Here is a 72,089-nt window from a genome sequence, read left to right as displayed (position 1 = left end):
CCCAACCCAGGGTCTAGGCAACGTTTCCATCAACAAACAGTTCCAGTAGTGTTGCACCCGATCTGAAAATAGTTGCTGGACATTTTAATTATTATTTAGCAAAGAAATGAATTCCTTCTAAAGGCAAAAACTATGCTGTATTTTATTAAGATGGACTTTCTCGGGATTACAAACTCATTTTTTTTTTTTTGCTAAAATCTAATACTTAGAATTTATTTAATGCATTGTAATTTATAACCCTCTTCTACATGTTTTATTTCCCATGAATAGTACAAAACACACTTTTTTCTTCCCATTTAGTAGAGAAAATTGCATAAAAATAGTTTAATGATTCACTTAGGATCTGGAAGTCAGGAGTTGAACCCAGCTCAGGCACAAAAGTCACACTAACTTTGCTTTTCCAAAACTAAAGAATTAACGCCCACAGTTTGAGCAAAACGCCCAGCAGCACTGTTCCACAAGTAACAAATCTAAGTGAAAACCCCATCAACCACTTCTTCACTCAGTACCCAAGTCTGGGTGACGAGAAACCGCAAGTTGGCATGTGCTGTCAAAAGCATCCCCTGACTACATCTGCTGAGGCGATCAAAACTTCACAACAAATAAACCATAATAATTTGTTACACTAAACTCTTCGCGGTCTCCAGCAGTGACCAATTAATTCCTTTTCCTAAGTGTTGAACGGCTGTATGGTGAGGCTGGAGAGATGACTCGGCAGTTAGAAACACTTGCTGCTCTTGCAGAGGAACTGAGTTCAGCTCCAAGCACCCACTTTGAATGACATACAACTGCCTGTAACTCTAGTTCCTAGAGATTCAATGCCCTCTTCTGGACTCCATTGGTACTTCACCCACAAACACACACATGTGCATGCACAAACGATCACACACACACACACACACACACACACACACACACACACACACACACACTGAATCATGTCTTAATGACTTTATAGTAATGATCCATTTTAGGAATTTTTCTCATCTACAGGAAATGTCAGATCTGTTTCTCACTGTTTCCAGATTATACATTTATGTGTCAGAACTTTTGGCATGCCCCTAAGACTTCAGAGTAAACTGGTGCTTATTGGAATGTTCCTGCCTTCTAGGTTGCCCACCACACAAATGCTATCTATGTCTGAGACAGGAGGACACTGTGAGAGCTAAGGGACCTCAAAGCCACTCTTCATTCAACCTTCAGTAACTGCTGCATTCTATTCCTTGAAAACTTCTTAAAGAAACATTAGCAGTAAAAATTCAAGTGGCTCTGCCCTAAGTCTCTGTCCTTGTCCTGAAATTGCCATGCCATACTCTATTGTGCTTGTTTGTATGTAGTGATGGTCTTTGAATTTATATCACTTAGCATTTTTCTAAAACCTCATTTCACTTGTCACCGTGATCCCCAAATCTCATTTTTTTAAAAAGTTTTTGTTTCATTTTTACTTATGTAAATGTGCAGGAGGCCGGGTGTGGGTGTGAGTGCAGATTCTCAAGAAGACCAGCAGAGGGCGTTGGAGCCCCAGGTGCGAGGGGTACAGGTGGTTATGAAAGGCTGGGTGTGGGTACTAGGAACCCGACTCTGGTCCTCTGGAATACCAGAGGTGCTCTTAGCCCCCGAGCCTTCTCTCCAGCCCCTCACATCTCCTCTTAGTGGGAAGTCCAGCTTGTGTCTGTTCACTGTGAAATTTTACCGCTGCCTCTGTCTTTTCAGAATATGCTCTACAAATCGGAGCTTAAGGGATGAAAGCGTATTGCTTTCCTCAATACCAACAAGCTTTCCATTAAAAAAAAAAAAATCAAATAAAACTGGTTTTAAGATCCCTCATTGCACAATCTTATGACACAATGAGATACATTAGAACCTCATCAGAGAATGTCTATGATGCCCTCTCCCCTTCAAGTGCTGTGTGACCTCGAATGAATCTTTGAAGTCTCTGAATCTCACTCTCTTGGGAGGGTCCTCCACAACTCAGACTCCAAGTCAAGGATTTTTATGCAAGTGACTTGTTGACAGCAAGCAGCTAAGGAGGTGTGAGGAAGCGCAGTGAGCCAGTGGGGAAGTGGGCCAGGGAAGAGAATGTCACTAACAGTTTATTGCTCAGGGAAGCTAGGGTTCAATCCACTGCAACCAGGCATCTCTGAGACACCACGCAAAACACAGCTCAGAACTGTCTCACCCATGAGAGACATATCTACCTACTCCTTACCTCCCTACTCCTGTTTCTCATTGGTGTTTGATGTTCTGTAGTGTGTAAATGCACCAACATTTCTGCCCTTCCCTGAGGTGGAAGGGCACCCTCCCCTCAGGCACCTGGTAAGTGTTGTGATCACCTATTTTGGGTGCCACTAATACTCTAAAGAGAGAGCAGGCAGAAGCTGCGTCCTCTAGACTCACCTCAGGACAAAGTCAGCAAGCAAATGACAGAGGAGCTTACAGGGAGACTGAGGACCCTCAGAGCGGGCAGGCTCGTTGCATAAGACTCCTCTCAACAGAGCTAGAAACAGGAAATTAAATTACTTGGAAGTCTCAATATAGCCTTGTTCACCGAGAGTGGGCCAAGGGATGCTGACCTACCTCAGCTTTTGGTTAAGGCACATAATTTACCAGAAGCCAGTCAGAGACTCCTCTCATGAAGCAGAGGCCTCACAGTGATGTAGAAAGCACAGGCCTGCTGTGTTTACTTTGCTTACATTACTGATCTGTTCTAAAATTACTCTTGTTCTTATAAATAAGCAGTCACTTTGGGGTTTTTCTCCAAATAGGATTAGCCCCATTTACTTTTTCACCCTGTACATTGATTTTTCCCTCATTTATTAGTCTTCTTTAAACAGGCCTGCTGCCCACAGGCCTCTAGGCAGAGTTTCAAAACTAAATGCTGCAATTATTTTGAAACTCAATGGCCAAAGAACATGATTTTGCTTAAGAGAAGGGTGGATGGGTGGGTGGTGGCAGGATTTTATCAGAGACCTGAATGCCAAGCAGAAAGGGACATCTTGTACCACACCCCGGAGGTATTAGCTGTGAGCAATCATTTACTGGACTCAGTAATTCTGAGGTTGGGTTTAAATTTAGATGCCAGAAGTTTAGAATGAGATTTAGAGCTCGCCAGAAAACCATCCTCCCTCTCCCTTGGTCTTCGGCTGCATATCTATGTGTCAGAGCTGACAGTGCACCGTAGACAGAGGTACCAGAGTTATCACGGACACACAAGAGGGACAAGTTCAAGGTAGGGCAGACAGAATCCTTCCGCAAGAGCTGCTGCATGCTGACCTCATGCCCAGTACCATCCAGTCACATACACACAGAAATAGATGCATTTCTCCAACTGGTCCAAAACACTCTGATGGCTGTTTTATTGATGAGGAAACTAAAACAACTGGCCCAAAGCCCCACACAGAGGTTGATGGGTGAGGAGGGATTAAACCAGGACAGTCTAATACCAGAGATAGTTGTACCTTCCTGGTTGTAGGGACGGAAATTGGTCCCTACATGAAGGACTTGCCTACTGGGGTGGTTTAACAAGGGTTTCCAAAAAGCATCATCAAAAATGGACAGCCGTAAAGAGATCTGGTTCCCCAAGCCACTTTTTTTCCTCCTTGTATATTTGACAGTTCTGGTTGTAGCTTTTACTTCTAAAGAGGTTCAAAGCCATGTCTCTTCCCTGCCATAGCAGTCGCAAAGCCAAGAACTTCCCTTGGACTCACCAGAGAGGTGGTGATGTGAGACTGACCACCCTGACTCCAATCCAGAGGAGGGGGTTTGGAAGACCTCACAGCTGGGTCTCCTCACCTGGAGTGAAGGCCTAGACTGGGCAGGGCTAGAAGGGGCCTTTTGAAGAAGTGCCAGAGGCTCGGGGTGGATGAGCACTGTGGGAAACTCATGGGAGTTTGTAGCCTCAAGGACCCCTCACACCTGTGTGAATTTACCTTCAGGAGTCCAACCAGATGCTCATCATGGAGAGCCAGGACACACACCTGTGGCTCTGGTGGAGGCAGGGAATCTAAAGTAGCCATATTCTAATACAGCCAGAACATTTGAATAGCTAAGGAGAGAAATAACTAGGTCTGTACCCTACCTAGGGAGGAGGGTATTTATTCAGCTCCACCTTGTTAGCCTTCATGTCTCACCCACAAGGAAGGTTTGGGAGGGTAGAAGAGAGGTGACCAGGACAAACTCGGGTCACAGGCCCATAAAAAGTTAAGTGTAATCATGAAATTGTAGCATGCCTTCCCTCAACCTTACCACCATGTGAGCACGGCCCCAGCAGAGCAGCGGATAACTGCTGAAAACATCAGGGTAGGCTTTATTTAAGTAGGAGTCCATGAGGACACTTGGTAAAAACCAAGGACACTGGACGAAGATAATGCTAGAAATTCTGATTCTCACTGACTGAAGGCTCCTTGGAGTTTGACACAGATAATGCCTTCATGAGTCATCAAAAGACTGAAAATGAGTAAGGAAAGACACACCAGCTTGAAGACAGGTGAGTGGATGCTTTCCAGACTGAATTACAGAAGGAGAAAAAAATGAAAAAGAAACAGTGCATCAGAAAATTGTAGGGCAGTTTCAAGGATATCGATACATTTTATTAGACTATCAAGAAAACAGAGAACTGAGAAATAGTGGGTGGCAACTGACCAAAATTATTACAGAAAATAAAACTGTAGCATTCTAGGACATAGCATAGGGAAAATTCTAGATGTCATGAAATTTACCCACCTGGATATAACACTGAGTGTCTGATCCATGAAAGACAAAGTGATGAATTGGACTTTTTAAAGAATAAAACTTCTATATTGCAAAAGACAGGTATTAAAGAAAAGGAAAGGCAAGCCCTATGCTTGGAGAAAACAGCCACACACATCTGATAATGGATTCATATCAAATATATCAAACTACTCTTTTTTTCAAATTCCTTTATAGTTGTAGTTTGGTCACGTGTGTGTGTGTGTGTGTGTGTGTGTGTGTGTGTGTGTGTACATGTTCATGTGTGTGAGTGCATGGAAATGTATGTCGAGGCACACATGTGGAGGTCAGAAACAATCTTGGACATTGATCCTTACCTCCACCTCATTTGAGACAGGGTCTTGATGCCAATGTGTGTGCCAGGCTAGCTGGCCCATGAACTTCAGATTCTCTTGTCTCCACCTCCCACCTCTCTGTGGGAGTGCTGGCATAAATTACAGACACATTTCCTACTCTATCCAGCCTTTGCATTGGTTCTTAGGCTCTGAACTCAGGCCATCCGGTTCACACGGCCAGGGCTTCTTCACACATGGAACCATCTCCCCAGCCCATCACCTCACTCTGAGACAAGGTCTTTCGTTGAACCTGAGGCTCACCAAAAGCTACGGTCTTAGTCAGTGTTCTATTCCTGTGAGGAGACACCATGACCACAGCAACTCTTACAGAGGAAAACATTTAATTGGGGTGGCGGCTTACAGTTAAGAAGTTCAGTCCATTATCATCATGATGGGGAGCATGGCTGCGTGCAGGCAGACATGCGCTGGCTACATCATGATCAGAAGGCAACAGTGGAAGTGGACTGTGTCTCATTGGGCGGTATCTTGTGCACATATGAGACCTCGAAGCCCACCCCCACAGTGATACCCTTCCTCCAACAAGGCCACACCTACTCTAAGGAAGCCACACCTCCTAATAGCGCCACTGCCTGTGAGCTTATGGGAGCCAATTACATTCAAACTACCACAGTGATGCTGGCTAGCTGCCCCCACCCCCTGCGTGCTACTGCACCTGGATTTTTTTTTATATGGGTATTGGGTATTGAATTCAGGCTTCCAGGCTTTACCCAACGAGCCGTCTCCCAAGGTCTTAAAATACTCTTAAAGAAAAATGGGGAGATCTTCAAGACAGCTCAGCACACAAGGGTGCTTGCCACCAAGCCTCACAACCTGAACCCCCGGGACTCACCTGGTGGAAAGAGAGAGCTGACTTCTAAAAGTCATTCTCTGACCTCCATATATTCTCTATAGCAAGTAATACCCACAAACTTTTTTTTTAACTTTTTGAAACATGAAAGAAAACTAAAAACTAAGAAAATATATCTCGTTTAACACCACAGAAGATATGCAGGTAGCAGGAGAAAGACAGACAAACAGAAAGACAAACCGACGTAAAACATGTTCCACACCATTCATCATTAAGGGGTTGGGAATTAAAGCACCTATGAGATATTGCCATCCATTCTGGAACATCCGAGGTCTCATACCTGACACATTCAATGGCTGAAAGGCTGCAGAGCAATGGGTACCCTGAGTCACTCTTTGGAGTCTCTTTGGAAGAGAGTTTGGTATTTCTTCAATGCTAAACACTGTTTTGCCACGTCTTAGTCTGTTCTGTGCTCCTTCCGCAGAGCATCACAGGTACAAAATGAAAGTTCAGTAAGTTTATTTCTCAGTCCTTTGAGGTCCTAGAAGCCCAAGATGGGGCACCAGCATCCCCTGGAGAGTTCATGCTGTGGTAGACCACAGGAGCCCGCTCTCACAAGCCCTGTAGGGCAGCGTTAGGGTTTTTTTTTCAAGCCCTATGGAGCTTCACAGCACAGATAGCAGACTTAAATGTAAGCAACCTTTTCAAAATGATTCCGACTGTTGGGAGAGCCCAGAAAGGAATTCAGACAGTGCTAGGAGAAACAATCTCTCATCGAAGTGGGAGGATGGAGCTGTCCCATGTAACTTTCAGAAACGATGTCATTTCCTAAGACCAGAAGCAAGAGAAAGTGTATACAATCGCTGTGTTCTGCCACAGTTAGCTGTTTGCCCGGGGAGTGCAGGCTGGAAACCCCTCTGCAGGCACGCTGGAAATGAACAATTAGTAGGATGGATAGTGAGAGGTCATGTGTCTCAGTGTAGGAACTAGACTCTACAAATAGCTGAAGAAAATAACTGGAATGCTTCTAATTAGTACCGCTATGAACGTGCGCTTAGTTTCATATTGGCATAGATAGTGATAGAGAGAAACCAGGGACCAGGAAATCTACATTCCTTGCTCTGTTAGTGGAGAGAGGCCCAGAAACTGACATCCCAGTGGTGACCAGTGCATTGTGCATTACAGTCTTAGTTTCTAATAACATTCTGTAATCACAGGCACCAGGAATAAAAAAAAAAGGACAAAAAAAACTCCAAAAAACAAAAATAAACAAACAAACCAAAATAACCCAGCTGATTGAAGAGCACTAGTATGAGAAATGTACAAGAATATTCTGAAACATTTTGTGATATCAGAAAGTAAAGCTGTACTAAGCCAAACTTAAAGTATATGTGTGTACGTACATACATACATGTGTATATGTATATTTACACACACTGATGGGGGCATTATAGTAGCAAAGGACCTAACTGGATGGACTCTAATAATAGTCAAAGCATGAGGATCAAGTAGGTTATTCACTGTAGAAAATAATTATTTATGACTCCATTCGGACAAAATAAATGATTAAATTAACAGATAAATAAATAAATACAGAAGACAAATCACATTCCTTCACAGAATTCCAAATACTTGCAGCTGCTCTGCCCTTGTGTGGAAAGAGTGGAAGGCCCCACCCCCGAACAGTGGGTCAGACACAGTGACTTCCCTCCAGAGAGCAGAGTACAGCCACACTGCGCTGTGCATCCTTGAGACACCAACCCAACTGTGATGATTCATGGAGATGAATATGCGCTCTGTATGGTTTGAGGAGAGTGCACTTCGCCTCTGAAATCTTCCTCTCAAGAACCCACAGTCCCAGTCAAGTCACCAGAAAATACAGGGAAAAAAAAATAGGAACATAGCACAACCAGTTATCCTCAAAGATGTCAGGATTCCTGCAAATGGGGGCAGGGGAGGGGGGAATCTGAGAAACTGTAACAACCAAGAGGGGACGAAGACACATGGCAGCTAGATGCAAGGTGGTATTGTAGAAGAATTCTGAAACAGAGCAAGAAAATGAGATAAAAGCAGAAAATTTGAGTAAACTTTGGGTTTTAATAGGAGCAGATGGATCTGATGCTGGTGTGTTATTTTAACAGAGGGAGCGTGTGAATACCCGTGTTGATCATAGGAAGACTGGAGAATGTGAAAATAGTGGCCTCCATCACATCCTCACACTTCCTTCTGCACATTTACAACTTGTAAATAGTCTCTGTGTGCGTGATGGGTTTTGTGTGCTGTGTATGTGGTGTATGTACTTGTGTGTACATACACATGTGTGTGATTGCATATGGAGATCAAAGGTTATATCATCCTAGGTTGTCTGTCCCCCACCATTCTCTTATTTTATTTCATTTTTGAAGCAGGGTCTCTCACTGAATCTGAAGTTCATCAGTTTAGCTAGCTTGCTAGTGAATGAGCCCCAGGAATTCTCCTGCCTCCACCCTTACGGTGCTGTGGTCACAGGTATATGCCACCACAGCCACTTCTTCACGTAGGTGCTATGGATCCAAACTTAGGTCCTCTAACTTACCTGGAAGGCACTTTACTGACTGCGCCATCTCCCCAGCCCCCAAACTGTCTGGAATATAGTAACTATGTCTATATGGATCAGTATGACGTAAAAACAATTAGCTCAGTCCTCAGTTCATTGGAGACCTTGTCCTAACAAGTGTACATAGAACAAAATCAAGGGGTTGTTTCTTAAGTTGTTAATGAGAACCATTAGCAGGTGAGGAAGGAAATCTGTACTTAAATTCATCACCAAATTACTCTGTCTTCTTTATGGTCTTCAAAATATTTGGTTGTCATGACTCACCATGCCTGTGACATTCATTTGGCCAATCTGCCAGTGACACTATGACTGTGCACCAAGTCATAACCTCACACAGGGGCATGGACACACCTACAACAAGATGGCTGCATAAGCCTCCAGACACCGTCAGTGGATTTATTAGACTCGTGTTCTGTTGTGGCTTTGATCTGGAATGTCGCCCATCTGCTCAGGATGTGAATGTTTGGTGCCTAGACTGTGGCACTAGTTGGAGGACTGTGGGATCTTTAGGAGGAGGGTGCTGGCCAGCAGAATCCAGTCATGAGTGGAAGGCTTGTGAAGGCAATGCTCCTGTTCAGTTCTAGAGTGCGTTCTCTGCTTTCTGCTCTCCTGACATGTGAGAAGTCGACCACAGGTTCCCACCACCACTGACAAGTCCAGCCACCATGCTTTCTCCTCCATGGTAGACTGGATTGCCCCAGAAAACATAAGCCAAGATAAATCTTTCCTGCGTAAGTTCCTGACAGGTATGTTGCCACAGTTAAAAGGTAAATAACAAGTACTCATGAGCTCATACATACCCAGATCCTACTGACTTTCACTACATGAGAGTGTAGAAGATAACTCAGGTTTCATACCACAGAGGTACAGGTGACAGTCTCATCCTCCCAGTTCCCTTTCAACTCTGTAACACGAGAAAACAGCAGCATTGGCTCCTGCCACCTTCGGACTCTAGCACACGCTGCTTTGTGTCCTGGGAGAGAACTTCAAGAGTGAATGAGTTGAGATGCCCTTCCATAAGCAGGGTGCATTCAATTTCTTTCTAGTCAGTATCTACTAAGGTCAAAAATGTTAGCAGGGTTCTCTTGGGGTCTCCAACTGCCCTGGGTTGCTTTGGTAATTGCTCTGGACTTTTTCATCTAAAAAAGTAAGCAATGATGTGTCCTTTAGACTTCCAAGTGCTACTCAAGTAAATATGAACTGGGAAAGAAAAACACACTTATAATTTACATGATAATGAGTTTCACACATAGTGTCAAGTGCTTTTATGTTTATCTTAATAAATTAATTTTCTTCCTATTATGTGTCTTCAAATAGAAAGCATAGACTTCACTGTGGTTTAGATTCATAGGAGAATGTAAAGTACTTCATTGAAATATTTTGGACAAGTCATGGGTAAAAGTACTTTTTTTGAAACAGGGTTTCTCTGTGTAGTTTTGGTGCCTGTCCTGGATCTCGCTCTACAGACCAGGCTATCCTCGAACTCATAGAGATCCACCTGGCTCTGCCTCCCAAGTACTGGGATTAAAGGTGTGCGCCACCACTGCCCGGCTGGGTAAAAGTATTTTATAACCTTATAACCCATCCACCCTTGTCTTTAACCTAGGTACCAGATACCCCTTGTCAACTAATTACCACCTACTCAGAAATGTAATGGTTCACTGTGGATATCCTGAGTCTGTTTGCCACGAGGACAGATGTCCTTCTAAGTGCCTTCCATGCTTGATGGGAAACTCCTGTGAATAACGTGACTGCCATTTCCTGCTGGATTCATCGACAAAGGTCGGATTGACTTCTAGTTTTGGGGGGAAATAGAGAACATTTTACCCACTTCCTTGTCCAAAGATATACTGCACAACTAAATTCTTTGCCAGCTAGACTAGGCACAAGAACAGAGGCGAAAAAACATAGTGAATGTAGGCACCTAAAGAAGCTGAAAGGGCCAGGAAAACAAAGGAACTCTGGTCAAGAAAGCAAGAAATACTCTATAGAGATGTCACTTCCTATACAGGCTCTCATATGCTCCTCCTGGAGGATGGGAACCAGTAAAACAGGGACATTCCATACAGCTCTGACCATTGACAGGACACAGAGTGGTAAGCTCTGGGTGCTGCTGGAGATGGACTGGAATTTGAGTGTCCATTCTGCCACTTAATAGCTATGTTATTTGGACAAACAATTATCTGCCAAATGGGTCTTCAAGATTAAAGACTGTAATGTGTGTCAAGTGCCAGGCATGTTAAGTGTTTATTACTCATTAACTCTAGCTTTTTCAGGAAAGGGGAAGGTAGCTTCTATGAAGAACAAATGTACCCAGGGATGACAATCAGAGCTTGACCCTCATAAACAGTACCATTCTGAAAGTACCAAACAGTCAAGACCTATTTGCTGGCCCATGGAATTATGAACTAAGATTGTATGTGTTTGTTAAGTCTCTACACTTTAGGATGGTTTGCTACCCAACCATAGAAACAGAAAAATAGTGCTTCTCTGAAGTGTTCAGGCCTTACATCAGGTAACACATAATCTAAAGTAGAATGCATACTACTGAAGAAAAAAGTTGTAAGTCTTACCCAGCTATGAACCCTGCAAGCTACAGTAATTACTGACTCAATAAGACATGCTCACTGGTGTAATAGTGGCATGAACATCACTGGAGTGACTAAGCACTTTGTCACTGGAGTTAAGGCTTGTTCCACAAGATGAAACCCAAAAAGGCACTATGGTCAGGCTGAGAACCTATACTGAGACAGGTCATAGCAAGTTATAGGCCACTAGGACGTAGGAGAGAAACCACTATTATTCTGCTAAATGGACAAAGTATTAAACTGACTCCTAATAACTTGTTCTTATACCTATGTATGAATTGATCTTTCAACCATCACTGGGGAAGCTTCCATTTTCAGTAGATGTTAATTAACACAGAGACCCACAGTTGGTCAAAGTACAGAGAGTAAGAGACTGTAGACTGTCCAGCAGCATGAGACATCTACCTCACAACCCTTCCTCCCAAGATCTGAGGATCATTATGGAAGAAACAGCATAGAAAGTGTAAGAGGTAGCGGGTGACTCCAAGGAAACAATGTTTTCCAAAGACAGTGGGAAGCTGCACATGTGAGCTCACAGCAGTTATAAAGCTCAAGCCGGATAAAGTCAGTATGGAGAGGAGGGGTAGATATGAAGTCCCATCCCTAGCCCAGGAGCTTCTGGAAATTGACGGCTGCTCGAGGAGGGAGAGTCAGTTCTGTTTAAGAGTGTAGCCCCTGGTCAGTCAGCCATACTCCAGGGGAAGGTCACATAGCCAGGACTGTATGGACAGCACAAACTGGATTGGATGAGAACAGAAAGAGTACAAAGTTGGGTGAATAGGGAAGGGGTGGATCTTGGAGGTGCTGGGGAAAAGTGAATATGATCAAAACATAATACATAAAATTCTCAAAGAACTAATTTAAAAGGAGAGAACGAGAAAATAAAATGTTAGACACTAATTTTTAAAACAAAAATAATCAAAGAAATAAAACAGAATTATGAGAAGACAAGGTGTGCATATGTGTATATATCTTACAACTATAAGCAAGGGAGAAACTTTTACCCTTCATTAAATGAAATAAAGTATTGATATTCAAGCATAAAAAATCTATGATAAGGATCTGAAGACAGTTATTTTTGCTTTTCCTCTAGGATAAGAAGCAATGACGGTCACGGGAATGTGTACATGGGGAAAAGATTTCAAGAATATGTAATTTGCATCAAAGAAAATTATCTTTCCCTCCCTCTCTGCCTCTCTTCTTGTTCAATTCATGGTTTTGGAAGTGGGTCTGGTCCCTTTTTCTTTTGTCCAGACAGGCTTGCCTATTCCTTGAACTTATATATAATAACACAATCCAAATCCAACTGGCAAAAGAAAAAATGTGCAGTCAGGTCTGGTTTCTCTACAGTCCTCAATTCCTTAGAGTCTCATTCATTTTTCTTATGGACACTTTCCCTTGTGACCCAAACTAATTTGATCCTCTACCACATCTCCTCAATCAAGAGCATCCAAAGCGGTTTAGCAGAGATCCTATAAATAATGCTTCCACAATGTTCAAAAGATAATATTTAGGGGAGAAAAATCTGAACGCTGAAAGGATCATGGGTAAAAAGGGCAGTATCTAAGATTATACCCCAGGTTACTTAATCCAATTTGTGCTGAGTTTTAAATAATTTACTGATTATTCTGGCTTTAGATAGAAACAGACAGAATTGGGTAAAATGGGAAAGTGATGCTCTAGCTAGTTTTAACTGTTAATGTGACACAGACTAGAGTCATTTGAGTAGAAGTCCTTCATTGAGGAATTGTCTCAATCAGATTGGCCTGTGAGTATGTCTGTCTTGATTTTAATTAATGTGAGAGTGTCTAACCCGCTGTGGGCAGTGCCATCTCTAGCAAGGTGGTTCTGGTCTGTACAAGAAAGTTATTGAGGCACGAGCCTGTGGATCCAGTAAGGTTTCTGCTTCAAGCTCTTGCCTGAGTTCCTGTCCCACTTTCCCTTGATGATGGGCTGTGTCTTAGGGTTTCTACTGCTGTGAAGAGACACCATGATCATGGGAACTCGTACAAAGGAAAAACATTTCACTGGATGGCTTATATTTTCAGAGGTTTAGCCTATTATCACCATGGTAAGACATGGTAGCATGCAGGCAGACATGATGCTGGAGCTGAGAATCATACATGTTGATAGACTGGCAATAGGAAGTTGTCTGAGACATGGGTGCATCTTGAGCATATATGAGACCTCAAAGCCTGTCCCCCACAGTGACACACTTCCTCCAACAAGGTCACGCCTACTCTAACAAGGCAACACCTCCTAATACTGCCACTCCCTTTGGGGGCCATTTTCTTTCAAACCACCACAAGCTGTAACCTGTAAGCTGATAGGAACCCTTTCCTCCCCTCAGTTGTTTCTGGTCAGAGTGTTTGATCACAACAGAGTGGAAACTAGAGCATGTATTACATTGTGGTGATAGAGAGGCCTCCTAAAAGGGTTGATGTTTAGTGACAGAGGAAAGGGCAAAGCCAAGGACATTCACACAGGTACCATGTCCCACTGTCATCCCATACACTACATGACATTTGGGAAAGATTGCCTTGTAACAGATGGCTACTTCTTCAACTTCTCCCATTATTTCAGGGTTATGTCCCCTCCAGAACACATTAATCACCAATGTGATAATATTGATAGGCAATAAAAAGCCCCATGTGCCTTCATCATGAACTTTCCAGCCTTCAGGACTATGAGAAAGTTCATTTCTATTCTTTCTAAACTACTCAGCATTGGGCAGTTTGTTATAATATCACAAATGGGAAAAGGAAGTTCCCTGTGCTCCCTCTTAGACCTGTAGGCTTCTTCCCACGGGTGTCATTGCCCACAAGTGCACACAAGCCACCCTCACTCTGGAACCCATGATAAGCTGCAGCAGTTCTTCTGAGCTACCTAACAAAGGTGGACTAGACAACAGAAATGTACTGGCTCGCCATTCTGAAGACCACGCTTTGACGTGGTCTGAATGTATCCCTCCATGCTGAAGTCATATAGGGAAGTCCTAATTCACAGTGGGATGCTAATGAACTAAGGCCTTTGGGAGATTCAGTTGAAATAGGGTGCAAAGCGAGAGTGTACCTTTAAGATCAGAGGTCTTTAAGATCTAAGAGGTTGAGACCATCTCCACTGTGTATGGACATGAGAAGAAGGAAGGGTTAGCACCCCTGGAAGAGAGCCCTCAGTGGGGTCTCTTCTGCTAGTCCTTTGATCTTAGGCTCTCTGCCTCCAGAATCCTAAGAAGTAAATTCCTATTGTGTGAGTCACTTGGTGCATGGTGTTCGATGATGACAGTCTAAGCTAATGTCAGTATGGCTAAGTTCTTCTGGAAGTTTCTCCCCTTGGCTTGTCAGTGGCCAATCTCTGTGTCTTCACATAATTTTCCCTCTGAGCATATTTGTGTCTTTCCATGTTTCTTCTTATGAGGAAGAAACTTTTGAGCAGGGATCATGTTAATAACCTCATTTTGCCTCTTAGAGAACTCTTTTTCCAAAACTAGTCACATTCTGAGTCCTGGGGTTTAGAACTTCAGCATATGAGGAGGGAACAATAAAATTCAGGCTGTGGTGGTTTCTCTCAGAAGCTGTTTGCCTCTCCCCTTTCCCCCTCAATGACAAACCAAGTCATTGATTTCATAACTATGTGGGGGACGGTGAAAACACTTCCGAGCTAAATACACATGCACATCAATTTTAAAAGCATCTTTGAAACTGTGAAGTATAAGGGGAAAAAAACTTGTCTTAGGAGAAATCCACATCAATAACCTTGAAAACCAAGAAACTTCTCCAAGATCTAGAGAACTGAATTTCTAATTATTAGTGAAAATAAAACCACTACGGTCCATGAAAGAGATGGGGGTAGATGGTGACATATTCTAAGTGGTCACAGAATCACTGGGAATTTTCGAGTGTGAGTCGGAACAAAGGTCAAGAGAGCACACACGTGACTCATTGTCTTACTAGGACGCTTTCATTAAGAAGCAGTGAAGCTGATGAGTTGGCTCAGTGTGAAAAAGTACTTACCACACAGAGACTGGCCACCTCAGTGCCGTCTCTATGGTACACACAGTGGAAAGAGGAAACCAGCTCCTGAGAGTTGTACCCTGGCCTCCAAGCACCCTGGGGCATGCACAAGCCTGTAGTTCCACATACATATCACACATCACACAATAATAATAAGTAAATAAATGAAGTATTTTTTAAGGGACAGTATATAGATTGAGCATCTCTAACCTGAGATGTTCCAAAATCTAAAACATTGGTGGAACCAACATGATATCACACACTGAAAATTCCGCAGTTTATATCATAAGATGGGTCCCAATCACAAGGCAGGTGAACTAAAAATATTGTGCTAACTGCATTAAGGTACAGAGGAGATATAAATGCATTTCACAGTTCAATTTGGATAATGAATACTTAACCTAGAGCCTGCATACTTACCATTCAGTTAACTTCACTATTTTATTTTATTTTTGCAAGCCTTTTGTCTATAATCAGTACTGTGTTCTGGTCTACTTCCCAGTAACTACATACATAAGCCTCGTGCAGGCCACATTGGCTGAGTTAGTAACATCTCGGGAATTTTAAGAAGGGAGCAACATTCATGTCAAGTGCCTTTCACCCTTATTCCTGAGGGTGAGGCTAGGTGGGATATCTCCCTCTGAGACTTCCCACCTCAGGACTGGATATAAAACCCCCTTCAATCATCTAATAATTCTCCTCTTTTTACTTCAGTATTTTATTACTCATTGCAAGTAAATCCGTGCCCACACTGAACACTGAACACATCAAAAATGAACCCAAAGTATTTCTCTTTACTGACTTTCCCCAAGAAGAGTAGTGGGACACTGTCACTTTGCTTTTCCCTCGACACTCAATCCCTTATCCCCAAACCTCGGTTTCCCTGCCAGAGACTGAGGGAAGAGACAGCAAAATTGATTTATTCTTTGCCACTCAGAGCTCTATATTGGTCCTGCCCTTTCTGTCTAAAACAAACCGTATTAGGCAATTGCAGCACACATCTCTAAATGTAATGTCTGGGAGGCTGACGCAGGAGGTTGGTGAGTTCATGGCCACCCTGGGCTATACAGCAAGTTTCAGGCTAGCCCCTAAGTTATGTAGCAAGATGTGCCTCAAAAATAATAATAAAACGTTTAATTAAATAACTCCTTTTGGAAAACAGCATAGAGAGCAGTCACTATTCCTGTGATACCTCTAACCCCGAAACCTTTCCGGAGGTGCCTATGACTGATTTTCTCCGGAGAGCTGAATCGAAAGTCCCCTGGATAATTTTATCATCTGGGGAGCGGGGAGACTACAGGCATAGGAGCCCCTCCAGCGCTCCATCAGCCCAGCGCAAAGAGCCTAATTCTTCAGCTGTTGGTCAGAAAAGAAATCAGGAGACGGAGCCGAAGCAAGACAAACAGGCTGCTATTCCTGGGTACATAAAAATATACCTTTGGAAGTGGTTTAGCTGGGGAAAAAATATTTTTTAGCTCCTACCACAACATTTGTCAGTCTAACTTCTTCCTGAACAAACAGCGCTCTGTTGGAAGCCAGCAACGCCAGTCTTCCAGCTCAAAGGCTTTTTGTTTGCCATCGAGGTCATCTATCCCTCCTTGTGGCTTGTCATCTCTGGTCACTTGTTCCTCCAAGCTTAAAGCAAAGACATAAATCGTGCCCACATAATCCCTTCATTTTAAGAGAGGGGACATGGGGACATGTCATAAGACGCTTAATTGCTGGGAAATGTCTTCGCCCTAGTTTTCTTTCTCGGGAGTCAGCTTACCCCAGCAGTGCCTTTATTCATGTGGGATATAATGTTATTTCATTTTCCTCTGGTCATCTTACGTCCCTGGGGAGTGCTTGACTCATGATATAATTACATGCTCAGCCAGTTCCCACTAAGAGTCACTGCAGACTGCCACTGCACCCCACCCCCCCGCACACCCCCCTCCGCCCGCCAACCCTCCACTCCCATGCCAAAGAGAGCAGGACTCTGCCAGAAAAAAAAATGGTGACACTTTTTGCACAACTGACAATTATTAGGTTCTCGGAGAGTGGTTTGCAATGGTCTCTGGGCCCTGGAGGTTAGTGACACATCGCAGAACCAGCCCAATTTGTGGTCTGCGGGGCTGGGCCAGTCCAGCCTGCCTCCATTCTCTCTGGTGTTTCATAAAATGTTTCCTGGAGGACAGATTTTTAAATGTTTGAGAATCGAGGTTTGTGTCACAGAAAATGAAAATGCTGGACCACCGCCACTAGAGTTGTGTACAGTGTAGTCTCGAGGAAGGTTAACTTGGGGTGATGGCAGAAACTACCTCATAATCAATGACTTTGCCTGACCTTTCACTCTGTTTGTCCTAAACAGACACAGGTCAGAGCTGTGAAGTCCCAGCCTGAAGGGGGATATGGGAAGACGATCTATTGCTGCTTGGGTTTCACATAAGAAGCAAGTGCGATGATGATGATGATGGTGACCTCACCTCTTGTAACCAACTTTGGGGATAGAAGCCTTTTTTAAAATTTGTCCTGGTTAGTTCTAACTGTCACCCTGGTACAGCCTAGAGTCATTTGAGAAGGATAGCCTCAACTGGGCAATTCCCTTGATCAGGTTGGTCTGTGGGATTGCTCTTAATTGTCCATTAATGTATAAGGACACAGTCCACTGTGGGTGGTACCATTCCCTGAGAAGGCAGTTTGGGGCTATATAAGAATCTGGAAGAAGCTAGGTGGCGGTGGCGCATGCCTTTAATCCCAGCACTTGGGAGGCAGAGCCAGGCAGATCTCTGTGAGTTCGAGGCCAGCCTGGTCTACAGAGCAAGATCCAGGACAGGCACCAAAACTACAATGAGAAACCCTGACTCAGAGAAAGAAAAAAAAAAGGAATCTGGGAGAAAGCCAGCAAGCTTGTTCCTCCATGGTTTGTGCTTCAAGTTCCTGCTTGAGTCCCTGCCGTGATTCCCCTCAGTGAGGGACTGTGACCTGCATCTGAACCTAACCTTCTCCTCTCCTTAGTTGTTTTTGGTCGGGGTGTTTTAATCACAGCAATGGTAACAAAACAAGAACAGAGTCTATTAGAACTGGATCTCCCTGCACTCAAGATCTCTTTCTTACATTTCCCGCCAACCCAAGTGGTTTCCACTGGATCTACTTTCTTTGATCTCCAAGGCTTAATGGGTCAGGTCCAAAATATTACTTCCTTAGGGTAGCCTATTTTGATTTCCCTAACCTGATACATGAATTGTATTGATTTTTCAAAACCCTACCCCCTGCCTAGTCCGTCCTTTATTATTCTTCTCAAATTTTGCAGTCTTCTCTTATTAAAGTGTGTCTCCCTCCACTGAACTTCAAATTTTGTGAGCAAAATGACACGTGTGTGTGTGTGTATGTGTGTGTGTGTGTGTGTGTGAATATGTGCACATAAATACATAAATGCTTATTTGACTCCTAAACTTGAGATTTCATAAGCCCTTGGCACAAAGCGCCATGTAAAAATGTGTTAATTGTCACTAAGACTCAACATTATCATCATCGTTAGTTGAATGATGTCATTAATTTTGTTAAGCAGCCACTCATCAAAATTCTCAGACTTCTGAACCACGTGACCACTCCCTCCTCCCCTGTGTTTTTCTATTGTTCTCACAGATTTATTTCCACATGTGCCGTAAAAGACCCAGAGTCCTTTCTAAAAAGAAAACCCTAAGGGGCCAAGTCTATATATTTTCCTGTCATTTTAATGTTATGTCCTTCTAATAGCCATGGGGCTGATCCAAATTGCTTTTTTCCCAGAAGGTCCTAGGAACTTCACACTCATAATACAATTGCATCAAGATCACCCAAGACACTGTGTCAAAAATAGCTCATTTTTCCACCCATTTTTCTTCTTCACCCAAAATGATCTCCCTGGAGAGAATTCTACTGGGTGACCTTGTGCCACACTGAGATGAGCCATGGAGCCCAGTAAGAAAAGGGGTCAAAGAGTCAGAAGCAGGGAACTATGGGCCAACTCTAGTCCTCCTGGAGAAGGCTAACTGTGAGCGGCAGGAGTCCGGTTGTCTGGGCACGGTGTCTCACACTCCTCAGTCCCAGCCGCCCTGTGCTAACCCACAGTCTCTGTATCATATTTCCCTCCAAGACCAGAAGAAAGGAATCCCGAGGTGTCTTTGCTCCAGCTGGCTTCCGGGCCCCACTCCTGAGATTGTCTGTCAGCCATCTCACCGGCCTGCTCCTCAACAGCTACTGAAAACGCTCTGTTCTGAGGGGTGAAGTGGCTGTGCTCTTATCCCAGCTCCCACTCAGGAACTCACGTACTGAACTGGGGTTTCAGTTCTTTGCATCTCAGCTACTGTAACTATAAAATGAGGATAACGCTAAACTCCCTCACATGGTTACTGTGGCCATTAAAATAATACGGTAGCAATTTGACTAATAATAATGAATGTTTCCTAACACTTCATAAGATCGCTGTGTTTTGCAGCTCTGTTGAATCAAAGGTACCCAGGACAGTTCATAAGCTGATCAAATTGTGAACTTTAAAATTTGAATCAACGTGCAAGGTTTCCCTCTGACTTCCACATGTACACCAAGATGTGTACAGGCCCACATTTGTATCATGTTCATATATAAGAACAGAGAGAAAGAGAGAGACAGAGAGAGGGGGGATTTTAAATAAATAAAATAAAATGGATTTCAGTATCAAATACATTTTAACTACCACACCTGCCACTAGGAACACAGCTAAGAAACAGATCTCAGCCCTAAGGAGTTTTTGGTTTAGTCAATGATAGATTGCGGGGCAGGCAATACAATGTGATAAGATTGACCGTCACATGAATGTACTGAAAATTGAATGTCTCGAACATCACAGATGGCAGCCATTCTTGTAGGAAGAACTAAACTAGAATTTTTCAGAAGGGGTAGTATGTGGTGTCTGTTACTCTCCAACTTTTCTGTGTAACACACAGCTTGAAAACTCAGTGTCTTAAAGTAGATTATTTGTTCTCATTTACAGTGACATGGATTGAGCATGGATTGTGCCCTGCAGGACTTCTCCAGGACTACTCCTGTACCTGGGTCAGTTGGAGAGTCTGTTAGGCTAGTCACCGCTGATGAATGCAGATAGGGTACTCAGTTCTCTTTTACGTGACCTTAAGTACTGTGTTGAGCTACCCTGCTGTCCTTACACGGAGGTCTCAGATCAGCATTCCAAGAGGGTGAAAGTGGAAGGCACAGAGTCTCTTGAGACTCAGGCTACACAACTCACAAGATATCATTTCCACCTCCGATGACTAGTCCTGAAGAAGGGCAGGGAGGGAAGCGGCTAAGTCACATTGCAGAGAGGCAGGCACACTAGGAAAAGAACTGGTCACCATTAAGAAGCTTGACAGAACTTAGTTTTGTAATTGTCTACACATGAATTTTCCACATCATGGTATCACTCAGCTCTTAGGGGCAGGTGAGAAAATTAGTGAACTTCAGTAACTAATACAGAGCCTAGGACAGAGCATGGTCTCAATGAAGATATGTAACCAATGCATGAAAAAACAGATTGTGAGCAGTACATACAGTGACTGGTATAATAGTAAGGAGAATGCTGTTGACTGCCACTTCTGGGATGAAAGAGTAACAGAGAAGATAGACTGACTTAAACAGTGAGAAGGGGGAAATAGATGAAATGATGGATGTCAGACAAGATGCAGCAGAGTAAAGCATCATCCATGGAGGAAGGAAATCAAACAAGGTGGACCCTGTATGTGTTCCACATTACTCTCCGTGCAGTTTCTAGGAAAGTGTCCAAGCAAGGGGGAGCCAAACAAAGTTCAAGGGGTCTGAGTGCCTGGAATTCATATAGAAGGTGTCCAAAGAAAGGGGTCCAAAGAAGAGTACAAGAGAGAGCACTGGCCTAGACATGCACATTCCCCTTGGTCCTTAGCTGAGGACTAGTTAGCAAGAAATTATGAAGAACCTGTCAAGGCCAAGGAAAGAAGTCACAGGCAGAATAATCCCAAGGCAGCAGTAGTTCTTCCCCTCAGAGGAGACCTCGCAGCCTAGGAGACAGTGAACAGAGTCCTCAAGACAATATTGGCTTAGAAGTTAGAGAAGTTAGTGCACATGAACCATAGACCAAAATCTGCTCTAAATCCATCCAACAAAGCATCTAAACTGGCTGCTGAGAGATTAGGCTAATTTCTTTTCTTTCTTTCTTTCTTTCTTTCTTTCTTTCTTTCTTTCTTTCTTTCTTTCTTTTTTTTTTTTTTTTTTTTTTGGTTTTTTGAGACAGGGTTTCTCTGTGTAGCTTTGCACCTTTCCTGGAACTCACTTGGTAGCCCAGGCTGGCCTCGAACTCACAGAAATCTGCCTGGCTTTGCCTCCCAAGTGCTGGGATTAAAGGCGTGCGCCACCACCGCCCAGCTTAGATTAGGCTAATTTCAACTAACAACCACAACCCAGTACAAAGTTCAGAAGTAATGAAAGGAATATTAAGTATGTAGTTATAGCACCAGATAAGGTTAATTATCAAATCCAGGATCACATATAAAATTACCATGAATGCAGAGTTAGGCCAAAGAATGAACCAGTCAGTAAAAAGAGAGCTAAGAAGGACACATAGAATGGAATCACTATACGAAACCACCAAAACTTCTATAAGTAAGCTCCAAGCACACAAGACACCAGAAGAAAGCAGAGTGGACCATGATAGAGAAGTTGCATAAATTACTTATGAAGATCGTAGACAACAGTTATTGTAAGGTAGTGACAATATGCTTTAAAAGAGGTTGGGCCCATAAGTTCCCAAAACTCAAAATACTGAATGCTAAAATTATACAGATTGAAATTCATAATATCTAAAAATTTTCAACTCTAAAATTCTAAAGATGAAAATTCAAAGGAGTACTTCTAGCAAAAATAACTTTAAAAAGTCTTTAAGAAGCATTCATTTATACTTGTATTAATATTTTGGTCACCATACAAAAATATGAGCATCATTGTGATGTAATCATATATATCCATCTTGCTGGTCCACTCCCAAATAACCATGCCACCTGCTTTCTTGAGATATGTGTGCATTAGCTTCTCTTGTTTCCCTTCCCCTTCCCATTAGAGAGCTTCCTCTCTTCTCATAGATCCCCTTTCTACTTTTGTGTCAAATGCACACACACATATGTATATGTATAGAAGTATATATCCATACACACACATACACACACACACACACACACACACACACACACACACACACGAGTCTGTATAGAAACATATTAGTCTGAGCTGGCTCATTTCACTTAGCATAATGATCTCCTCCAGTCCTGTCCATTTTCCTGAAAATGTCAGAATTTCATTTTTTTTTTGTAGCTAAATCAACTTCCATTGTGCATGTATAGGCCATATTTTTTTTATCTGTTCTTCTTTTAAAGGACTTCTAGGCTGGTTCCAAGTCTTGGTCTATCAGTTACTTTCCTCGTCATTATGAAAAAGTGCATGGCAAAAGGGACTCAAGAAAGACAGATCTGTTTTTGATTGACAGTTTGAAGATACAGTTCATGGTAGAGATAGCGTGAAGAGAGGGGTGTGAGGTCGTTGTCACATTGTATCTGCAGTCAGGAAACAGGGGGAGATGAATGCTGGTGCTCAGCTCACTTTCTCCTTTTCATTCAGTGTTGGACTCCACCCCATGGCATACTACCACCTAAAATCAGGGTGGATCTTCCCACCTCCACCCAATCACGGAAATCCCTCACAGACACGCCAGAGGCCATCTCCTAGGTGATTCTAGATCCTGTCAAGTTGACAGTCAGCATTAACCATTCACAATTAGTTATTGTGAATAGTATTTCAATGAGCTGGGATTTGCAAATCTTTCTGCAGAATGCTGACTAAGAATCCTTCGGGCTTATACCCAGGAGTACTATAGATGGATTGCATTGCAGTTCTACATTTCAGATTGTGAGGGAAACTCCACATGTATGTCCACAGTGGCTAGATCAGTTTACATTCCTACCACCTATTTATATGGGTTCCTTTCTCATCATATCCTTGCCAGCATCTGAAATCTCTTGCTTCCTTAGCATTAGCTATTTTACCTGGGTGAGAAGGACTCAGTTCTTATTTGCATTTTCCTGGTGGCTAAGAATATTGGATACTTTTTCAAGTAATAATTGGCCTTTTCTTTCTTTCTTTCTTTTTATTTTTTTTTTTATTTTTTCGAGACAGGGTTTCTCTGTGTAGCTTTGCACCTTTCCTGGAACTCACTCTGTAGCCCAGGCTGGTCTCGAACTCAGAGATCTGCTTGGCTCTGCCTCCGTGTGCTGGGATTAAAGGCATGCACCACCACCACCCAGCATAATAATTGGCCTTTTCTAATTCTGGCCTTTGAGAACTGTCTATTCAATCCATTAGCCCCTTTACAGACTGAACTGGTATGTTTTAGTATTTAGTTTTTTGAGTTCTCCTTGGATTCTAAGTATTAATCGCCTGTGGTATGCATGGCTGGCAAAGATTTTGCTCCTATTCCATAGTGTGTCTCCTCACTCTCCTGATTTTTTTACCTTGTTGTACAGAAACTTTTGTTGATTCCTGTTTAATAGTCTTTGGATTTATTTCCTGCACTACTTATAGTGTGGTGGTTTGAATGAGAAATGTGCCCCAGAGGCTTGGGTCCTTGAACATTTGGTCTCTGGTTGGTGGCACCGTCTGAGGAGGTTTGGGAAGTGTGACCTTGATTAAGGAAGTACATCACTGGAGGTAAGCTTTGAGTTTACAGACTCTCCCTGCTTCCAGTTTGCTTGCTCTGCCTCAGGCTTGCATTTGAAGATGTGAGTTCTCAGCTTCCTATTCCTGCCTCCCACCATGATCCTCTCATCCCTCTGGAACTGTAAGTCCAAATAAACTCTCCCTTCTATAAGTTGCTTCTGGTCATGGTGTTTTATTACAGTAACAGGAGAGTAACTATCAAGTCAGCCACTTAGCATACATATGAAAATACTCTCTAAAAATCACAATGACATATCACTATGCAGCCACTAACATGACAAATATATTTGTGTCTCATAACAGCAAATAGTTAGCAAGGTATGGAAGAACTAAAATCTTCATACACTTAGAATGTAGGAGATGTAAAATTATACAGCCATTTGGACAACATTTATTTACACATTCACTTATAATAGCAGACATATTATTTCTTTGTATTTATCTAAGAGAAATAAAAACACACAATCATCACTACATAAAAGTGTTTTCATTGCCAGCAAATCACATACACAATAACAATCCCATAAGACTGTGGACTAGTGATAGCACAATCACTTTCACATGTGTTATGAGCCCAATGATGTTCACTCAATGACTAAGTTACCTCGCGACACTTTTCTCAAAGAATACCCCTGTTGATAAATGATGCATAGCTGTATGCTCACACAAACCTTTGTACATGAATGTTTATAGAAGCTTTATTTATAATACTAAAAATGTAGAGCTAAATTAAGATATGAATAGATAAACATGTTGTAAAACAAACTCTTGCATGGTTCTTATAATGGAATACAGCTCCACAATACAAGGAAATTAACTCTCAATATATACAAGTCAGATAAAAGCCAAAGCAATCATATGAGCTGAACAAAGGCAGTTTTAAAAGGTAGTTTATCATACACCTACACTCATATAAAACTCCAGGAAGTGGCATCTATCCTACATCAGAAGAATAAAGATCATGTATGTTAGGTTTTTTTTTCTCACGTGATGAAACAAAGCATCTGACAAGAGCAACTCACTGAAAGGAGAGCACGTTCGATTTATGGATCAGAGGATAAATCCATCATGGTGGAAGGCATACGGCAATAATGCCCACATTGTGTCCACAGTCAGGCATCAGATCCTAATGTTCGCACTCAACTGGCTTTCTCCTTTTTCCTTTTTCTTCAGCCCATGAGATGATACTATCATTCATGGTGGGCTGTCAATCCTCACTGAAACCTTTCTGGAAACTCCCTAAAAGACATGCCCAAAAGAGGCTCACAGATGATCCCAAATCCAGTCAAGTTGATAATAAAAATAAGCCATGGCAAGACCTTCCATCATCAAATTGATACTCAAACATGTTACTTTCAAAATACACCATTTCATGCCTGGACCCCAAAGGCTCGTGAATAGCCCATGATACAGAATGCATTTAGTCCACCTTTCCAAGTCCCTGTGTCCTTTAACCATCTTAACACTGTAAAAAGCCCAGCATCCCTCAAGACAAACTGTTTCCTGTGGGCCCCTACAAATTTAAAACAACAAAGTCATATACCTCCATCTACAATAACATAGAACAGGCATTCCAATTCCCAAAAGGAGTAATGAGGTATATCAAGCTAAGGGTGGAACAAAGCAAGACCCAAACAAACCCCACAAGGCAGATACCAAATCCTGAAGCTCCATGTACAACAATTAGGGATTTTGATAACATTATCTAGGTCCAACAAGCTTGGATAGCCCTTTCCCTCCCAACTCTGTTGCATTGGGTACATGTGGCCTCCAGCTGGCTCCATTCAGTAACTGCAACTTGCCTCGGTGTACGCCTCATGCTTTTGGTACCTCCTATATTCTGGGAACTCTAATGATCCTTGGACCTCATCTTCACAGCTTCACGTAGACCCCACTCAGGAGCTCTCTGCAGGAATGCGTCTACACATGGCCTAGCCCCAGAGATATTGTGTAACTTTGGTGCAGGTCTCTATGACCCATTAACTCTTGCATTTTACATGCCTGGCAAAGCAGCACCATGTGGATGGTGTCAAAATCCTGCTGCCAGCTTGAGATGTGCCTTGGACTTCTTGGACCACATCTGCAATGCTATTTTAAAAACAAGATCAAAACCCACTCATTAAAAAGTGGTTCTGTGAGTAGCTATTTGGGGATCACAACACTCTGACAGAGATAGCCTTCAGTTCCACTAAGAGACAAACATGTAGGGTGGATTTCTTTCTTCAAAACAATCTCCAGGGCTATGGATCAAAGAGGGAAATGTTACTAGATGCTCTATGAGATGAATTTTGGAATGAGAAGTTGAAGATTTTACAGGAACTGGAGCTATGATAAAATAAGTAATAAATCAAATCTAAATATCATGCAATAAAAACAATAAAGTGGAATGTCAAACATTCTGATTTCATTTTCTTTGCATATACACCAAGAAATAGGATTGCCAGATTGTGTGAGTGTTGTTGAAAGGTGTGTGTGTGTGTGTGTGTGTGTGTGTGTGTGTGTGTGTGTTACTTCCACACTGCTACCCACAATGACTATACTAATTAGGTTTCTATCAGTAGTATACAAGGAATCTACTTTCTCCACATTACCTTTTCCCCTTTGTTCTGTTATTTGTTGTTTGTGTGTGTGATAATACCCATCCTAACGGGATGATATGTCACTGTAGCTTGGATTTGAATTTCTCTGATTGATAGTGAAGCTGAATGTGTATGCGTGTAAATATATGTATGCAATTTTGTATGACTTGATCATTATGCAATGTGTATGTGAAACAAAACACTACAATTCATTGTTCTGAGGATATACAAACATATGCTGCTTAAACCTTAGTATTGTTAAATGAATTTGAACCTGGCGGGCTCTACAGTGGATGAAAATATTGCTTCTTAAGGGGACCTCTATGTTATATTAGGGAAGAGAGGCTCAAAGGCTAATTTAACTGAATGTTCCATGTTGCCACAGCTTGAAATGATGCGAGATCTGGCAGCATTCTGTGGAACACTGAAGCGTGAAGGCAGAGGTACCACTTCTTGTTTCTTGTGTGTTCCTGCCCCAGCACTCTGTATTAGTTATTTCGTGTCTCTGTGGCCACAGTACCTGACGGAAACAACTCCAGGCAGCAGCACTTTGCTCTGGCTCACAATGTCAGTGTTTCAATCACAGCAGAGGAGGCATGGCAACAGGCACAGCTCAGCTCAGAGCAGGCAGGCAGGAGCATGTGGCAGGGTCTGTTTACATCACAGAGGACCAAAAAGCATCAAGAGCAGCACAGGAACCAAGAACTGGGTAGAGCTTTTTAAAGGCTGGCCACTGTGTACTACTTCTACTAGCCAGGTCCCGCCTCCTAAAAGCCCCAAAACTCCCAAAGTAGAGAACAGGTATTCAAACCATGAACTTGTGGGGAGCACTTCAGATTCAAACCATAACACCCCCCTCCACTGATTTATTTGGGTAGAATGAGTAAGGAAGTACACCGAGAGACTTGATTCTACAGGTAAACTGTCACTAAATAGATGTAGTACCCTGGTGATGAAGTGATGAAGTCACGATGTTCAGAAGGAATGGAGGACAAACTCTCCCTGCTAGTTGCCCACCTACACATCCCAGTATGGCTGTGGCTGCCACATCCTTTTGACAAACCAAATTGTCTAACCAGAACCACACACACACACACTCTCCTCTTCATCTGGCTACTTCCAATTCTAGACAGCTTCTCTGTCCTACTTCAGACCTTCCTGACTAGGCACAGCACGGCCCGCCAAATATTTTGCCTTTCTAGAAATGGCCTTGCAATGCACAGTTCTTTGGGGGTGAATTGAAAAGGCCTGTCTCCTCTGCAGATTACAACTTCCATTGCGTTCCTGGTGCCAAGTCCAGGGCTGAGACTGAGGAGAACTCAGATGAAAACTGAATGGCTGAGAGGTGACAGAGAGAACCAAGATGCTTGACCCAATGTGAAGAAAGAAAATACACCGTGGAAGTCACCGGGAGAAGTGGTGGTGGACGACCACACTGTTGTTCTTAAGTGGCCACCAGGTAGCACCTGATAAGACCCACTCAGGGAAAATGGAGGATTGAACATACAAGCCTCCTAGACTCCACAGAAGAAATGACCAGGCCACATAAAGGGCATCCACGTAGAATCCCCGGAGGCAAAACGCCCCTCATGGGAGAGGTGTGGCGGTTTGGATGAAAATGGCGGGTTTGGTTCCCATGTGTTGGATTATTTAGGAAGGATTAGGAGAAAGTGTGGCCTTTTGGGGGACTGACCTTGTTGGAGGAGGTGTGACCTTCTTGAAAGAGGTGTGGCTTGTTGGAGGAGGTGTGTCACTAGGGGTGGGCTTTGAAGTTTCTTTCTGCTAGGTGCTTGTGAAGAGAATGTAAGCTCTCAGCTACTGCTCCAGCACCTTGCCTGCCTACCTGCCTGCTGCCATAATGGTCACGGACTCATCCTCTGAAACAACAAACAAGGCCCCAGTTAAATGCTTTCTTTTGTAACTTGTGTTGGTTATGGTATCTCTTCATAGCAATAGAATAGTAACAATGACAAAATGCAAATTCAGACTGGCCATTGAGGGACCTGCCATCTTTTATCATCTCAGCCCCCTTTAATACACAATCACTGTATACTTTGTGTCTTTTTGTGTCTTTCCACAAAACTCTCTGTTCTGAGCACCTTGTCCCCACTGAGAGGAAGGAATGAAATTTCTCAAGGTGCTCCAAAAGAGGTGGGAAAAGGCTGCAAGGATGAATCTCCACTGTCCCATCAGGTAGTAAGTCCAAAAGAAGCTGCCACTCAGCTCTGCCTCTTTGTGCCTTGCTGCATACAAGCCCTCATAAGCATGCAAATGATGCCTGGGTTCTGTAGGCTAGGGCCTCTTTCTAAGAACTCACCTGATGCCTTTGAAATGTGTCTCCCACGACTGACTCATAGAAGAGGACACAAGATAGGAGATGGAAAGAAGCACTGGGTCACGTGGATTGTTTTGACTCTGATTAGCCTCACAGTGTGTCACTAAAGGCAGGAGAAAAGAGGATGCGGGCAAGAGGGAAGCAGATCTGCGTCTCAGTCTCTTGCCAGGATACTACATGGAAACCCTGAATTCAACACTGGATGTATGGGATTATACTGGCAGCTCGAGAATGACGTCTCCCTGCAAACACAGCTCTGGGGAGTGCTTCTCGGTTGTTCTTCCTGGGCTAAACCCAGCTCTTCCTGACTCTGGGGATGCTCATGCTGCCAGATACTTTACAGGAAAGCTGATATCTTGCCTGTCTGAAGACGGCTTCTATGTCACCCATGTAACTAGAGCTGACATTTCAGAACACTCTCTGGTAAGATGCAGTTCATTCAGACAAGCACATGAGTTTCTACTATCCAGAAATAGATTAAAACTAAAGTCAAATGTGCTGGTAGCTGCTCTCCCTCCTTCCTTCCCTCCCTCTCCCTTCCCCCTCCTCCCCTTTGTGTGTGTGGGGGGCTGGGGGGGCACAAACATGCATGCTTGTGTGCTCAGAAGCCACAGAAAGACGGTGAGTGCCCTGCTCCGTCACTTTCCACCTTATCCCCAGGAGACAGATCTCTCTTACTGAACATTGAGTCAGGATGGTAGCCAACAAGTCCCAGTAATCTCCCTGCCTCCATGCCCTCCATGGTGCTGGAGTTGAAGGCACAAACAGGAGCACACTCTATGTTTTATTAGAGTCTGGGGAACTTGAACCCAGGTCCCGATGTTTGTCCAGCAAGCACTCCTGCCTACCGAGCAGTCTTGCTGGTTCCCCACGCTAAGTTGTCCCTGGCCTCTCCACAACCCTCAGGCCTCCTGCTGAAAGCTTCAACTCCTCTAAGGCAAACAGCAACCAGCTTAACTCATCTTCTCCTCTTGCATAATCTCTGTCATCTAAAGGCCCATGGAAAAGAATCAGCACAGAACAAAATGTGGGAGAAGCTTACGGAGGCCACAAAATCCAAGTCATAACTCAAGCCGGTCCTGGCCCGCAAACTCACCCGCTTGGAAGGGAGCAGTTTTTTAGGACACAGAAAACTGGCTCTTCGCTCTTCAAATTTATTTTGTTTTTATTGACTTGAACACGGAAGCCAGAGGAGGAGGAAGAGGAGGAGGAGGGGAGGCGGGGAAAGGATTCTTCAGTGCTGAGGCTGTAAGCTGCACAGATTTTTGAGATCCCTGTCCGATGTGCCAGGATCAATGGAGAAATATGGCAGTAAGAAGAAAAATGAAAACACATTTAAAAACTAAAATATGTCTTGCAAGCAATCTCTTTACTTAGTCGAAGCCACAACTTTATGACTTTCTCAGTAGAGACAGAAGTGTATTTTTTAATTCTCTCATTCCTTTGGGGCATTAAGGCCAAACCATAAAGCAGCGGGCTGTCAATCAGTCATAAAAGGCCTAACAGATGATGGCACAGATGACAGGAATATGATCTATAACCGCGTTTTTAAACCCTAGACTAATTCTTAATTTGCCAACCTCCTTATAACAAAAGGAGCCTTCTGGAAATCAGGGAAGAGCTGACGTCCCAGAAAGGCAAGGGGCTACTTTGTGTTGGTTTCCAGCTCCCAAATCCATCCAGGCTGACTATAACACAAAAATCTGTGTTTGCGAGACTCCTGTCCACCAGTTAATCAAAGCCTTGCAAACTCCAGGAAACCTATGTTTATGGAAATCTGGCGTTTCTGTAAAGTTTTCAATGAGAGCTAAATAGAGCAGTTCATCTCATTTTGAAACTAATGGTTCCTGCCAAGTGGTTTTCCAATGCTCGGTTCTGGCTCGGTCAGCATTTAGGAATTCATTTATGAGTTGGGCTCTGGAATTCATATTTATGTCTGCAACTCACTCGTTTGCTCCTGATAGGTCTCTGAGAAGAGATTGTAATCAATTTACCAAGCCCAGACTTCAGGAAATTTTCATATCCACAAAAGAAGCTCTGGTCTGGAGCCCTGTCCAGTGTCTGCACCCAGGCCTCCCTCTGTACGCATGCGCAACTCTACATCTAGCCTGAGCTTATTCGGGCCTCTTCCCTGGCTCATAGGTCCTTTGCAAACAGCTTCACTGGGCACACTGGCATTCACTTCCCTTGATTGGCTGGCCAGTGGTTAATAAGATGGCAGAGTATATGTGTGGTTTGTTACCTCAGAGTTTCATGTTGTCCCTGGGCGGAAGTAGCAACGGCTTGGACAATTAATCATACAACTTGTTTTTAAAGATTTTTCTGCCCAATAATGTTTCAGGAAATTAGAATTGAGTGTTATGTTTGGGGTGTGTGTGTGTGTGTGTGTGTGTGTGTGTGTGTGTGTGTGTAATGTATACCCATACCTATTTTCCTTTTAAGTGTTACAGTCCCACACTTTAGTATTTTGCAAAGCAAATAGCAATCTTGGAGCAACCTTTCAATGTAACCATAAATCTACTACTTAAAAAAATATATATCCCTTTGAAGAAGTCATCAAATAAATTAGCAGAGTTGGAAAAGTGCCCGCAGTTTGTGTTGGCTTTGGGTCTTACAGAGCTCCTTAATAAACAACAGCCAGTGGACTCGAGCAGTAACAACGTAATTTCAATGATTAATCAAGTGTTAAAACTAGTTTAACCTCCCCTGTTTTACAAACTCTCCATCACCCTGACTAAACTAATAGAGGAATAAGACACCCATCTGGAAATCTCATCTGAAATATTAGATTGGGAATCTAAAATTCAGCCAAATAGTGTGGTTTGTAGGGATATCCTGTCGGATAATAAATTGCATTAATCTTACTTAAATTTTCCATCTAAATCATGTCCTGAAGCCATATTACTATGAGGAAAATATGCCTTACTTTAACGCATTGTGCTACTGAAAATTATATTAAAAAGAGGGGGGAGGGAGAGCTTTCTTTTCTTGTTTTGCCTCTGCTTGGCTTTTCCACCATTAAAAAAAAATCCACATGAAATGTCAGGATCCTTCTAGACTCAAGGAGGTCCCCTTGGGCCACTGTCAGCTCTGTTGGGGACACCAACAGGAAATAATGCTAATCACTTTCAGGAACGCTGAGGAACTTTCCTCTAATTTATATGTTTCTTCCCGTTGGTGACCTCTGAGTCACAGTGGCTCATGGCAGTTGGGTCTTTGTTGTTGTTTTCCTTTGGGGGACAGGGAGAGGTGGATGGGGGGTGTTTTTTCATCTTCTCTTGACTTTCACACTTACAGGACTACAGCCCACATCTCTCTAAAGATGTTCACTGTGAATTTATTATTCCTTCTATTTTTAATAGAAACGGTAGCTATGCCAACACGTTTCAAGTACTTTCTTATAGCTACCAGGCAGGAGGGATCTCACTGCGGCTTTCTTGGAGCCCTGAGAAAGAACTCTGCTGGCCTTGAAGCCCCTTGTGGTTCTGCCCCACTGTCTGCCACTTACTGTCTGCTCTAAATATGAAGAGCATAAAAAGGTGTTAGAATAATGTTGACTCAATGTTAAACCCACAAGTCCTAGGAAATACTGAGTCACCCCTGCTGGTGTGGAGGTGTCTGCTCTGTTAGAATTTACAGAGGAAGACGAGTCCTTGGGGCTGAGTCCCACTACCACCACCCCCATGCCCTTGGAAACAGCCAAGAAGAGAGAGATGTCACCCATTAGGAACCAGTGTCCCAGGGTCTTTTATGTTCATCTCTAGATTGGTCCTCACAGCACCCGCCTCTATGGCTATGTGCAGAGGAGGAAGTAGAAGTTACATGGGTCAACCCCTAGTCAGTGGGTACCAGTAAGGGATGTCATGGGCACCAGACCTGAGGTCTCCAGTCTACCGACAGTCCAAACCACAGGTGGGGGTGTTCAGTAGATCTACATCCAGGCCTCTGTAGATGTCTTAGGGGCCCCTTGAGCTCAGCTTGTCACACCCAAAGTGAGCTGTGGACAGTGTAAACTCCGCCATCAGAGCCACTAGGCTTGTGCTTACCCTTTTCCTCCATCTCACAGTTCCTCCATGTCTTCACAGCTGTCAAATCCTCAGAAGCTTACATGAACAGCACATTTGGTACCCACCCCTCCTCTGAATTCTACTGCAGTATCCTATCTAGTTTTCAGAGCCAGTCCTATGAACAGGCTCTTAACAATTGACCGCCATTGCCCTCACCTGACCCTTTCTCACGCTGCAAAGATTACTCTAAAATCTCATCCTTCAAACCCTTCACAAGCCCCCATCACCCACAGGAGCAACCCTCCCCGCATGGAAACTTCTCACAAGCTTCACACTCGCTTGCTGTATATGTAGGCTATCCTAAGGAGTGAGCTTTGTGGCCCCTCCAAGATTAATCTATGCTCCTCCAGGGTCCACACTGCCTGCCACTCTGCAAGAGACCAGGTTGAACCCTGAGTTCCAGACTTCACCCGAAGGCCAGCATGTCTTCAAGCCATTGAAATGACCCCTCAGCTTGTCTCTGGCTGACTGAGGATCTTCAGAGCAGGGCCAGTTTCTACCTGCCTCTGTCTACCATGTAACCAGTGTCCACTGAACTGGTCACTTTTTGGTATCTCACCTAAAACTGTTGAGTGATGTAGAGACGTTGTCATTTCCCCCTGGGGGAATTTTAGCTGGACTGCTTATCTCACGGTTTCATTTCCCTTCCCTTCCCACAACACTTTGCTCCTTCCTCCTTGACTTCAAATATGAGCCATACCAACTGAAATGCACTGTCTACGCCTTTCTAAGTAACTCCTAGTCTTTCCATTTGCTATTCTAGTGCTCATCTCCCACAATGCTTTTCATATTCTCCTCAACCCACATCCAGCCCGTCATTCAGGCCATTTCTCAGCTCAACTCTATTTTGCTTTCCACAGCTTTCAGGGCTCCTGACATTTGTGGGTTGAGTTAGGCACCTGTATAGTCAAATATCAGACTGTGTACTCTGCGAAGCAGGGGCCACTCCTCACCCAAGACACTCCTTGAAGCACAAGATGACCCCATGAGTGACTAAGGCAGACTCTCGAAAATATTCTGCTGTATTTAGTCAATAGAAACTCCTGGATCTGGATGGCAAAGCAGTGTTGGATGTGAATGGTTTAAAATAGAAAAATCACAGACCACCAACATGGGAGAAGCCCTGTGCTCAGATTATCACACAGCCCTGCCAGGGGAGACTTACTCAGAGCCCACCGTCCATTATTCCTTTTCAGCAAACCACTCTGGTGACATTCTTTGAGGTTACATGCCCCCACCGGAATGAATAATGACATTGTTTATGGTAAAGGGTGAACTGAAAAACAGTGCTGTCATTATTGCTGTAAGTACCCACAGAAGATGGCTATTATCACACACGGACGTAGCCACAAACACACACTCATCACTAATAAACTCATTTGTTTCCACATAAAGTTGCATAATGTTGTGCAATCCAGTTGAAGGCTGAAAAATGTCAGCAGTTTAGACCAAGACAGTTTGTCAACAAAACCAATACATTTCACCAGCTTCAGCAAACCACAGTTTCAAAAATCATACCTTTTCCCCATAGAAGAAATTGTCACATGTCACCTTAAATAGAAAGCACAGATACTCACAATCCCACACACTATGCAAGCACCACATTGAGGTAAAAAGCAAAAGGAAATTTCGAAGTTCTATGGTAGAGAACAGGAGTACTACTGTGTTGTCTGAATACCTAGAATATCATTTCATCTAACACTAAAGAAAAAATCAATGAAAAATTAATGGGGGGACTTGGGATATGGATTAATGGACAGAGTACTTTATTGCCAAGCATGGGGACCAGCCTGGCATCTCTAACCCCATCACAGGGGAGGCAAAGATTGGCAAATCCTGGAGACTCACTAGCCATCTATCCTTAACAGTGAACCCCAGGTTCAATAAGAGACACTGTCTTGTCTTTGACTCAGACCCCTGAGCCTTGAGAGAGGGACAGTGTCTGAGGGACAAAAAGATTATAAGAGTCAGAAATGGTGAACAGTTTTAAGGAAACTGCGTTTTCTGTACATAGCAAGGCAGACACTCGTGTGAACAGAGACTAGCAGCATGCACAAGGCCTGCACAGGTTCAAGCCAGCCAGAATCTCCACATAAAGGAGGGAAAATGGGCACCAAGTCCACCCCTTCACAAATGACAGCTGCTGGGAGAGAGAAAACCAGTTTTCTTCAGGGGAGTGGCATTGGTTATATCAAGCACGATGTTAAGATACTGGTAAGCCACAAGCCATGTGACAACTTATAGACTAATAGACATGGGTTAATTTAAGATAAAAGAATTAGATAGCAAGAAGCCTGCCATGGCCATACAGTTTGTAAGCAATATAAGTCTCTATATGTTTACTCGGTTGAGTCTGAGTGGCTGTGGGACTGGCAGGTAACAGAGATTTGTCCTGACTGTCGAGCCAGGCAGAAAAACTCTAGCTACACGAGCACACTCCAGGGCAGGTCCCCTGCTCAGAAGTAGTTGGCCAACACAAATCAGACTCCATGTTTTTAATAACTCTTTGTTGTTGTTGTTGTTGTTGTTGTTGGTGGTGGTGGTGGTGGTGGTGGTGGTGATGGTGTTTTTTTTTAGGGAGAAAAGATAACAAGAAGCTCAGGAAGGGGTGAGGATCTGGGAGGAGTTAGGGAACAGGAAAGAATATGATAAAAACAAATTATATGAAAGTCTCAAAGACTAAATAACAAATAAAATAAAGACACTGTCTCACAAGATGGAGAGCAATTAAAGAAGGCATACATAAGTCAAACTCTGGCCTCCTCACCCAACATGTGCAAGGACAGCCACTGAGATATGTTCACATACCTGTACTACACACACTCACACATATATATATGTGTGTGTGAGTGTGTGTGTGTGTGTATATATATATATATATATATATATATATATAGATAGAGAGAGAGAGAGAGAGAGAGAGAGAGAGAGAGAGATTACAAAGGGTAAAGCTGACCTCACTTTTTACAAACTGCTTCGGAAAATCTCAAATTTCTTCAATATCCTACTCACAGTTATTGTGGCTTCACTGATTATGAGATCCTGTATTATTTAATGCCATGCAAGCAAATATGTAAAGCTGAGCTCATAGACTGGTGGGAGAGAGAGCAGAGGCCCAGTGCCTGACAAGGTGAGATGACAAATTACGATAGAGAGATGTCATCAGGAGTTATCAGCTTGGAGAAGAGACATTTCTACCTTGCCTCTGGCAGACTTTTTACTCAGCTCCGCCTGCCTGCCTGATTTATTATTCTCACAGTCATCATTATAGACCATGAAAGTAAATACCTGCGACAATTTGAGGGGAAATCATATATACTGAGAGATAGATATGTAGATATACATATATTTTAAACAAAAGTCTCCAGTCCTGAAAGAGAAGTGAGGTCATTCAAGAGAAAGAGATCATGAAATATAGCCAGAGAAGCTGGGACAGCCTAAGGCTATCCTTACCTTAGTGATGAGAATTCAAGAACGAATAGGGGGGAGCCATAGCGAACCCGTCTGTGACAAGAGCTGGGACCGGCATTTCAGGCTGACTCTCTCCCTCCCTAGATACTCAGCTGACGTTTTCTTTTTCAGTTTATCCATGTCCCTTTTATAGCCTATTAGTCTTGGGGATACTTAGGAGGAAAATCTTGTCCTTACCACCTTCCCTGGGCTCACAATACAGTTGGAGAACCAAATCCAAATGACGCAAGAATCCAGGTATGGTAGACATGGTTGTAAAGGCCCCAAGAGACAAGACAGAAGTCATGTGTGGAATACGGCTTTTGACTGGTGTTCCAAGAAAAGCGGCAACCTGGGCAAAAACTCTCAGAAGCCAAAACTAGCCACGTTTAGGAGGCTCTAAAAAGTCAGAATTGTTTGTCAGATCTAGGGTTCCTGGCAAAGATGAACGAAAACTGAAGTTGTTGAAGTTAAGGTTACGGCAGGAGCTAGAGCAGAATGAGAAGATTCTAGAAAAACCAGGCAGAGATTTTGGCCACGTCTTGTTTGTCCCCAGTTTTAACAACGACCGGTCTGTGGAACTGATCAGTCAGATGGAGGAAATGAATGAAGCCCGACATTCGCATACTGAAGCCAACAATACCTCCAAGAGCTGGTGTTTCCATTGAGAACCTAAATAAAAGAGTTTATTTCTAGTCAATACATTCCAACAAATGCAAAAGACGATAGCCAAAACCTAAGAGGAAACGCAGGCTGGTTTTCCCATGTGCTGTGGCATCTGCTTCTCTCAGACACCCAGAGCTGAGCTTCATGGCTGACAGATCCTCATGTCTTTAGCATCATCCGCTGCTGCTATGGCCTTTGTATCCCTAGACTGGCCAGCATGCTCTGGTTTCCCCCAGGACTGAAGATTCAACTCAGGCCTCGTATATTGGAGCCAAGTACTTTACCACTAATCTACACTTCCTCATATCCCCGCCCCTTATTGACTGATTGATGGCCGATAAATTGATCTATTCATTCTGCTTTGAAATAGGTGCCTCTAAACTAATTGCCCAGCCGGGCCGCATCTTTGTGGCCCTCCTGCTTCAGCTCCCAGAGTAGCTGGGATTGCTCCACGTGTGAGCCAGGCTTCTCCGGCTCTCTCTCAGCACTATATCACTTTGATGTCCTCATTGGCAAAGTGCTCCATCCAAACAGCGAGGGAGACATTAAAAAGCAGGATCCCCTCCTGTGCCCAGCTCTGCCACCAACTGGTACATGGCATGGAAAAGCAAGATTCCTTGAAAAGCAAGCTTCCTGGGACTCTAGTTCTTCATTTGCAAAAGGCCAGGGTTAAACCAGGAACATCTTCATCTCTCGCTAACCTCAAACTCCATCACACAGGGTACCACTGGAAACTGAGCTTAATTGCCTGGGTCCCAGATTATATTGCAATAGTTACATTTTAATAAATCCTGCTATCAACATGTTTACATGTTGTGTGTCTCGTGCACATTAAATCAGAGCACAGACTGTGCCCTCAACAAATTGGGTCTTTAAAGCTTCCCAGATGTTTAGATTCCAAATAAACAGTAGTAGGCAGTTTGAATATCACAGCAGAAAGTCATCGCTGGTGGGGAGGAGCAGAGCTTCCTAAACCACAGGCTGCATAGAGCCGGTCCTCCTCAACAGCTCTGGGCCAGGCGGCCCCAGCCTAGACAGCACAAGGCAGTCTGCAGAGCTCTGCCTGCACCCCAGGGCAATTCAGGCTGTGTGCAGTCTGAAGAGGCAGATAAGCCCAAGATATATGATCTGCTTTCCTGCCAAGGGCGATTTGCTTGACAGACCTCCTGCTTATAAAATCTAAGGCATTCTTTGCAGTATTAAAAAGTTTGGGGCTTTGTAAGTGAACTGTATCTGCAATGGGAAGGGAAAATAAAATTGAACAATTTGATTCTCCAAAGGACGAGATGGAGAATGAGTACAGTTTATAAATTTCCACGTTAAAGGAAATGAAAATCACTGGGCGTTTACAGAGTCTGGTCCCTGGTGTGCTCGTATGTGGGGATTTGTGCTTTAGGCATCTTGGTAATCTAACTTTTTAACTGTACATGTTTTAATGTTCTAAAAGGTATCAACCAGCAGTGTCCTCCTGATCTTGCAACACTCCTGTGAGGCTTGCTCGACACTGAGGCTGTCAGCAAGTCCCATCAGAGCTCAGTTCGACAAAGCTGTTCTAAAATGGCCTGGGCTCTGTCTACCTCTCAACTTCAGATTCCTTTAATAGTAAATTGACTTTACTAACATTTATGCTAAAATGGTGTCAGGATGATAATTTTCTCAAAACTAATCAGTAATCGCAAGAGCAGTCAAAATCAAAACAGAACATGTTGTCACTTATTTTTAGTTGATTTTAAAGTCATTTGAAAAAGCTGACTATTATGTCATCTCATTTTCAAATGAGGGTGATAATGGGGCAAATGACGGCTAAAGTTATTGGGATGATATGCCTGTGGTCATCAAATTAAAGCAGTATCAACACAAATCTAGACTGAAAGATGGAACAAAATCAAAACTTCAGAACACGCTTTACTACAAGGTTACATATGCAAAAGCTAGCAATTCACAGTGAGTGGAAAATAAAGACATTACTCTATAATTGGTCTTAGAATAATTCGATAGAGATTAGTTGAAATGATCTATATCCTTAAGTTGTATCTCTGCACTTCAGTTGAAATCACATGGAATGAGGCATTAAATATTCTTTAGAAATAAAAATAGAAAAGGCAAAAGAAGGCATGTCAGTATTTGATCTGAGAGAAAGAGGAACTTGTTACACTTAAATCCAAGGGTAGAAATTGCAAAGAGGAACCATAAATAGAGCTGACCTTAAGAAACACTGTTACTCTCATATATCATAAGAATATGCCAGCTGCGATTTTAAAACACAATAAATTGAGGGAAATATATGCTTTGCATATGGGAGATGAATATGTTCTCTCGCCATGTGCAGAACTTACCATGCTCAGGGTTGAGAGGGCAATAAGAAAGGGAGACTAGAGAAACCAAAATGTACTACATATGTGTGTGAAACTGTCAAAGAACAAATCAATTAAAATCATGTCTAAAACACCAAGTACTCAACTGGCAAAAAGATGAGCAGATAACTCAGAGCAAAAGAATGAAAGTGGCTAATAAGCAGACAGAACCACGCAATTTCACTGGTACACTGGAGGTAAATGATACATTTCAGCCTCTGAAATGAGTGAAGCCCAAACATTATAATCTTGATGTGTAATGTTGCTGAGAGGTGGAGCTGCCTCTGCTAAAGGGGAGTTAGCTTCCTAAGGAATCAACGCATAACCCAGGCATCTGCAGAGATTTCCCTGAGCACTGTTTATAACAAAAGAGGGGGAAAGGAAAAGGCATTCAAATGCCTAAAATTAGAGGTGGTTTAGGAAAATGAGGGACCATACTGAAGATGACCCTGATGGATAGGGTGAGAATGAAATTTTATTATACAAGGAAATAGTTTGGGGATGATGTGCACTGCAAATAAAATTCAAAAATAAAAATCCATATATGAGTTCAACAACATGTTCAAATGCCTTTAAGAATATACAAGGGAACGGTGCCAAAAGTGAGGAAACAACTTCTTCATGGTGAGATTATGATTGATTCATTTTTTCCTGTGTCTTTAAATTTTTATGTCCTACACATATTTTCTAAAATGAATTTTCAGTACTAGATTTTGGAAGAAAAGACAAAATTAAAATATATGCATGTATACACGTGACTATGAAAATCCTGTTGACCTATCATCGATAAGGTTTATCTTGAATTTTTTTTCCAGGAGTGGGGTGGATGATGCTAAAACCATCAACTCCCTGTTAGCTATTCCCTTGGGGCATTACATGACTTTTAACCTATAGATGCAAACTCTAGCTGCACAGCAGGATGTAAGATTCTAAAGCTCAACCCTTAAACTTTGGTAGATTGTTCTTTCCAGTTGTGAAGATGCACTGAGGTGAGTGGAATGACTCTGGTTCCCACACAACAGTTCTAAACCTCTTATGTATGAACACCATCAGTGAGTCCTCACTGGCCAACAGTTCACATAGAAGGATGAAAATGTATGGTGTCATTTCTACATGTTTCCAGTCAATCACATGCTTAAAAAGGATGAGCTAATTATGTTTCTATTATTCAAATTTCAACCAGTTATCTGTGTTGGTCACAGAGATAGACTCTGTAAAACTAGCTACGGTATCAAGGCTTTTCTTACTACTTTAGTTGATTAGAACTCTAATTTCCTACTTGAATAATCACTTTAACTCTGTTGGCAGCTTAGCTGAATGTTTCCCCTCTTCACTTGGTGCTAAGATGTACATGTATGTATGTTTTTCTAAGGAGTTGGACATGACATCCAGGGTTGTAGCAGGTTGGAGCTGGCACAAAGCAGTCTGCAGAGATAACCCCACCACTTACCTTTTCTGAGTCTACCCAGTGACGTCACACAGCATAGTAATGTATGTACCCAGAAATCACCATTCACAACCTTACCAGTACACCACAGCACGGTGGAATTTTAAAACGCCATTACATCAACAAATCACTTAATTAAATGTATTTAACAAGAGAATAACATCCGACCTCTTAAAAGAAAACCCAAAAATATCAGAGGGAAAAAAAATAACATTTGCTAAAACTGTTAAAGTTGGGGTGAAGGTTAATATTGATTGACAGCTTGACAGGTAACTAGACTCACCAAGGAGGAGCTTGTGGGTGTGGTGCGAGGTATCTTGATCGTCTTGATTAGATGGATTGACTGAGAGGCATCCTAAGTGGGTTACAAGATTCCATGGGCTGGGATCCTGGACTGAACAAAAAGGGAAAAGTGAGCTGAGCGCCAGCACTCCTTACTCCCAGACTGTGGGTTCAGTGTGACTCACACCCCTGCCACTGTCTCGTCCCACCGTGATAGACTGAGCCCTGAAGCTGTGGGCCAAGAGTACCCTACCTTCCTCTGAACTGATCTTGTCAGAATGTTTCATTACCACAACAACAACAACACAAGTAACTAAAACAATTGGGTATGGTAGAATACACCTGAATCCAAGCTACTCAGGAAGCTGAGGCAGGAGGATGACTTGAGCTCAGGAGTCCAGGGTCAGTCTGAGCAACCCAGTAAAACCCATCTCAAAAACAAAAGGAAAAAAATTCAAAACTCTTTTTTAAAAAAAAAAAGCTGCTTTATAGTAAAAATATAAATCCTATGAGGCAAGTTTCTGGAAAGAACAGAATTTAATTTCTTAATGTTTTCACCTAAATGAATAGATAAAACCATGCTCAGTTTGAGTTTGGCTATCCAGGGAAGCAAGTCTAAATGTTTATGGATCCAAACCAATAGCTTTCACAATGGAAAAAAATACACCACCTCTCTCCATATGTGTCTACAACTGTGTAAAGTGTTCTCCCCACTGGGAACAAGACAATAACCACAGGTATTTATCACCTTTTCTAGGTTCTTAAGAGTCCTAAAATTTGATCTCAGAGAATGTTAGAGAAACATAAACTTTTTGTGTAAAAAACTAAAATAAAATAAATTACTGCCACATGATGTTACTCAATTTCCAGATGACATGACAGCTAATCCCAGGGTAATACCTAGCTAGTTGGAACCTAGCGGTGTGAGAAGGTTTGGGCGGCCATAACTATGCGGCAGGCAATTATACACAGGCACAATCAGTCATTATCTAATAATCCGACACTAACACATTAAACGTTGCCTCGGAAGCACTGAGCCCAAGTGAGCCTCTCTAGCAAAGTGAAAATTAAATCAAAGTCCAAAGCTCTGTTAAAGTTCTAGCACAACAGTGAAGTGGTGTGTATAAGATAAATTAACATTGCCGTGATCCACACAGCCAGTGAGGTTGACTGAGGCTGGTACCTCCAAGAGCACACAGCAGAGCCCTGTGTACCTCAGGCAGAGCAGCCCGTGAGGATCTCAGAGCTCTGAGCCTGACTCTGAAGCCCAGAGGAGGCCAAAGATAAGTCACTTAAATCATTCCTTTTTTAATTTTTTTTGGGGGGGGATGGAGAGGGATCAAACCCAAGGGCTTCATGCATACTAGCCATGAACTCTAGCATTGAGCTACATCCCTATCCCCTCAATCTGTTTTCTAAATTCAGATTCCTCTCCAATTTATATCAAGAACAATAGCAGCAACAACAACGATTGTTCTCAGTGAATGGAGTGGCTTTGTGTCTGACAAGATGCTTACCGTCAACTGATTTCACTGATTTCTATAGCAGTCATCCATGACAGATGTCGTCTTTTGTTTTCATTCTAATCTTGTGTGTGTGTGTGTGTGTGTGTGTGTGTGTGTGTGTAGGGCAGTTCAGCCTCAGGTGTCAGCCCTCACCGTCCACCTTGTTTGAGGCAGAGATGCTGTTATCCTGAAGCATACACCAGGCTAGATGTCCAGAGAGTTTCCATGCACCTTCCTGTCTCTGTCTCCTGTCTTGCACTGGAGCCTGAGATGTCAGACATGTTCTATCACGCCCCTCCTTGCCTGGTTCCCAGGAATCTAGACTCAGGTCCATGTTTGCATGACAAGCACTTTACCCACTGAATCATGCCCGACCCCTGTTAACTTATATAGAGAAATAACTGAAGTTCACTGAACTTAAATACATACACCAGGTGGCATAACCAACAAACACGGCAGCTACCATCCTTCCCTGGTACTGCGTGGCTCTGGAGGTCAGGTTCTCTTCATATGACAATACAGCCACTCTTTACGGATCACTCTGAATAATCTCAGAGGGTAGAGTGGCAAAGAGCTTTGGAAGTGGTCAACTTCTGCATCACTGTAAAGTATCAGTCACTCCTTAGCTATTTCAACCATAAAACAAAACCTGTGAATTCTGTAGAAAAACAAAACAAATTATTTACTATGTAATTAAAACCAGCAACCAGTCAGTTTCTCAGTTCTAATCACTGAGTCACTTCTGGACATGAGTTATTATTTGAGTTATTATGCATTGCTTTATAATCTATTCTTTGAATTTTCAAGTTGCAGGAGCTCAGCTTTTTCTGCTTTGAGCCATAATCAAATGCTAAGCTGGGTCACCAATCCCAGTGCCCAGGGTGTTAAGTGAGAGAGAAACTTTCATGGTGTATCTGCTGAGTCCCTGAGACTAACTGCTGAGCTCAACTGACTTTCCATGCCCATCTGACTTGTGCAGTGAACAAGCAACATCAAATTTAAAAAAAAAAAATGTTTTGAGCTATTTACTTTTCTTTTATCATGTATGAGTGTGTTGCCTACTCATATGTAAGTGCATCTCAAGCATGCCTGGGGTCCATGGATGCTAGATAAAAATGTCAGATCTCCTGGAGCTGAAGGTACAGACAGTTGTGAGCTTCTATGCAGGTGCTGGGAACCGAAACTAGGTCCTGTAGAAGGGTAGAAAACCTTCATAAATGCTGAGCCTTCTCTCCAGCCTCAACTTCTAACTTTTAAATTGTGACATGTTAATACGATAGCTACTAAAAGGCTGTATATTTGACATTCTAGTTTGTGAAATGTTGAAAAGAGCCCTGCCTTGACTGCAGAATCTTGCTGGGGGTCTCATGGGGAGTTTAATGTGGCTACAGAGGGGGAAAAACTAAGTTTTAACTCACAAGATGAGGATATGTGATACAGAGGTCACTAAAGGAAGCTCAGCCTGGGGTGATGAGCAGCATCAAGGATGTACACAGAACTGCTGTGCAGTAAAAAGCCTGTGGTACCATCTCCGTCCTCCCTTCCTTCCTTCCCTCTAACCACCGTATTTTAACAGCTGCCTTTGCTTGTGATGGAGTTGCAGGCCTAATGAATGTCATGTTGCAAAGTTTGGAAGCCTAAAAGCTACACTGGGCTTCTGTCATTAAAACAACAACAAATACCCACAACTCAATTGTCTCAAGTTCAAGTGATCTTGTAAACCAATGCAACTCTGCTCCCTGGAGCCAATGATATCACTTGTTAGACCCGTCTCATAAATCACTTGGTCAGGCTTAATCTCCACTTGCACAATATTATTTAGCACCTCATACGTTCTGTTCCCTCTTTAGAGCAATCCATTCATTAGACCTCGTCACATCTGCTAAGTCAGGGTTACACTGCAATCCTCATTTTTCACGTGAAGAAAGAAAAACGGCAAAGGCGTCTTTGCAGAAATGTGTTCGGATCTGTGTGTCTTGGGCTTGGTGCTCAGCTCTGTCTCTGTGCTAAAGGTATTTTCGAAATGTTCTTCATGCTATAAAAATAATAATAAAGAGATGATGACGACGGTGGGCGGAGGGCTTTGTGTAGAGAACATGCACAGGTTAAGCCGACACTACGGAGAACTGAGACACTGGCTGGACGCAGCAGGTTAGGAGGCACCGAGGACTGTGATAAGAGATCACGCTGCTGGGCAGGACACAGGCGGCTCACTGAGCAGTCGTCCACGACAGTGAAGAAACACAGATCACTCACTCTTCCCGCAAGTGCGACTGTGAAAGGCAACATGGAGGACTAGCTTATGACGCCATAACAGGCGTCCCACGGACTCAAACTCGCAACCTCTTTTACATGTTTATTTAAAATTTTGCCTTTTTACACAGCACCATATTTTTCTTTGTTTTTATTTTTTCTTTGTTTTTATTTTTTTCTGTGTGTGTGTGTGCACGCGCGCACACACACACGTATACGTGCCCACTTGAGTGTGAGCCCGAGTGTGAAGGCTGAAGGACAGCATCAGGCATCCAGGCATCTGGCTCCACCTTCCACTCTGAAGGAGACATGGAGTCTTTTAGTGTCTGCTGTTGCGTTCTCCAGGTCACCTGACCCGGGAGCTTCAGGGGGTTTCCCTGGCTCCACCTCCCATCTCGCTGTGGATGTGATGGGGCTCCAGATGTGCACCGCTGTACCAGCTTTACCTAGGTGCTGGAGCGCTGAGCCTGGGTTGTCTTTACACTTCTTCAGTAAGCGCTTTGCCCACTGGGGCAGCTTCTCGGCTGTGTTTTCGTTTTTAGAAGAGTTTGGACTTCTTTGTTGTTCTTCACTTCTAAGATGGTAATTGTTAAAGTGCAGGACACAGATCCTCCCACAAAGCCTTCCTGCTACTGAGCTGTTTGCTGCCAAACTCTTTTATATGGCAGCCTCTTCCTGAACCATACGCAGAGATGATGTGAGGTTGGCCTGTGACCTGCGCCGCTAGCCACAGATGCAGCCTAGTGGGTTGCTGGGTACTCAACATAGTGTTTGTCTAAACAAGTAGGGGAATATCTAATAACAAAGTAAGGTAAAAATAAGATTACATAGTCCCCAAACACAGGGCTGGTTCACAGACACAGGCCAGGGATTTTTTTTTTTTAATTTCAAACCATATATACATAATGTTGCATTACTGTGTACTAGGCATACAAATAGCCAAGATCCCCTGACTGTAGTCCTTTATGAATAGAGGAAAATGGCTGCCAATGCCATGAAAAAAAAAAAAAGACAGGCAAGTGAACATGAGGGGCTGGGGAGATGGCTCGGTGATTAAGAGCACTTTTTCCAGAGGACCTGAGTTTAGGTCTCAGCATCCATATCATTGGACTCACAACTGCCTATAATTCCTGGGGATCCAACACCCTCTTCTAGCCTCTGGGGGCATGAGCACACGTATGTGCACACACACATACACAGCATTTCTTCACACAGACAGGCACATAAATAAAAATTAAAGATTAAAACAAGGGCTCCAATTATTGTTGCCCAAACAACTGTTTTGAAGGTGGCTGGTGTTCTGTGTTATTCTCTTCATAATAAAACTTCATCATCTTTAAGACCTCATCTCTCTGGCCTCCTATGTAGCAATCATCATTCACTGAATTTTTTTTCACATCAGTACCTCTCCAATAAGCAGACCTCTTTCTATTGTCCCTGATGCATCTTAATTCTGTTATTGTTTCCCACCTACAAAGTCCTGTTTCCTAAGACTTTGAGAACTTCCTAACATTCTAGCCCCATTGCAATCCACACTATTAGTAATCTGAAATCTAGCTACCTGGCAGATCTACCCACCTTGATGACCCCATTTCAGTGTCTTGTTTCAGGCAACATCTCCTCCTCCATAATTGCCCTGCATTTCCCCTGCGTTCATGCCTTTCCTTGTTCCCATCATGCCCAGATGAAATGAACGCACCGTCATCCTTCAAGATCCAGGTCAAGTATCTTCTTCTTCCTGGAAGTTGTCCTTTCCAGCCAGAATGATGCTTCTAGTCTCTGGGTTCCTTGGACTAAAATGTCATACATCATTCTCCACAAATTCCCTCACTGAGCCTTCTTAGGTTCCCCTGTAACATGGACCTATCGTGATGTGGCCCTGGAGCTTAGCAGTGTAGACACCCAGCCTGAGCGCATACATATAAAGACACCTGTCATGGTTTGGGGGAAAGTGCTTCTTATTTGCATCTGCAAGCCAGAGATGGATAAAATTGTGGCTTCTGTTTGGTTAACACCTGTCTGTTTTATACCTGAGTCCTTTTTTCAGGGTTATAAGGACTCAGAGGAGAGCTTATGCTTTCCTAAGACTACAGAGGGACCTCTCACCTCTGAAGATACCATTTGATGGCTCAAAGACACACTCATAAAAAACCTTCTAGAACAACTACTTTACTCAAAGATTAAGTTATTGACTATTACTTAAAGCAGCGTTTTGGATCCATCTTTTATCTAATAAAATACTACTGAAGAAACTCTGTTCAGGGTTCATAAGAAACAGAGATCATGTAATAGCATCATTCAAGTGCGCCCTCCCAAACACATTTCTTTATCTGATGTGCACTGGTTGTGTTTTATGAGCTGAGCCCGGAGTCCAGTGTTGGTTTTTTCTTTCACTTCTCTAATATTGATATGACCTCGAAATGTGGGATGCAAACACTTGTGCCCAGAGCTCCCTGAACTAGGCTCTGACTACTTCTTTTTTTTTTTTTTTGGTTTTTCGAGACAGGGTTTCTCTGTGTAGCTTTGCGCCTCTCCTGGGACTCACTTGGTAGTCCAGGCTGGCCTCGAACTCACAGAGATCCACCTGGCTTTGCCTCCCGAGTGCTGGGATTAAAGGCGTGCGCCACCACCGCCCGGCAGCTCTGACTACTTCTAACTCCTAGTTCTGTCAGCATCTTTCCAATGCCTTTCTTCATTTGTTGATTAAGGTTGGAGGGAGGGGGAGTCTGGTTATTTATGTGTAGCTGTAAACCCAGTACTCAGGGCCCTGAAGCAGGAGGATTGTGAGTTTGATACCATCATAAGCTACCCAGTGAGACCCTGTCACAAATAATATATTCTATAGGTAAGAGTGGAGGAATTCAACTCTTAATATATATATTTATCAAGGGTCCAGTGTGCTTAGATACAGTTATAGAGATGCTGTTGGGGTGCAGTTACCACAGCCACCATAAGTATGGCTGAAGTAAGTCAATAAAAATATTTTAAAGTGGTATGTATCGCAAAGAATAATATATTGAATGAAAAACTGAAAAATAAAAGAGGGTAATACTACATATTATGTAGAGTATTTACCATTCATATTTCAAGATATAGAGCACCCAACTCAAGAAATAGAATATTAGCAGCAAAAATAAATAAAGACAGACAGACAAAAAAGAAAGAAGGGAGGGAAGAAAGAAAGAAAGAAAGAAAGAAAGAAAGAAAGAAAGAAAGAAAGAAAGAAAGAAAGAAAAGAAGGGAGGGAGGCAGGGAGGGAGGGAGGGGAGGAGGAAGGGAGGGAGGCAGGGAGGGTAGGCATTCTCTTGACTTCTAATAACTATTTGTAAATATTTTAAAGTTACACAACTTATTAGGTAAGTCTGAGGACAATTTTATCCTCAAGTAGCATTAATAGGGATTAATTTACAGCCTTAAAGTTATTTTCAGAATATAGTAACAATAAACATTATATACAAATTCATAATATGGCCTCCTGAGCTAAAGAGTGTGAGGAGTCTGCATGTCTTGCTCTCTCTCTCCACATGATTCTGGTACATACACTTAGCTTGCCTTTCCCCTTCAAAGGACAAAAATTGTATGTGGCTAAAGTCTTTTGAGTGAATGTGTGGAGTTCTTTAACAGGTGGGGAGGGAGGACACAGAAAGAGCGATGACCCCATCCTCTGCTGTCAGCCAGGATGGATGCTGAAACCGGAGATGACTGGACCAGAGGGGCAGGGACTGAACTGAGTCTGTAATACAGGTGTGAGATGACAGGGCTAACACTAAGCCAGTGATGGTGGAAACAGGGGAGAAGGGCCGGTCAGAGACATTGTGGGCACATAATAAATTCCAGAGGCTATATTGGTAGATGCCAGAAGACAGGTTTCCTAGAATTAAATCCCAACACTCATAAACTCTGGTATGCTCCCTTAGCCCACAAAGCAGGACTCTCTCTCTCTCTCTCTCTCTCTCTCTCTCTCTCTCTCTCTCCCTCCCTCTCTCTCTCCCTCTCTCCCTCATTTCCCCCTTTCTTCTGTGTGTGTGTATGTGTGTACAATAATGTATGTGTTCATGGTGTGTGTGTATGTGTGTGTGTGTGTGTGTGTGTGTGTGTGTGTGTGTGTGTGTTACTTTTTCTCTCCGAGAGATCAAAGCCATAGCATTGTACCAACAGTTTTATACCACATACACATAGAACCATTTCTGCTAACGGAAAAGTTTTGAAGATGTACTTTTTAAGTTTTGCACTTTTTAGGTAGAATCCAAAGTATAAGCCATGCAAGTCTGGAATCTTTGTTCCAAGATGAGACACAGGGTACCTTGTTTCCATCAAGAGTTCATAAAATTAAAATCAGTGGGACTGCCTATGTAGGCCTTTGGAGAGTGCAAAAGCTTCCCATCACACACAAGCCATTCCTAACCTACAAAACACAGCCATGCCATAGGCCTCTGCCCAGAAACTATCACACAGGCCAAAACACACAGTGTATAGGTGGCTGAGAAGAGGATGAGACCACTAGACATATTTCCACATATGATCTGGGCCAAGCTTTCCATCGAGACCTCCAGAAGCAAACAGCTGGCTTGGTATCCACCCACCATGCCACCTACAATAGCCCTGGTAGCGCTTCTTCCCATAAATGTGTTCTTTGGCTTCTGTTCATGTTTATTGAAGGAAAACAGCAATACCCAGTAATGGAAGTGACTCCTCAGTAAATTCAATGAGCAGAGATATAGAAGAGCAGGTCAGGAGCCCACTGAACAGAAGATGAATTCCAAAAGGAAAGTGAATCCTGGTGTTTTTGATCAGCAACGAGAAGGGATGCCCAACAGCTCCATTTCCTAAACTCTGACATCCAGCAGCTGCCCTGCTCTTACAGAGGACCTGAGTTCATTGCCCGGCACCATCAGGTGGCTCACAACTACCTATAATTCCAGTTCTAAGGACCCAATACCCTCTTCATGCCTCCATGGGCACCCGCACTCATATGCACATGCATACACATAGACAAACACACACAAAAATAAATCTCTTGTAAAATTAGAATAAAACTCACTACTATGCCATGGATTTAAAATGCGAGCATTGTTATTCTCTTTGGTCCTTTTACAAACAATTTAAGTATTTCATTACTTATGGCCCAAATCTGTTAGATATATACTTATTTGATCCTTAAAACTAAAGGCAACTTACAGATGTGTATGCTTATAGGTATGTATGCTTTGTGAACCACACCCATGTGTAACAGGATGTGTGTGTGATGGCATGTGTGTGACAGCACATATTTGACAGTGTGTGTGTATGTATGTGACAGGTGTGTATATGACAGCATGTGTGTTTAACTCTGTTTGACAGAGTGTGTATCTGACAGCATATGTGTGAGTGCATGCATATGTGACTCTGCATGTGTGTGTGTGTGTGTGTGTGTGTGTGTGTGATAGTGCATGTTTGTATAAGCATGCGCATGTGAATGTGTTATCTCTGATCAGCACACTAGCTGCCTTGGTGTGTGTCCTAGTTAGCTTCAGCTGCCAACTTAATGCACCCTCGAATCATCTAAGGTTTGGGGATTGCTCAGGTTAGATGGGCCTATGGCCGTCTCTGAGAGGAACTGTCTTACTTGTTGATTAACACAGAAGGGTTCACCCACTGTGGACAGCACCATTCCCTGAGCAGGCGGTCTGTGCCACATAAGAAAGACAGCTGAGCATAGGCCTGGAGGCAAGCCAGTGAGCAGCATTCCCCATGATTCTGCATCAGCCCCTGCTTGAATTCTTGCCCTGACTTTCCTTAGTGCTAGACCGTGACCTGGAAGTAGAAACCAAACAAATCTTTCCTACCCTAAGTTGCTTTTGGTCTAGTGTTTAACCCAACAGAGAAGCAAACCAGGATGGAGAGAATCCTACCCCTGACTTGAGTTTGGCCATGTCATTCTCTGGCTGATGGAACCTGAGCAGGTGCGACATGTGTCAGTGTCTTCAATGTGCTCACAAGACTTGGTCTTCAGATCACTTGGCTAGTGGTCCTCCATGAGAAGAACAAGCTTTAGGTATCCATTGCACTTTTAGTCCAGACCCAAGCCAAAGGTACATGGAAAACATTCAAACTCAACCTGTAGCTTGAAGACAAGAATACAGAAGACAGAAAAAAAGGCCCCAACACTATTATCACTATCTCTGTGAGATAAGAAAACAATGCTGTGCTTACTGGAAAACAATATATTGTATAAAAGGAAGCACTCCACAAACAAGAAACAGACCTTGCATATTTGAAAAACTGCTTGTGACAGTGGGAACAGAATATTCAAAGAAAGAATGAGATAATAAGTAAAGACAGCCTTCCAGAAGTGACATTAGAAGACAAGAAAATGCAGGCTAAAAGATAAGATGGCCAGAATGTTAATTTGAAGGGCCAGTGTGCAATTAGTGGAGTTTCAAGGAGAACAAGGAAAGTGGAATGGGTGGAATTGCCAGAAAAAATGTGGAGAAAACATTAATCAACTGCAATACTAAGGTCTAGATTTGAAAATCAAAAAAGAGCACAAGAAATGAATGGGGAGCAGGGGAGAAAGACTACTCAAGGTTACCATTGTGGAATTATAAAACATCAGGAAGTTTCCAGACAATGCTTGTTAAGAATAGCTGCATTGGAAATTAGACTGCTGTTAGATTTCTAAATGAAAATAGAGAGATAAAAACACATTCATAATTTGAAAGACTTTTAGCATAAAGTGCAATGTCCAGGCAAACAATAAAAATGTGAAAGTAGGATTAATTTTGTATAATATAACTCAGAAGCACCCTGCTGGAAAACTTTATTGGCAGTTTTCCATTAAAGAAATGAAAGAAAGGAGGTTATATCCTGTACTTGAGGAGAGGTGGGGATGCAGCCAAACTATGGTACCGACAGACAGACAGACAGACAGACACACACACACACACACACACACACACACACACACACACACACACACCTGTTATCTGAGAAGTGCTGGAGATATTCTTTTAAATTTCACAGTAGCGTCATCAGGCATGGAGGAAAGCCCATCTTGGTGAAGAATGAGGACTTGTAAGAGAAAAGTTGGCGGGGGAGGGTATTAAAACCTGATACGTTAATTCTTTGATAAACTGAAGCATTTGTAGAAATTGTTGACAGAGGTTTGCTAGATTTGTTGAAACATTTAAGAAGAGAGTTATGATAGATACTAGAAAGATAGATATATATGTGATAAACAGATAATAGATAAACAGACAGATAATGGGTAGATAGATGAAACATAGACATGGAGAAATAATGATAGATAGCTAGACAGACAGACAGACAGATAGATAGAGATGATATATAGATAATTGGTAGGTAGATACTATATAAATATAGATATACAGTGATAAATAGCTAATAGACTGATGATAGATTGATGATGATAGATGAAGATAGATAGATAGATAGATAGATAGATAGATAGATAGATAGATAGATAGGTAGATAACATAAATATTATATATAGATAATGAAACAGATAGTAAATAGGCAGAATATAAATTTTTAAAACACGTATTTTTCAAACCTAAGGTGCTAGCTTAGGGCAATGATTTAAAAAAATTAGTAAGGAAAAATTATAATAAATGTCTTGATCCTGCAATGAACAATTGTATAAATGGAACAATTGTATGAACCATAAACTAAATGTAACTTGGGGAATGACAGTAAAAGTTAGCTGTAATCCATGAGAGTTAAATTCTCGCCGGGCGGTGGTGGCGCACGCCTTTAGTCCCAGCACTCGGGAGGCAGAGGTAGGTGGATCTCTGTGAGTTCGAGGCCAGCCTGGTCTCCAAAGCAAGTTCCAGGAAAGGCGCAAAGCTACACAGAAAAACCCTGTCTCGAAAAACCAAAAAAAAAAAAAAGAATTAAAAATTCTCAACAGCACTACTATCAAATAAGCAGTCAATGTCAGAGTGAGTCAATGTGGCTTTCCCACTACACACAGAAATCTAGAAATAGCCCCTAAAATCACAGCAGGGAAGGATAAAGAAATGTGCAAGGAGAAACGGTGACAAAGTCTGCCATGACCTCTTCTTCAGGAGAGACAGGAAAAAAAACTACACTCTGATGGGGCGAGCCAGCTCCAAGGCTGGACTGGGCAGTGGGCAACGTAATGACAAGGATGTGTGTCTCCTGTTTGCATCCTTTGGTGTTGTAAACCATTGGTTTCAATCCCACAGCAGAAGAATGCCCTGCACAGCCAATGGACAGAAGAGGAGGGTGCTTTGCCAAAGCTATATTGCATCCTGCTTTATGTCATAGCTAAAGAAACCATAGTGGATGGAACCTAGGGACACCATGACATTAGCCTAAGGGCTTTCCCACAGCCCTATGCACACTCTTCCAAGAAAGTGGAGGCAACTAACTTCTCTACTGGAGGGAAGAGGAAGAGACAGAAGGAGAGTGCAAGGAGAGAGGAAGCTGTGGATAAGGAGTTCACCCTTCCCCCATTTCTCTCATCTGAAGCCTGGGAGCGTAAGGAGGTCCTGAACTCTAAAGTTCTGTATACAAAAAGAGGCACCCTTGTCCAGGGTGATGGTTAATGTTGTAAGTCACATGGCTAGGATGTAGTATCCAGTGACCTGGTCAAACACCAGTCTAGACAGCAGTCAAAAGGAAGTTTTACAATACTATTGACATTTAAGTTAGTAGAGTGTGAGTAGATTGCCCTCTGTAGTGTGGTGGGAATCATTCAATCAGCAGAAAGCATGAGAGAACGCCCTGGGGTCCCTGGAGAAGGAAGAAGGTCTGTATCCAGCTTGTCCTCAGCCTCAAGTGTGCAAGCTCATACATCTTGGGTACCAGGCTTGCCAAACCCAACAATGGCTGGCATGAGCTGCGTCCTTAAAATGTTTAGATAACAGACTAAGAGACGGCTCATCTGTTGAGAGAGCTTGCTCCTCAACCAGGCTGGGGCTCAGACTCCAGTACCGAAGATGCCAGGCATCCCAGCAAAAGCTATAACCCCAGCCCCAAGGGGAGGTGGACACAGTCTTGCTGGAGCTTGCTCTATTCCGGCCCAGCCTGGACATAAGCCCTAGGTTCTGGGAAAAACTTTCACTCAAAGGAATAAGCAGTGAGTCATTAAAGGAGACCCCAACACTCCCTTCTGAGATCCAGTTGCACATGCACAGGCACTCACACAACATAATACACACACATGCACACACATACTCAGACACATATACACGCATAAAGCAACAACAAATAAATAAGAATTCCCAAGAAGATTTAAATAAATCTCTCTTCATATGTAAATTATGTAATACATCTGCATATATTAATATAGTGTGGTGTTTGAATGTTACATATAATTGCATGTTACATATAATTGCATATGGCCACATACAGGCTGTAATGTGTGTGTGTGCATGATTTGATTTACATGCACTTAATATATGTAAATGGTAATAGATAAATACATATAAAAATCTCTGTCTAAAATATAAGTTTTACCTCTCAGAAGAACACTGATTCACTCACCTGTAGTGTATTTTATTAATATTGTATTGTATTAAAGTCAACTTCTGACTTGTCTGTTAGGGGCATTACTCAGCCAGTTCTGAAAGGGAAAATGTTGTATAAACCAAAACAAGCCCTGCTATTTATCAGCACACTCTAAATGCTGCATTTAGAAGGGGTGGAAGGGCAGAGCCCAGGACAAACTTACAAGCAGCTCTCAGTGTTTCTCAGAGGTCAGCTCTGGCCACACAGGCAGGTCTGCTTTCACCAGACTGACCTCAGTGAGACCACGAGTTAATTTTTAATGTCCCTTCAAGGAAAATGAAGTTTCTAAAAAATTCCATTCATTCCTAAGAATGTGGATTTCTTTGCCCTCTAATCTCAATATTTTCTTCCTCTCTCTCTCTCTCTCTCTCTCTCTCTCTCTCTCTCAGAATAACCATAAATATATGGAAAAGAAAACCACAACTACAGCACTCTGAGCAGTTTACCTCTCTCCCTCACCCACTAACATCGCCTGCCACCCTGCCTTTCCCACAGGGATGCTAGATGGCTCTTCCCTGAAGAACCATTGCAAACCACTGGGGAGGTTTCCTGGCCCCACAGGCCCATGGCTCCTGTCCTTCTTCTAACGTCTCTAAAGAGCTATTTTGTCCCTAGACATCAGTCTCCTAGCATCTCCATCTACCTACGAAAAACTGAACCAATGTGCTGGGTGCTCATTTTTTATACTATTTCACTAGAATATACATAAACACAAAAGAACTTTGCCCAAATCCTTACACTTTGAAAAGTTGCAAAAAGAAAGAAAACCCAGACTTCTTCAAAATAAAATTGTTTTGTCAACTATTTAGAACTTCATTTTTCTAGGTGTTTTATAATTTTACATAAGAATTTTATCATGTCTTAAGGACATAGCTCAGTGGAACAGCACATGCCTTCCATATACAAGGCCTTGAGTTCAGTCTTTGGCAGTACACACACGCACAAGGGGGGGGGGATAGAGACAGAGAGACAGAGATAGACAGAGAGAGTTATCATTTAACTTTACCTCCCAACTGCACCATGTGGTTTTTGAGAATGAATGCACTGTCTTATACCCCACTCACCTTGCTCTTATATTCAACATCATTTGAGTATGAGTCACACATACAGAGGCCCATTCAAACAATGACAAAACAATGTGTGCATTGCCCGTACACTTGTCCTTGTTTCTGGTCTAGATTGCAATCTCTGGACTGAAGTTTCTGGACAGGTTATAGCAGACAGAGTCTCTTGGTGGCAGGAAGATCCCTTCTGGTACATTGGTCATAGAATTCCCCAGTAAAATTAAAGTCAAAATACATGTTAAAATAATGGCCTGGAGCTGCTGCGGAGATGATTTAATCAGTGTTCGCCACGTGAGCTAATTTTAGATTCCCTCCAGCCATGTAAAAAGCCAGATGTGGTAACATACACCTGTAATCCCGGCACTGAGGAGGCAAAGACAGAGGGATCCCTGGGGCTCACCAGTCCATCAGTCTTGCCAATGAGCAAGAACTCAAAAAATGCCGGGCGGTGGTGGCGCACGCCTTTAGTCCCAACACTCGGGAGGCAGAGCCAGGCAGATCTCTGTGAGTTTGAGGCCAGCCTGGTCTCCAAAGCGAGTTCCAGGAACAGCGCAAAACTGCACAGAGAAACCCTGTCTCAAAAAACCAAAAAAAAAAAAGAACTCAAAAAATGTGATGAAGGGCAATTGAGGTAGTCACCCAACATCAGTCTCTAGCACACACATACATGTGTACACATACACCACTTTACACATGCACGTATACAAACACATACATGCTCATACAACAAACACCGAAATTGTGGCGGACAAACCCCACTTTTACGACCCAGGGTACTCTTGAGTAGGGAGAAGTGAGAAATATTAGCTAGAAAGAGATACCTAGACAATGAGAGGAAAGACAGAAACACAGCATAGCCTTGAGAGGGCCTGTGTCCTTCTCCATCGGCCCAGTACTTTATTCCAAAAGGCTTTTTAATTACAATGCCAAGGGGGTGGGGCAAAGTCCTCCCCCTTGCTAGATACAGCCAAGTGCCTGGGTACCCAGGCCCATGGCCCATTCATCCTCTTATGCAGTCCTGCTGGGTAAAGCCACTGGGAAACCTAGGTGGGCTCCAACACTAAACAAATGAATAAAGCCCCAGTTCTCTTCCCTATCTTGCCGGTTTGTCCCTGGCTCTTCAGAGATGCTGGCTGCCTTTCTGGTGGCGACAGCAATCTTGCTGAACTCCTAACCAAGCCCTGAGACTATGGGATGGCTCCAGAGGCATTATGAGAAGCTAGAGGGCTTGGAACAAATGTCAGGATAAACATAGCTGGACAGATATCAGCTGAGGCTGATGAAAGGCATCCCAAAACCCTTCTCATGGCTAGATCCTAAAACACAACTTGCAGGTATTTAAAATGTCTCTCCAGCCCTCTCCTCCCCAAGTCCTTCATTCCAGGAAAGAAAATAGACCGTTACCCGTAGGCAAAGGTGACTGTAAGCTTATGTAGGAAAAGATGAGACATGGATTGCCTGTTGCCTGGGCCCAAAAATGACAAGTCAGCCTGAGGATGGCCAAGATTATTGAGACCCTGAACTGGAAGGGTTGCTGTAGTATGTGATTTTCTTCCAGACCCACAACAAAGGCCAAATAATTTGGGGAAAGTAGGTAGCCATTTCCTTAAGTATGTTCTGGGAAACACTCAACAGGAACTTGCCAGCAACTGGGTCCTCCCACTTGGTACAGCTCCAGCTATCTGCCAATTAGAAAACACCCTTGTGCTCCCAGAGCCTGTGGTCCAAACGCTCTCCCTGCTTCCCATCCCACCATGTGCTTCTGTTCCCAGAATTTCTCTTGAAAAACCGCTCTGGAGCTGGACACTGGCAGTGCCGGGCGTGGGAAGGGAGGACGTCGGACAGGAGCGCTACAGAGAAAAGCCAGGGTGAGCAGAGACAGAGATGGCCTCCCTGACTTGTACGGCAAGCTGTCTTGCAAGTCTGGCTAGCCTGGGTCCAACCCCGCATCACACCCCTATTCTGCAGAGGGGAGAAATAAAGTGAAGGATGAGCAAGCAACTTTCCCCAGGTCTCAAAACCAGCAAGGATGAATCCTGATCGCAGGATAATGGATTCCGTTCTCTTCACATCTCGGTGCAACTAAAAAGAAATGCCATCTACTTTTCAGAGTGATGAGAATGTAAAGCAATTTTGGTAAAGCATCCAACCTGGGACAGTCCAAACAAAAGCATCCAATAAATAGCACCTAGAGTTACTGGAATTAAAAACAATACAGCCCTATTGCTGATTCCATGGACTGAAGAGGCCACTCAGCTCTGTCCCAGGCCAGATCTATACAGGGATCCCCAAAACCCAGCTCTCAACGGAAAGCTCGCCTGTTCCCTGTGCTTTCCCAAGCTGCCTCATTTTCTTTCTCTGATGATGCAAATAAATAGCATGCTACATTGGGCAGGGGGAGATATACCCAAAATATGGAAGAAAAGGAGCTATTATCTTTAGCATTCAGGAATTAATGGATTAACTTTGTTTCCCCCTGAGAATTCATTTTTCTCTTCAATTGCAAGCCTTGTACTGGAAGTGGAGTTACTCATAGGGAGTGTGCTGGCACATTCAGCTTTCCTGCAGGAAGCGTGACACTTGTGACAGAGGTCTTGTGAAATCCACACTAGCTTTCTCACTCGTGACTGCAGCTGGCTTGTAACCAAGGGAAGCCCCAGCAACTCAGGAGTCTCCAGAGCTGCTATGAAAGCAGCCAGACAACCTGCCAGGCCACCGGTGCCTCCTCTTGGCTAGCTCGAAGCCAGATTCTCAGGAAACAAAGACAACAAAAGTCTTGGCACTTGAGGTTGCAAGGCAGCAGATGCCTAACTGCTCATGAGCCCAAATACAGTAAATTTAGATTGGAAGACCTCACGTGTCCTATGTACACATAGTAATTAAAATAGATCATGGGACCAACTGGTGAGATGGCTCAGTGGGTAAAGGAACTTGCTTCCAAGTCTAAGGACCTGAGTTCAATTCTTGGAACCCACATGGTGGAAGGAGAGAACCAATTGTGCTCTGGCATCCACTAACACACTGTGGCATGTGTATGTGTGTACACACACACATGTATAGGCATGTACACTAAACATAAAAAATGTTTTTTAAGTAAAATCAATTGTGATGTTTTAGGGTGAGGCTTGGTTATCTGTAGGGCGGGTGGGGCCTATTTATCTGTAGAGACTGCATTTGTCTTACAGAGTTCTGACACTAATACTCAGATTCCCTGTGTGACTATATAAAAAGTCTTCCTGGAAGGCTATATATCTAACATTACTTTTTTAAGTGACACCAGCAACCTCCCCAAACCCTGAGAACTAATTATACACAAGTACATTGATAAGCAATATCACACTGGGAAAATTTACATATTCCACTGTTAAATAATAATAAAAAAACAAGTTGTAGAGTACTGTGTGTCTCATGCTGTTTTTATTCAAATAATACATTTATTTATAGAGTAGTTAAGGGGATATGCACCAAAAATGTTAGCAGTGGTTCTCTCTGGGTGCAAGATTAGTGTGTGGCTTGGGTGCTTCCTGCTTTTAGATGTGTTACATTTTCACCTACAGTAAATATGTGTTACTTTTAGAATGTGAATGATTTTGTAGAAAGGTTATTTTCCAGTTAATTTCAAGATGCATTTATAAACCTTAATTAATCTGTATCCTCTATCCTGTCATTATTTTGCAAGTTACTCAGAAGGTCTTGCCAGCAGTGATGAGCTGGGTTTGGAACGGACACATATGAGCTGGAGAGGCACCTCACTGGAAAAGCACTCCCATGAAGGCCAGTTCTACCCCCAGTAACCATGCAAAAAAGGGAAGCTGGGGGAATCCCAGGGGCTTGCCAGCCAGCCATTCTAGCCCAATCAGTGAGCTCCAGGATCAGTCATCGATCCTGTCTCAAAAATAAAAATAAAGTGGAGAATGTGGAGAAAGACACCCAACATTGACCTCTGGCCTCCACATATACACATACACAAACACAAACATCTACACACACACACACACACACACACACACACACACACACACACACACACACACACCAAATAACCAAAATGTACCCTAGGAATGTTTTCCATTGACAAGTCAGATAACCATTTCTGAGACATAGATTCCAGGGGCACAAATGTTAGTCACAGGTGAGCTTCAAAGAAATCAGGTGATTTCTTTCATGAGAAAAGAGGGAGGAAAAGAGCAGATGACTCGGTAACTCGGGGCCACTCGAGCCCTTCTGTGAAGCATGACAGCAAGCCCTCTGCTTCAGCACAGGGGTGCTGCCATTTGGCTGCTTCAAATGCTGATGCTCTACAGCCGAAGCACTGAGGAGCAAGGTCCCCATCTCACACCTCACACAAGCTTCGTCTCCAAGTCAGCACAGGAGGAGCTTACAAAAGCCCTCCTATGACTCCTTGCTAGAAAGTGAACACATGCTCAAGGCTAAACTGCTAAGCTGTCCAGAGGTTAGCTTGCTGCTAAAAGTCCTATTGATATGAAGGATTTGAAAAATGGAAGATTGGGGGACTTGGGGTACAAGAAGTATCTACCCTAAGGTTGTTAAACTTTAAAAAATAAAATATTCAATGCCCAAGCAAATTTGAAGGTCAGAGTAACAACAGTTTTAATATCAGTATGGTCCAAATAATACATGGGATGTGCTTTAACACACACATACATGTGTGCAAGGGTGAAGAGAGACAGAGAGACAGAGACAGAGAGAGAGACAGAGACAGAGAGAGCACGCACGCTCTTCTTTGTTCTATGCACACAACCCTAATCCTCAGAAAACAAGGCAGGATCAATCTGCATTAGCAAACATCATTGTATTATCACATGCAAGTCAGACAATGCACAGACTGAGGAGGGTCGGTGGGGGAGGATAGGTAGATGTTTGGGAGGCCTGAGGCTAAGGACCGAGTCTTTATGGATGCCCTGAGACAGGAAGTAAAGCAATGAGCTACAGAAAGCCCACTGTTCTCTTGTTAGACAACTGGATTTTTCTAACGTTGCTCTTTGGAGCTTAATACTGGTCAAACTAATATTGCCCTAAAAGGATAAAGTGGAGAAACTCAGGAAGTTTCCAGGACACAGTGTGTGCGCGCTCACATGGCCAAGGGATGTGCTAAATGGCAAAGGGTAAACCTCCAAGTGTTGCTGCTGGGGTTGAAGTAAGTGTTGGTCCATTACGTGGAGCTTTTCCTACAACAGGGATTTCAGCACTTCATCTGAACAGCTTGCACATTGCAAAATTGTTTTCCAGAAAAGAGGCACTGAAAAAAATAAAATAATACTTAAAAAAAATAAACTTAATGAGAAAGAGACACATGTTGATAGCTGGATCCATGTGACACCAGATGAATGAAAAGCAGACAAAGTGCCCATCCTCCTCCAAGCGTCCCTCCAAGGCAGCAGAGAACAGCTTTGACTTTCCTGCAAACGTTCGGCAGGCCAAGGCAGGCTCTGACAAGCAACTGAGAAACGTGACCGCAAAGAGGACGTTTTTAAGCTGTCCACCAATGGCCACCAAAATATTTTTTTAACAACGTAGTTTTGGCCCATCTTAAACACATCATTTGCTATAAGTAACTAAGTTTGTTCTCTCTCTCTCTCTCTCTCTCTCTCTCTCTCTCTCTCTCTCTCTCTCTCTGTGTGTGTGTGTGTGTGTGTGTGTGTGTGTGTGTGTGTACAGGTACTCATCTATGTACCTATGTGCAGGTGTATGTGTGTGTGTGTGTAGACATGTGGAAGCCACAAGACAACCTCAGGTATCATTCCTCATGATCCTGCCCAAAATGCCCTTGACAAATGTCATCCTTATTTACTAAACTGTACAGAGAGCAAAGGTGCTGCAGACTTCTCAGGATCCTCCTGGCAGACTTGTTGGCCTCATTTTCATTAAAATGCTGTCAATAAAAAGGGGGAAACACCGAGCCCCATATATGTCGCCTCCTCCGAATGCAGGCTCATACCCAGTTTGTCCCTCAGGCCAAGCCCACTTCCAGTCAAGCTGGAGAGCTGAACTTCCTTTGAAGTTCCCTCTGCATGACCCTGGATAGCTACCATCAGGGACAGCAATTCATGAGTGGTCCTAGAATCCATTTGCCGTCGGTCACTCGCAGGTTTTGAAAGCAGTGCCCCCCCCCCCCCCCCCCCCCCCGCGCACGCGCGTCCCATTCCATGCTCCTCACCTCAGGCACCCTACATGGCCTCGCCCTACATTCCTTAGTTCCCATTTGGAGAAGAGTCAGCTAAAAGAAGAGGGTGAAATCTCTCAGGAAAAAACACTGGGTAAAGAAACTACCAATCCTCGACCTGTCTGCCTCAGTGGGGCTGTTTATTGCACCATCTTTGCCGAGCAGGGAGTGTCAGCAAAAAAATGAAAGCTGTCTCCCGCCAGGTCTGGGATGGCTGGAAAGGAACCTCAGCAAAATCACAACACACACACACACACACCACATGTCCACCACTTACTTCGCTTTAAGTCTTGTGAGTACCATAGTTTCCAGCTGGGTAGCAGCCACATCGGCCTCCCTTCTGCTTTCTCAGCCATCGCTGGTGGAAACCTGGTGGTTAGAGGTTGGAGGTGGCTCCATGCAGTGGTGTGGTTTTCAATGCTGTGCAGCCCAGACTCAGCTCCCCACTCTGTAAGAAAGAATGGCAGTCTGCAGTTGGCCATTGAGACTGTCCCACCGTTAGGGGACATGGGGAACACTGAGTGAGGGTATGTCTGAATAACGGTCCTGGTTCTGTGTTCCTGTGTGAGCGTGCTCCCGTCTGGGCATCCACACCTAAGCTGGCTGCAGGAGATATTAACGGCCATGTCTGATGATATCTTCATGCCACCTGCTAGACTATACCTTCCCAACATCAGTTAGTTTGTCACAGTTTCTGATCTTGTCATGGGCATAGGCACTAATATAAGTATTTATTCTCTCTCTCTCTCTCTCTCTCTCTCTCTCTCTCTCTCTCTCTCTCTCTCTGGCTTTCTCATTCTGGTGGTTTCATACTGAAACCCCTTACACAACTATTAACTATGAACTGTAGTCATATTTGTAAATCCAGGTCATTATGAGAGATTATTATACTCTGAAAGTGTTATGATGTTTGGATGTAGAAACAAAGTCATCATTCTTCGAAATAGGTGCCTGACAACTTTCTTAAGAACTCAGTTTACGAACGCAAGTCAAAACAAATGAATATATGTTCCCCTTTTTACTTCTTCTTTTGAACAATTTTATGATTGGAAAAAAAAAAAGAGACACTTACCACAGTGGAAAATACCTCATTTTTCCATTAAAATACATGCTTGTGCTTCAAGCAGCTCTGCCATCCACTGCCCGGTCAGTTACAAGAAGCCTTTCCAAAGGGGCAAAGCCAAGGACTCAGCAAGAGGTAAAGAGTGGGGAGCTGGAAGGCTGGACCAGCCCTGCATCCAGCTCAGGAGCCCGACTGAGGCAGGAAGTGGGGCAGCCCAGGGGGCCCAGTGGAGAGTGAGAACCACTGCTGAACAGATACTCAGCCCCCCCCCACCACCACAGGTGGGGGGAGGGCGCTTCCCCCACGGTCAGGAGCACTAGGCCAGGTAGTCTGTGTGGAAGCCAGTGGGCCCAGACTCGGAGCACTAGTGGTTCCCATACCACTTCAGGTCACCAAAAGGAAAGATCACACAGCTTCAACACCCAAAGTGGCTTAAAAAGAAGAAATCAAAATTCCTGATGAAATGAAGACCAATGTTCAACTGGTCGGATGTTAGAATTTTTATAACAAAACCAATGGTTTCCATCTCTTCTAATAAAACGTAGGCTTAGAAGAGATGTACAGAGAATCTGTACAGATATGCTGATAAATAAAAAAAAATGTAGACAAAGGATGGACCAGAAGCTTTGCTCTTTAACTTATTTTGTTGGTGTTTACATTTTTTAATGGGAATCACAATGCCATCCAAGGGAAAATGAGGAAGCCATGAATACTTCCAGACCTAGCCTCACTCACTAATTTTCCTCTCAAAAGCTAAGATTTCCTTTATTCAAAATAGGACTACCCCTTTTGTCCATCCTCCCGGCACGTTTGCATCTCTCTGAGGACTGGGATGGCCCCGCTGACAATCTTTTCCCTGCAGCTGTCTCAGAATGTGCACACTTCTCCACAAATGGCATACATTGTCATCCAAGCATGTTCAGGGGACTCCACCCTCAATACTTGAACTTTGAACATTGAAAAGTGCCTTATGGACAAAGTGTGGTCACCAAGGATCTTCTCCACAGCAGTAACAAAGAGAAGTATTTGAAAGTTTGAGTAATTGAATTAAGAGACATCAGAGGATAGTACTGGGAACTTGGGGTGCGGCCTGTGGGTATAGCTTTCAATAACATTTCACACTGCACACTCCTGGCACAGAAAGAACAATTTCCAAACACACATGGGAGCATGCACACGCACACGCACACGTGCATACACACACACACACACACACACACACACACACACGCACACGCATGCACACAGAGAGACAGAGACAGAGAGACATGCTCGAATGTCCCCACACACTGGCACATCTAGGCAGCACTTCCCACAAGAAAGTAGTGAAATCTCATCCCACTGATCCCTGTTGGAGAACATGGTACCATGCAGGAAAATCCCCCTCAGATGAGAATATCTAAGAAGAAAAAGAGAAGCCTACATTGGGAGCTGGCCTTCATGTCTGATGTTAACTTAATCCCCTAGTAATTTGGATTTATTAGAACTTTTTTCTCTTTTTTTTTTCTTCAAATTTTCAGTTCCTGAGATTGTAGGACTATGATAGAAATACAATGGAATGGTGTTATTGGAAACATTTGGCAAAGCTACTCATGAAATCGCATCCCTTGAAATGTAACGACTACATACAGTAAGAGCCCAAGTCCTCCGGATGCATCCTAAAGGGGTGCTAGCTCTGTTCCTTGACATTAACACTGTAAACGGGTGTCAGGTGATTTCATTAGGTAGCACTCAACTCAGTATTTCCCATCTGCCCATAGTGTGTGTGCTGTGTTAAAACCCACATCCCAAAAAGTGCTGTGTTGTGGATAAAATGTGTTCTAAGTACAGGAAGTGAAGTCATCGCAAGTGCCTACACATTCTTTTGCTAGCTAACCAAAACATCATCAAACACTGTTCTCCAACTCCTATCATTGTTTAATTCTCCTCCAGTGTTTGTCCTTGTTAGAAATAAAAATACAAAAAGAGATGGTAGATAGGGTTATTTGGGGATCTGTGTAACAGGTGATAGGGGGAAAATGGAATTGAGTTTTTGCCTCTCCAGACTGTATCTATTGAAGCCAACCCTTGCCAATGCCAATGGTTGCTGGGACTATAACTTGTGGACCATCATGTTCACAATGCAATTACCAGGCTCCAGACACCGCTGCATGGGTGCTAACACAGAACATTGAGAGTGGGGCAATGGTGCTGAGTCTACCTTCGCTGAGGGGCAAGGTGGCTGGAGTTTCCACATCAAGAGGACATTTACCACTTGCTGCCAGTTATAAAGTTCCAGAGCTCCAAATAGTCTGTGGCACCACCCAGATTCCTTCCACTGAGCACCATATCATTTCACCTCAGGCAGGCACAAAAGCGTGTATCTGAGAATGTGTGAGGATCTCAAGAACTTTCCAAACTGAAAGTGTTTGGTAAGGTGGAGAGAATAGTAGTGGCTAAGAGTTTCCATCAGTGAGGCATTTTCTAAGGTGATGGCGGGCTGCTCCATGAGGGAAGGGAGTGGAGAATGGACACTGGGCTCTTTGCTGCCAATGTCCCTGGCCCTGACACTTCTGAAAAGGAGGTCCCTGAGGAGCTGACCTCATGGAATTATCACAGTGAGAAGAAGGGTGGGCCAGTTTGGAAACAAAAATAAATGGAGAGAAAATAAGTCATTTCTTAATATAACAGCAGTTCAAGAGAAATTTAAGTTTGATGCTTCCAAGACTGGATACTGGATAGAAATGGGCTGACAGAATTCAGATAATGCAAGTTATCTTTGGAGAAAAGTTTGTCTCAGTACCCTGTTTGAGACAACAAACAATTCGCCAGAAAAAAAAATGAAATGAAGTATGTTCACATCTGTGCCCCGAGGAGATAGACAAAATATGTGGCTGTGTGAGTATTCAGTATTTCCATCATTGGAACAGTCTGGAATTCAGAATGTCTGCAGTAAAATGAGGTGCTCCCACAAGGTGAGTAGAAACCTAAGAATCACAAGCCCCGGGGGGTCTCCCAAGAACAAGGATCTGTGAAACTCTGAAGGCACTTGTTGACACACCTTTGCTAGGGTCCAACCGGAAAGCCTTTCCGAGTTGTATTTCTTCAACCTAACATCCTATTCCTTCCAAGTTTGTATCTCTCTTGCTCAGCAAAACTTGTCTTAGCATGAAGACTATTAAAACAATTATCTAGGAGAACAGGCTGACACTACTGGTTGAATAAAAGAAACCATGGACACCATTAAGTTGAGCAAATATATAGTGGGCTATGAGAGAGAGATAGAGGCAGAATGGTTCAGGGCCTGTGGAGATAAGCAGCTCTGAAGAGGCAAAGGCAGTGAGGAATGGACTGATGTGGGTGGCCTGCTTGCCACCTGGGGCCATGGTGACATGCAGGCCTGAGCTGTTGCCAAGAGCCTTATCTGGATCCATGGCCCTGTCGCAGATATGATCTGTGTTGATGTCCATGACTCTTGTTACCACCAAAGGCTGTGAGCATGTCCTGGGTCTGGCCACCACATGTGCTCACATTGGTACCTGTGGTAGTTTGAAAGAAAATGGCCTCCCAAAGGGAGTGGCATTATTTGGAAGTGTGGCTTTGTAGGAGTGGATGTATTCTTGTTAGAGGAAGTGTGCCATTATGGAGGTGGGCTTTGAGGTCTTATATATGCTCTAGATACTACCCAGTGTCTCAGTCCACTTCCTGTTGCCTTCTGACCAAGATGGAGCCAGCACCATGTCTACCTGCATGTTGTCATACTCTCAGCCACCATACTCCCCACCATGATGATAATGGACTAAACCTCTGAAAGTGTAAGCCACCCCAATTAAATGTTTTTCCTTTATAAGAGTTGTCATGAGCCTAGAGATGGTGGTGCACGCCTTTGATCCCAGCACTTGGGAGGCAGAGGCAAGTGGATCTCTGTGAGCTCAAGGCCAGCCTGGTATACAGAGCAAGATCCAAGAAAGGTGCAAAGCTACACAAAGAAACCCTCTCTCAAATAAATAGATAGATAGATAGATAGATAGATAGATAGATAGATAGATAGATAGATAGATAGATAGAAAATAAATAAATAAATAAATAAATAAATAAATAAATAAATAAAAGAATTGTCATGGTCCTGGTGTCTCTTTATAGCAATAGAAGCCCTAACTAAGATATAAGTTGGTACCAGGGAACTGGAGTATTACTGTGTTAAACCTGACCATGCTTTGCTTTGGTTTGGAGGAACTTGAACTCTGGGATTTGGGGTTAGGAAAGCAGTGGAAAGCTTTAAGCCCTGCTTAATGGGCCATACCAGTAGGAGCATGGGAGACAGAGGTGCTGAGAGTGATTTGAACTGTGGGCCAGGGGAGGCAGCTCAGAATGTTGCAGAGAAGAAGAATTTTAGTATGATTTCTAATCATTCTTGTAATATTTTGGTAATGAATATGGCTACTTTTTGCCCTTGTCCAAAAAGTTTGCCTAAGGCTAAAGTAACGAGCTCTGGATTAATTCCCTTGGCAAAAGAAACCTCAAAACATCCTAGTATAGATTCAGCTATGTGGTTACTAGTGTTAACGCTAATGAAGATAAAAAAGGACAAGGAGTGGTAGTAACCATCAGCAGTGAGCAGGTGAGAGACCTGCCTGACAGCCGGACTACCACCACCACTACTCACTGGATTCCGTAACCCCTCCCCCACTATCCTCCACCCCCTGAGACCCACTCCTCCACCAAACCCCACCCACCTCATCATCCTCCCCATGGCCAGACCTTCCCCACAACTTCAGTAGATTCCATAGGCCCATGAGGCCAGGCCAGATCTAGGTACCCAAATCTCCACAAACCTCAGTTGAGATATCCTACTGGACCTGAAGATCTGCCAAACACCACCCTTGGCCATTTAGGCCAGAAGACAATAAAGGAAACAGAAAACAAAGGAACAAAATGCCCACCAACAAAGACAAACACAAGAATCAACATCCAGAACTATAGTCATCCAAATCCAGATTCCTAAACACCAGTGTAAGAACATATTCAATAACAGAGAGGGTAATAGGCACCATCAGAACCCAGCTATCCTAAGACAGCAAGACATGTGAACATTCCAAGGCAGCTGAAGCACAAAAGGATGATCTTGAAAATAACTTTATGAAGATGATAGAGGTCCTTAAAGAGGAAACAACACATTCTCTTAAAGAAATCAAGGGAAAGACAAACAAAAAATTAAAAGAAATCAATAAACCCTTTAAAGAAAGCCAAGAAAAAACAATTAAACAGGTGAAGGAAATGGTTCAAGACCTGAAAATTGAAAGTGAAGCAATAAAGAAAACACAAACCGAGGGAATTCTGGAAATGGAAAGTCTGGTTAAGTGAACCAGAACTACAGATACAAGCATCACCAACAGAATATAAGGGATGGAAGAGACAATCTCAGGCATTGAAGATATGTTGAGGATATAGAGGAAATGGATTCTTCAGTCAAAAAAAATGTTAAATGTAAAAGATTGCTAGCACAAAACAGCCAGGAAATCTGGAACACCATGAAAAGACCAAACCTAAGAATAATAGGAGTAATAGGGGAAGAATCCCAGCTCAGAGGCATAGAAAATATATTCAACAAAATCACAGAAGAAAACTTTCCCAACATAAAAAAGGAAATACCTATAAACTTACAAGAAGCTTACAGAATAGACTGAACCAAAAACAAAACAAAACTTCCCTCATCATATAATAATCAAAACACTGATTTTTAAAATACATAATAAAGAAAGAACATTAAGAGCTGTAAAGGAAAAAGCCAAGTAACATATAAAGACAGAACTATCAGAATTACACCTGACTTCTCAATGGAGACTAAAAGCCAGATGGAACTGGACAGAAGTTACGCAGACACTAAGAGACCACAGATGTCAGCTCAGACTACTATACCCAGCAAAAATTTCAATTACCATAGACAGAGAAAACAAGATATTTCATGACAAAACCAAATTTAAACAATACCTATCCACAAATCCAGTCCCACAGAAGGTACTAGAAAAAAAAAAACCCTCAAACATGGGGAAGTTAGCTACATCCACAAAAATAGTCAATAGATAATCTCAAACCAACAAAACCCAAAGAAAGGAAATGCACAAATACACACACACACACACACACACACACACACACACACACACACACAACCAACAAAAAAACAAGAATTAATAATCACTGGTCATTAATATCTCTTAATATCAATAAGCTCAACTTGTCAATAAAAAACACAGGCTAACAGAATGGATATAAAAAGAGGATCCATCCTTCTCCTGCATACAAGAAACACACCTCAACTTCAAAGACAGACATTACCTCAGAGTAAAGGGTTAGGAAAATATTTTTCAATCAAATGGACCGAAGAAGCAAGCTGGTATAGATATCCTAATATCTAACATAATAGACTTCAAATTAAAATTAATCAAAAGAGATGGAGAAGGACATTTCATGTTCATCAAAGGAAAAATCCATCAAGATGAAGTCTCAATTTTGAACATTTATACCCCCAAAACAAGGAAACTCACATTTGTAAAAGAAACATTAGTAAAGCTTAAATCACACATTGAATCTTACAAATTAATAGTGGGATACTTCAACACCCAACTCTCCCCAATGGACAGCCTTCCAGCCAGAAACTAAACAGAGAAATAATGGATCTAACAGATGTTATGACTCAATTGATCCTAACAGACATCTACAGAACATTTCACCCAAACACAAAATAATCTTCTCAGCACCTCATGGAAATTTCTCTAAAATTGACCACATACTTGGTCACAAAGCAAATCTCAACAGATACAAGAAAATTGTAAGAACCCCCTATATCTTATCAGACCACCATGAGATAAAGTTGGAGTTCAACAACAACACAAACTACAGAAAGCCTACAATCTCATGGAAGCTGAACAACTCACAACTGAGTTATCAATAGGTGAAGGAAGAAATAAAGAAAGAAATTAAAGACTTCCTAGAATTCAATGGAAATGAAAGCACAACATACCCAAACTTATGGGACATTATGAAAGCAGTGTTAAGAGGGAAGTTCTTAGCACTAAGTGCCTGTGTAAAGAATTTGGAGAAATCTCACACTAACACACTTAACAGCACACCTGAAAGCTCTAGAACAAAAAGAGGCAAACATGCCCAAGAGGAATAGATGACAGGAAATAATCAAACTGATAGCTGAAATCAATATAATAGAAACAAAGAAAACAAATCAATGAAACAAAGAGTTGGTTCTTTGAGAAAATCAACAAGATAGACAAACCCTTATCCAAACTAACCAAAAGACAGAGAGGAAATATCCAAATTAACAAAGTCAGAAACAAAAAGGGAAACATAACAACAGACAACGAGGAAATCCAGAGAATCATTAGGTCATACTTCAAAAATGTGGGTGCCCTTGGGGGTATAGATGTTCAAAATTGAGACTTCATCTTGATGGATTTTTCCTTTGATGAACAATTCTTCAAATTGTTCCACACAATAAAAACAGAGGAAACATTAGAGACCAATTTCCTCATGAACATGGATGCAAAAATACTCAATAAAATATTGGCAAACTGAATCCAAGAACATATCAAAAAGATTGTCCACCATGATCAAGTGGGCTTCATCCCAGAGATGTAGAGATGGTTCAGTATATGAGACTCAGTAAATGTAATCCACCATTCAAATAAACTGAAAGAAAAAAAAACACATGATTATCTCATTAGATGCTGAAAAAGTCTTTAACAAAATCCAACACCCCTTCATGATAAAAGTCTTGGAGAGGTCAGGGATACAAGGAACATACCTAAACATAATAAAAGCAATATACACCAAGCCAACAGCCAACATCAAATTAAAGGGAAAGAAACTCAAAGTAACTCCACTAAAATCTGGAATAAGACAAGGCTGTCCACTCTCTCCATATCTGTTCAATACAGTACTCAAAGTTCTTGCTAGAGCAATAAAACAACAAAAGGAGATCAAGGGGGTACAAATTGGAAAGGAAGAAGTCAAACTTTCCAAAAATCCCACCAGGGAACTCCTATACCTGAAGCTGATAAACACCTTCAGAAATGTGGCTGGATACAAGAATCAGTAGCCCTTCTATATACAAATGATAAAAGGGCTGAGAAAGAAATCAGGGAAACAACACCCTTCACAAATCATATAAAATATCTTGGGGTAACTCTAACCAAGTGTGAAAGACCCATATGATAAGAACTTTAAGTCTTTGAAGAAAGAAATTAGAGAAGATATCAGAAGATGGAAAGATCTTCCATGCTCAAGGATCGGGATCAGTAGGACTAACATAATAAAAATGGCCATCTTACCAAAAACAATCTACAGATTCAATGCAATCCCCATCAAAATTTTGACACAATTCTTTACATACCTTGAAAGAACAATCCTCAACTTCATATGGAAAAAAAAAAGATAACTAACACTATCCAGTACACTAATGGAACTCCAGAGGTATCACCATCCCTGATTTCAAGCTGTACTACAGAGCTATAGTAATAAAAACAGCATGCTGTTGGAATAAAAACAGATGGGTGGATCGGGGGAATAGAATCAAAGACCCTGACATAAATCCACACACCTATGAACACCTGACTGTTGACAAAGGAGCCAAAATTATACAGTGGTAAAAGAAAAGCATCTCCAACAAAGAGTGCTGACATAACTGGATGTCAGCATGAAGAAGAAGAACGCAAATAGATCCACATGTATCACCCAACACAAAACTCAAGTCCAAGTGGATCAAAAACCTCAACGAATCCAGTTATACTGAATCTGATAAAAGAGAAAGTGGGAATTAGCCTTGAATGCATTGGCACAGGAGACAACTTCTTGAATAGAACACCAATAACACAAACACTGAGATTGACAATAAATGGGACCTCATGAAACCGAAAAGCTTCTTCGGTAAGGTAAAGAACACTGTCAATAAGACAAAAAGGCAGCCTACATCTGACAGAGGGCTGATCTCCAAAATATATAAAGGACTTAAGAAACTAGACATCAAAAAACCCAAACAATTCAATTTAAAAATGGGGTACAGATCTAAACAGAGAATTCTCAACTGAAGAATCTCAAATGGCCAAAAGACACTTAAAGAATTATTATTACTCAGCATCCTTAGCCATCAGGAAAATGCAAATCAAAACGACTCTGAGATTCCATCTTACACCTGTTAGAATGGCTAAGATCCAAAACACTGAGGACAGCTTATGCTGGAGAGAATGTGGAGCAAGAGGAACACTCCTCCTCTGCTGGTGGGAGTGCAAACTTGTACAGCCAATTTAGAAATCAATATGGTGGTTTCTCAGAACATTGGGAAGACCCAGCAGCTATACCAATCTTTGGCCTATACCACAAAGACACTTGCTCAATCAACTATGTTCATAGCAGCATTATTAGTGATAGACAGAAGCTGGAAACAACCTAGAAGTCTCTCAACCTAAGAAAGGATAAGGAAAACGTGGTACAT

This window comes from Peromyscus leucopus, chromosome 15, assembly GCF_004664715.2.
Source record: "Peromyscus leucopus breed LL Stock chromosome 15, UCI_PerLeu_2.1, whole genome shotgun sequence".
NCBI classification, from domain to species: domain Eukaryota; kingdom Metazoa; phylum Chordata; class Mammalia; order Rodentia; family Cricetidae; genus Peromyscus; species Peromyscus leucopus.
Note: the sequence above shows the minus strand (reverse complement) of the source record.